Source organism: Juglans microcarpa x Juglans regia, chromosome 3D, assembly GCF_004785595.1.
Source record: "Juglans microcarpa x Juglans regia isolate MS1-56 chromosome 3D, Jm3101_v1.0, whole genome shotgun sequence".
Taxonomy (NCBI): Eukaryota; Viridiplantae; Streptophyta; class Magnoliopsida; order Fagales; family Juglandaceae; genus Juglans; species Juglans microcarpa x Juglans regia.
The window spans coordinates 10,982,017-11,052,813 of NC_054598.1; the positions used below are offsets into that span (position 1 = coordinate 10,982,017).

The 70,797-nt window shown below is 34.1% G+C and overlaps 7 protein-coding genes, 1 long non-coding RNA gene and 1 other non-coding gene across 14 annotated transcripts in view; 5 read left to right on the top strand and 4 right to left on the bottom strand.

Annotated features, from left to right (window-relative positions):
• Nucleotides 1-7,119: 7,119 nt before the first annotated feature.
• On the top strand, nt 7,120-11,270 carry LOC121256525 (chorismate mutase 3, chloroplastic). 2 transcript variants are annotated; one of them, XM_041157362.1, is made up of 7 exons: nt 7,120-7,256; nt 7,287-7,477; nt 8,492-8,714; nt 8,806-8,892; nt 9,645-9,788; nt 10,718-10,810; nt 10,937-11,270. In XM_041157362.1, exons 2-7 carry the CDS (start codon nt 7,311-7,313, stop codon nt 11,171-11,173), a joined length of 951 nt encoding a protein of 316 aa, XP_041013296.1. In that variant the 5' UTR covers nt 7,120-7,256; nt 7,287-7,310; the 3' UTR covers nt 11,174-11,270. The 2 variants fall into 2 exon arrangements, with proteins under 2 accessions (XP_041013296.1, XP_041013297.1); XM_041157363.1 differs by having other exon boundaries at nt 7,125-7,246; nt 7,277-7,477.
• A 1,670-nt stretch (nt 11,271-12,940) lies between these two features.
• Nucleotides 12,941-15,583, top strand: LOC121256302 (uncharacterized protein At5g01610-like). The gene is made up of 3 exons (XM_041157046.1): nt 12,941-13,143; nt 13,942-13,996; nt 14,845-15,583. Exons 1-3 carry the CDS (start codon nt 13,036-13,038, stop codon nt 15,222-15,224), a joined length of 543 nt encoding a protein of 180 aa, XP_041012980.1. The 5' UTR covers nt 12,941-13,035; the 3' UTR covers nt 15,225-15,583.
• Nucleotides 15,584-16,268: 685 nt separating this feature from the next.
• On the bottom strand, nt 16,269-20,573 carry LOC121256144 (protein RETARDED ROOT GROWTH, mitochondrial). Of its 2 annotated transcripts, XR_005938925.1 has the most exons (8): nt 19,780-20,567; nt 19,292-19,403; nt 18,562-18,721; nt 18,115-18,263; nt 17,677-17,828; nt 17,151-17,261; nt 16,831-16,945; nt 16,511-16,540 (listed from the first exon to the last, which is right to left on the bottom strand). XR_005938925.1 is itself a non-coding variant. In XM_041156807.1 (7 exons), the coding sequence occupies exons 1-7, from the start codon at nt 20,070-20,072 to the stop codon at nt 16,400-16,402; spliced, it is 1,122 nt and encodes a 373-aa protein (XP_041012741.1). In that variant the 5' UTR covers nt 20,073-20,573; the 3' UTR covers nt 16,269-16,399. The 2 variants fall into 2 exon arrangements, 1 of the variants encoding a protein (XP_041012741.1); XM_041156807.1 differs by lacking the exon at nt 17,151-17,261 and having other exon boundaries at nt 16,269-16,540; nt 19,780-20,573.
• A 2,148-nt stretch (nt 20,574-22,721) lies between these two features.
• Nucleotides 22,722-24,928, bottom strand: LOC121255768. The gene is made up of 3 exons (XR_005938852.1): nt 24,701-24,928; nt 23,530-23,584; nt 22,722-22,731 (listed from the first exon to the last, which is right to left on the bottom strand). It is a non-coding gene; the product is annotated as an uncharacterized LOC121255768 (long non-coding RNA).
• Nucleotides 24,929-33,974: 9,046 nt separating this feature from the next.
• LOC121254655 (cell division topological specificity factor homolog, chloroplastic) lies at nt 33,975-36,639 on the top strand. Its single transcript, XM_041154773.1, is given in 3 exon segments — nt 33,975-34,165; nt 34,168-34,196; nt 35,907-36,639. Coding segments are annotated over 3 exon segments (678 nt in total). The 5' UTR covers nt 33,975-34,110; the 3' UTR covers nt 36,501-36,639.
• A 1,781-nt stretch (nt 36,640-38,420) lies between these two features.
• Nucleotides 38,421-38,492, bottom strand: TRNAW-CCA. Its single transcript has one exon. It is a non-coding gene; the product is annotated as a tRNA-Trp (tRNA).
• A 91-nt stretch (nt 38,493-38,583) lies between these two features.
• LOC121254657 (mitotic checkpoint protein BUB3.3) lies at nt 38,584-50,864 on the top strand. Of its 4 annotated transcripts, none has more exons than XM_041154776.1 (10): nt 38,584-38,914; nt 39,001-39,131; nt 39,468-39,550; nt 47,148-47,399; nt 47,639-47,711; nt 48,611-48,691; nt 48,760-48,841; nt 49,189-49,289; nt 50,001-50,105; nt 50,458-50,864. In XM_041154776.1, exons 1-9 carry the CDS (start codon nt 38,810-38,812, stop codon nt 50,083-50,085), a joined length of 993 nt encoding a protein of 330 aa, XP_041010710.1. In that variant the 5' UTR covers nt 38,584-38,809; the 3' UTR covers nt 50,086-50,105; nt 50,458-50,864. The 4 variants fall into 4 exon arrangements, 2 of the variants coding, with proteins under 2 accessions (XP_041010710.1, XP_041010711.1); XM_041154777.1 differs by having other exon boundaries at nt 50,001-50,094; XR_005938688.1 differs by lacking the exon at nt 49,189-49,289.
• On the bottom strand, nt 43,437-45,439 carry LOC121254656. The gene is made up of 2 exons (XM_041154774.1): nt 44,408-45,439; nt 43,437-44,087 (listed from the first exon to the last, which is right to left on the bottom strand). The coding sequence occupies exons 1-2, from the start codon at nt 45,396-45,398 to the stop codon at nt 44,053-44,055; spliced, it is 1,026 nt and encodes a 341-aa protein (XP_041010708.1). The 5' UTR covers nt 45,399-45,439; the 3' UTR covers nt 43,437-44,052.
• Nucleotides 50,865-67,294: 16,430 nt separating the features above from the next.
• The window catches only part of LOC121254658 (probable WRKY transcription factor 4), a 4,802-nt gene continuing 1,299 nt past the window's right edge, over nt 67,295-70,797 (top strand). Inside the window, exons 1-3 of the mRNA XM_041154778.1 lie at nt 67,295-67,968; nt 69,555-70,276; nt 70,378-70,536. Of these exons, the coding sequence (XP_041010712.1) occupies nt 67,483-67,968; nt 69,555-70,276; nt 70,378-70,536 (1,367 nt within the window). The 5' untranslated portion in view covers nt 67,295-67,482. The remainder of the gene's footprint in view (nt 67,969-69,554; nt 70,277-70,377; nt 70,537-70,797) is intronic.

Below are 70,797 nucleotides of genomic sequence, written 5' to 3' on the forward strand. Positions count from 1 at the left end.
ACCACAAGTTAAATGAAATAATTTAAACGTAATGGTAAAGTCAAATTGAAATAATTAAATCCCACGGTAATTAATTAAATATGAAAAACAATTTAAATGCACAACAATAAATAAATATTAAGAAAGCACATAAAAATTAATTTCCACCAATTAAAATCATAGAAATAAACTCACTAAAAATCCAACCAATTTAAAATAAGAGAAATTATTTTAATTACATAAAAATAATTCCTTCAGTAAAAATACACTAAAATACGGGGTGTTACATTTCTTTTGCAAGAATCAAAGATTTTAGGCTTTTATCTTAATCAATCTCAAAACGAGAGGCAAATTTAAACTTGACTTTTTGACCAAAATGATCGGTAGTAATACCATCTTTTTCAGTAAAAAAATGATATAACAAAAAAATAAAAGGAATTCCTAAAATTAATTTGTCAGACATATTTATGACTAAAACAGAAGGAATTTTAAAACAAATATTGTTTTGACAAACATGAGCGTTGTTTAGTTCATAATTGATTTTCATCTGAAATCCATTTGCCGAAAACAATCGTTCAATATATTTTTCAAAATATTTACTAGAAATGAGTCATTCCTGAATACAATTCAGGTCTGATCCGGAATCAATCATAGCAACAACAGAAAATTAGAAATTATGGGCAACAACAATAGTAACCTGAGAAAACCATTTAGGAGGAATAGTATTGTGGATCAAACAGATTTGGTTGTCAGGAGCTAACTCATGCTGGCTTTAACCAGAATCATTTATTTGCTCATTGTCAGAAGGGATGTCCTGATCAAGTTGTTTATCAATTTTGAACACTAAAAATTCTTGTTTCAAAATCTCATTTTCAGACTTAAGATTATTAATCTCAGATCTGAGTTTAACGATTTCTTTTTTAACAAGATTTATTTCGTGTTGTAAATCAGAAGTAGAAATTTCCTTGGGTTTTTTCTTTTGAAATCTCTTCAAGGTTTCTTGAAAACTAATCATTTGCTTAGAAGGCTCAGGTTCTTGGCGAACCATTGTCTTCTTGAGTTTAAGAAGATATTCTTCTTTAACCTCAGAATTTGTAATTTGGAAAATCAAGGTTAGCAAAAGGTTTTCTTGTTCCTCAGCCTTAGTCAAAACATTAACTGATTTGCCTTTAGGCTCGCAACAAGTATCATTACAATTGCAACCAAGCTTTGGACCAGTAGGATCAGGAAATCCAGTTTCAAAGTGATATTCTGAATCACTAGAACTAAATTTAAGGATATCAGATGATGAAGACGAGGCTATTTCTAGGAGTTGAAATAGTTCTTTTTTATTATTGTTATCAATATCCAACTGATTAAGCTTCTTTTTTAGTTTTTTGGCTTTCTTGGTACATTTGTCTGCAAAATGTCATTCATTGCCACAAATAAAACATTTTCCTTTTGAAAAATCTCTATGATTCTTTTTCTTGGAAAACGGCTTAGAAAATAGTTTTTTATAAGTTTTCTTATAAAATTCATCATTGAGTTTTCTCCTGATACCATAATGAGGTTTAGAAAACTTATGCTTTCTCTTTGATGGAGCTATAGTAGGAAGGCCAAATTGTTCACAAAAAGTTTCTATTTCATATTTGACTTTCTTGCTATTTCTCATCGGTTCTCGAAGCATTCTTTGATCATTACATATATCAATAGCAAATTTCTTAATTACGCTGCAAATATCACCATAGGTGTATTCATCGTAATTGAGAGACCCATAAGTATTAGTAAGTTCATCTTTCACTTTGTATGCAAACAAACGAACTAATCCATCAATAAACTTTTCTTTCCAGTATGGCTTCTGGCTATCATCGCGAAGCATGACTTTGGAAATGAAAACATCTTGGTACCACATATAATCCGACATCTGATGACATCTTAGATTATTTAACTGATCGCTAATGCGACTAGTTATATTTGATAGTGTCCCAATAAAATGTTTTAAAATAGTATAAATCAAAGTATTAATACCATCAGGTTGTGTAGACCCAATAGTTTTATCAAAAATAGGTAACTATTTATCATTACGCTTGACAGCATTCTGAATGGCTTCATTTGTATTGGCAGTGAGATGTTTGTCCCACCAATTGCGTAAAACACCGAAAAATTCTTGTGTTAAAATCATAACAATATCAGATTGTTTAATATTGTTGTTAATATAGGCATTTGCAACAAGTGAAATTTTACTCATGGTATTGATGATTTCTTGTTCAGAAAATCTATCAATATTCCATTAGTAAACTTTGTCAGCAGAGTAAGAAGATTGGTTTTGAAAAACTTTTTCTTCAAACTGTAAATCAGGAGGAGTAGGTCTGGAATACCAATTATTCGTCAAACTCATTGGATTGGGTCCTTTTGAAGAAAATCTGGCAATTTCAAGTTTTAAAATAATATCTTAAAAATTCTTTTCAAGTAAATCAATATCATTTTCTTCAGAAGAGTGATCGTTAGATGAATCATCTGTAGTTTCAACAAGAACTTCTTCTACTTCTTTGCTCTTTAAAGCACTAGTAGAAGGCTGTTATTTCTTTAGATCAGAAAGCATTTGATTTATCTTATATAGAGTTTTTGGCCTGAGAGGTTTTAAAATCCATTTTGGCCCGATTCTCTGATAAGATAATCAAAGGTTTTTCAGTAATTTTCTTTGGCTGATCTTTGATAAAAGCCAAAGGATTAAGATCAGGTTTTTCAACATTTTCTTCAATCCGATCTAACTGTTGTCCGATTGTGTGAATAGCAAGATTTACAAAGTTATTTTGAGAAATAAACTTCTTTGTTTCTTTCAAAATCTTGTCCTTCTCTGGATCTCTGGAAACAGTTTCAGGAATTTTGAAAGGTGAAGCAGGTACTTCAATTCCTTTGTAAAGAACGAGTACTGTCTCCAAAGGTGGATGGCTAGCTTGGATTACCATCTTTCCTTCTTCCTTAACAAAATTAGTTTTAACAACATTTAAAGTATTGTTAGAAACATAATAATTTTCAATAAAATCGAAGAAAAGAATATGCTTTTGTTGCTTATTCATTTCTTCTTTCCATTTTTGTTTAACACGTTGTTTTTCTTTTTGAGAATATTTTGCATGATAGGCTTTACGCTTATCACGATTTTTTGAAAGTTTATATTCTTCAAAAAGATAAACTAAATCAAACTCAAATGGTTTGTTTAAAATAGTCAGACTATGGTGGATAGGAGGAGCTACAGGAGCTACCATATCTGAAGCTGTTGGTGATAAAGATGAATCTTCTTCTTTATCAGCTTCTTCATTTATAGTTTTATCCTTAGAGGATTAGGCATCCTGTGCAGAATAAAAAGCAGAAGTAACTTGAGAGGACGTAGAAAGTCCTTTCATTTTTAAAACATGATTAACAGGCTGGGCTGTTTGTACTGAATCTTCCAGAAATTGTTTGAGATAGTGATCTCGTCTTACTGGATTTTCAGAAACAGAACCAGCATAAGAAGATCTAGACCCAGCAAAAGAATTTCTCCTTAAGCCTGAAGTACTAGTCTGATCAAAACTAATTTTAACAGTTCCATCCATATACTGTCTAATGTAATCTGGATTACACTCAACAGGATTTCTAGTGATAGGTGGAACTTCTTGTCCAAAGTCCATTTTTTGGGAAGGGTAATATCTTTCCAAAAAACCATCTTTGGAGTTTGAACATCCGCATCCGAGGTTGAACTCTGAATCAATAGAGTGCTTCCCGTGGTGGGTTTTGCAATAGTTTTGGGATTTAAATTCATTTTTAAAAGACAATAATAAATCTGAAAAATCAAAGCAAGGGATTTACTTCCCTCAATCATGTCATAACCAGATGTTAAAATATTCAAAGTCAAGGCTTCAAGAATATGTTTATCATCTAGTGAAGGAGTTAAATCAGGATAGCAATTGAAATGAACTGGTCCGTCAGTTAAGGAAGACTGGATCATTCCAAGAATACTTGTTTCAAAATAATTGAATCTGGCATCCCTTAAACAAAATAAAACGGATGCATTGATGCATTTCCTTGTTAAGGGTTTGGCAGCAATTTGAACAGATCCAATATGAATATATTTGTAACCATTCTTTAAAAACTCAGTTATCTTATCTTTGTGAAAAAGATAACATTTTTCTTGAGATTTTGAAAGAGCATAAGTTTATTCAACAGTTCGAACATTAAAAGCAGTATGTAAAGATTTTTCAAACTAAGAAGTTTGATAAATCGAACTAATATTCAATTTTGGAATCTTCCATAATTCCAGCACAAGTGGTTCTGCCTTTTCAAAAGTGCAGTCTTCTTCATTAACAATGTCAGGTGGCAACCCCGATCTGGAACTAATTGTTGAATAAGATCTAATCATTCTATTCATTTTGTCCTAAATCTAACCAGACGGTTTCATCTCAGGGTCCTGCGAACTTACCACTCTTGGCCCTCAACCTATGAACCTAACTGCCCTCAACGCTCTCTAGCAAACGGGTCTTACCACGGTTCCCGGTCTACTTGTCAAAAGATGATCCTGAACCAGACAAAGTAGAAAATCCCTAACTGGGTAGAAATTAAACAAAATAAATGAAATGAAGAGAAGTAATTACGAACAACTAGATACCAGATTGGCTCTGATACCAAAACAACGGAAATGAAGAAGGAGACTGAAGAAGAAGAGAAGGAATGAACAGAAACAGAGTAATTGCACAATTGAGTAAAATTTATATATATATATATATAATGAGTCAGTTTAAGAGTTTTAATATGAAGATGACTTGAAAAGTTATAATCCTATTAGGAGAGAATTTCATTGAGTGTAAATCTTAGTGAAAGGTGGAGACGTGCATGACTTAGAGTTGTAAAGAACCTACATTGGGTCTAACTGGTTTGGTTCCGGTTGTTTACATGGCTTAAACTCAATTATTGAGTCCAATAAAACTCTATAGTCCATTTAAATAAATTATGAGCCTGTGGCCTATTAAAATAATCCAATAAATTTTGATTGGGTTTCTATAATTATTGGCCCATTAAATTTAACTTAGGTCTAATAAATTTATCCATAGCTCATTCCTACTCATAATATCAAAATAAAACGAAATGAATAACTCCAATATATATGCATATAAAATGAAATTGTTGATTTTCTAAGGTACCAAACATAGTACAGCAAGACTAGAGTGAGAGATATAAAAGAAATTTCAGATGGGAGGGAAAAAGTAAAATAAATTAAAGGTCAAATAAAATAAAATCTGAAAGAAAAAGAAAGTTGTAAAAGAATATTTTAAGAAAAGGAATTGGAAAATTTTACTATGCAACCCAAATCTTACCACTCGATTTTTTTTATTTATTAAATGATGAAGATAGTAATTTTAAATATATTTATGTATTTTTTATATTTTAAAAATATTTAAATACATTAAAAATCGTGAATAAAAAAAAAATTAATTTTACCCCAGCGGTAACACCGAACGGTGCACCGCTCTTTGGTACTTGGTAGCATTAATTTTCATTGGGAAGTGAATCAAGTGATCGGTCAATGACGAAGTGAGAGAGATTCCGGAGTAATTCAAGGCGCGTTGAAGAATGATGCTAGTTAGTTCTTCCAGGTGCTTTTTATTATTATTATTATTTTCAATCACAGTTCTTCAAAGTTATTATTAGTGTATTTGATAAATGTTACCATTAATATATTTGTGTATTTTTTCTGTAATATTTAAAAAAATAAAAATAAAAAATACACAAAAAAATCAATTTGAACTAGTGAGAAGGTAAAATGATGGAGTTGAGTAACAGCACCTTAATGAAACTGCTATATGCGTTTGATTTTTTTCACAAACTAAATAAAGGCTCATACCCATCGTTTTTTAACAAACATCTTACATATTTTCTTATAATTATAATTTTGATCACTTATTATTAGAACAATTCTATTTGAAAAATTTTACATCATCTATAATTTATGTGGCATAATATTATTTGGATAATAAATTTTAAAATCTGAATTTTTCAAATTAAATTATATCATATAAACGGTATCTAGTGTAAAAGCTATCAAATAGCACTACTAAAAAAATAAAAAAAATACTAAAATATAGATCATAGATAGAAAAATAATAATTTTTTCATATTGATCCTAAGTTTACCAATTTTTTTAAAAAAGTACATAAGATTTGTACATTTTATAACTGTAAATATTATTTCTCTTTAAAGAAGGGTGTAGAAGAGTTTGTGAACCATACAATCTCAAGTAGCTTTCCGGATCACCTCACTCCTGCCCAAAGAGTTTTGCAACTCATCAGCCTCACATACTACAATTATTTTTATTTTTTTTAATTTTATTATTTATAAATTAATTAAATTTTTTTACTCATCATTCATATATTATATATTTGATAAGAGAAAAAAAAATAAAAAATAAAAATCATATATAATATATAGTGTAAGGATGATAAGTGATTTTTTCACGCTATAATTGCCAGAAGCATCCAGATTCCACCTTAATTCCTAAAAGTCCACCTTGAAACCAATGCCATACATTTTCTTGATAATGATAGCCTTTCTGTTGGTTGACAATCAGTTTACAATTTAGGTAATAAAAAAAGTTTAAAAAATAATAATAAAAAGTGATGTAAAATATATTTTATAATTTTATAAAATAATTTTATTGTCTTAGTTGTAAGTATCATTGTCCCATTTTCTTTACCCTTTGTGGGTTTAGGTTTCGTTTGGTTACCAAATTCACCTCAACTCATCTCAACTCATCATTACAACTTTTTCAAATTCTAATACAAAATATAATAAACAATTCAACTTTTTCAAATTTCAAAATAATAATATTATTAAAAAATAATATTCTAATAATATTTTATCATCACAACTCAACTCAACTCAACTCACTTCAACATCCACACACACCCTTATTCTCAGTTCATTTGACCTGAACAATTTCTCTAAAAAAGATTGGAAGAAAATACATTTAATTTCTTAGGGGAACACAATAGAAAATGAGATATTAGTAATATCATATTACATTTTATTTTCTTAAATGATTATTTATTTTAAAAAAACAGAAGTTAAAAACATCAAACTTGTAAAGGGTCCACAGTATAGTCACTGAATAAAATGTGAGAGTTTAAAGCCTATTTTTTTACCCGCTGAAACTAAGAGAAGCTAGGACAACGTTATAGACGCCCCCCTAAATTCTATTTCCCCATGATCGGTCCTTTGTCTTCTTCTTTCGACTACCATACGCCCTTACTCTTGTTTACTCTCTCGATCTCACTCTCTCTACCGCCAGCTCTCTCGATCTCACTCTCTCTCTACCGCCAGCAATGGAGGCCAAGCTACTAGAAGCTGCTATCCCAGGCCTTCCAGCCAGCCTCAAATCTTCAAGACCCACTTTGCTTCTCGCCTCCCAGAACACCCTTAACATCGGTAGAAAGGGGCTTCGCCCTCCTCAAGTTTCTTGGTTTTCTTCATCCTCCTCGTCTCCCATCAGGTACAGAAAGGAAAATTTGTTGTATCGTTGTATTTCTTCAATTTCTTGTATGTTCACATCAAACATTTGAGCATTAGCAGCACAATCTTGTAAAACTAATTCTACATAGTTATCACAACTAAAAATCTTTTAGTTAAATGGGGAACATTGAAGTCCGGATAAGGGTTGCTGGGCATTTTATAGAGGGATGACCACTTCATACGAAAGATTGATTTTTTAATTAATGATGTGCGAGGACATTCTCAGGTCATAGTCGACGAAAAGGGCGTAGTGATTTGCGCAACATTGGCTAGTTTTTCGTAGTCGAACACCTGCACCGTATGTGAGTTAGAAAATCCATGTATAATTGTGCATAATATTCCATGCAAATGGTGACCTTTACATCCACGGTAAATGGATCAGATGCGTATCTGCGGCCACTCTTTTGGCTTCTCACAATGATGCCGAATCCTCTCAATAATTAAAGCTTAAATGGCACTTTGAATTGCCTCAACTTTTTCTTGATGGGAATTGGGGGTTGAAAGAAAGAGGGGCATGCTCCATTTCCTCTTTTCTTTTTTTCTTTTTTTCTGTCCCCTGGATGAAACTCTGCAAAGAGTAACGCACATGCACATTTATACGTATGTTTGGATCATATATCATGCGATATTTTTCTATGCTAATACAACCTTACTTCATTTGTTTTAGTATTTGTTTAGAGTTGAAATTAAATTAGATAGCCATATGCCAAGTTGATTTGAATGTCTAACCTCTAAGCGTGATACGTTAGGCTATGTTTATGACCAGGCAATCGAAGTCATTGCCACATCCTTTTCTTTATTTTTGCTGTGGGATATATTGATGTGGGAATTCTTGGATGTGGGGCACAGCATTGGAAAAACAATGAATAGTGTGGATGAATTCTGTAAGCTAACTTATTAGGATATCACACAAAAGAAACTCCTCCAACTATAGAAAGGAGTTATTTTCGGTGTTGATTAAGCAACTTATGACATGGTTCTTCTTTTGAGACAGACATGCAAGAAAGAAGAGGGTGGATGAGAGTGAGACCTTGACACTAGACGGCATAAGGCACTCTTTGATTCGAAAAGAAGACAGCATAATATTTAGCCTTTTGGAGAGGGCTCAATATTGTTATAATGCAGATACATATAACCACGATGCATTCTCCATGAATGGATTCCGCGGATCATTGGTTGAGTACATGGTCAGGGAAAGTGAAAAACTCCAGGCTCAGGTTATCTCATCTCCCAGGGAGAAAAATACTCGAGGAACAACTAGAGTTATGATGCCACAAGTTTTCTAATTTGCTTCTCTTTGAAAACTAGGTGGGCAGATATCAGAGCCCGAACGAGCATCCTTTCTTCCCCACGGACCTACCTGAGCCAATACTTCCACCTTTGCAGTACCCCCAGGTATCGAATACTATTCCTATCGATGTTTCATACAAGAGTCTCATAGATCTTTCCATTTTGATAACAGAAAAAAAATATGGGCCACTCATTAGTATTAAATACACTCAATGCTTGGGCTTATTTCTTTTGTGTGATTCAAATGAGGAAAATTGGCAATTGAATCTTTCTATATGGCAAGTTAAAATCTTCAACTGTTATATGTAGTTAGGTATTCAGGATCTTTTTTTTATTCATTTCTTTGATACACTGAGTTTCCAGAATTCATTTGCTTTTTACTTTCTTTTTATATCATTTTATTTTTCCTCCTTTTTTTTTTTTTTTTGGCGAGGAAGAGGGGGGGGGGGGGGTGTTTGTTTTACTTCTGTGCTTGGGTTGGGAGGACTTAATTGCCAAAAGTTTAATCAAACTCTTATAGAAATACAATGTAATATAATTTATGAATTTGACGTTTGTTAACATCAGGGACCCATAACCAAAGTTTTCGTGTATGTTGAGGTAAGATTTTTCAGCATCTGTTTTGGCCTGACGTAGTAAATAATATGTCAAACTTTGTTTTGGTGCAGAGATCTAGCCATTTCGGGAATTATAGCTTAACATGATGAAGATAATTAAACCTTATAACATCAGTTCTTTGTTGTTATCGCTGTTTTTTTTGGTGTCCGCGGAGGGATGAAATCCTCCTTGTGATCTCTTTAGATAACATTTTTATTTATTGTTGATAAGAGGTCTTTTTTTCCTTGATTTGGAACTAGGTTTTGCACCCCTGTGCTGAGTCGATCAATATAAACAATAAGGTGTGGAATGTGTATTTTAGAGATCTTCTTCCAAGATTAGTAAAAGCAGGAGATGATGGCAATTATGGATCAGCTGCTGTTTGTGACTCACTTTGCCTGCAGGTATAGCATCAAAATCTTGCTATGTTATCAACTTATCAAAAAAAAAAAAAAAAAAATCTTGCTATGTTATCAACCTAAAGTATTTTTTTAACAGCAAGGCCAAGAGATACTAGGGTTATATATGAACTTGTCTCTTCATTTTGTTTTGGCAATGCCTAAAAAGCAACCCGATCAACGTCCAGTTTTTCAACATGTGCTCTTTGATAGAAGTAACCGAGCATTGTGTTTTGGCTCTATTTATTGTCTTTCAAGAGTTCAAAATTTTTTAACACTTTGACCTTTTTTTTAATCTAATTCTCTACTTGGTGTGAGAATTAAGCAAAATTGTCTATTGACTAATCTAGATATGCCCAGTGTCAGCAAATTGCTTCCTTCTCTTTACTCTTAATTTGTGAGATGGACTTCTGCTATTTGGCCTTCTCTGATTGTTTTCACAATGCCCACAAAAATTGCCAAACGTGTATAATAGTGGTACATGCCATCCAATTTTTTCTCAAGGAGGGATCTTCTGCAACCCCTTAATTCATGACCTGTAGGCATTTTTCTTGGGTCTAACTAAATTTCGAGACTCGAGAAGTTGGCAGTCTGCTGTTAAATTTATCTTATGCTTGGTAAGGTCTCTTATTTTGATCCTTCTCAAATTGATGGGTCATTTGATTCATGTTTTGAATAAAATGTATTTGCTTGGATATATTTTTTCAGCAATAAAGTAGCACTACCATTAGAAAGAATAATAAGTCTCATTGAGTACCATTCATCCATTTTTTTTCCTCATTTTAACTGGCAAGTATTCATGTCACGGCTACTATGCTTTATCAGGTTAAGTCTCAATTCTGATTTAATAGCATATGAGAGACTTGAATTTATCGGTTACATTCCATGTTTGTTTGTTTGAATAAAGACTTAGTTTGATTGGACACTTATTGCAGGCACTCTCCAAGAGAATCCACTATGGTAAATTTGTTGCAGAGGCAAAATTTATCCAGTCACCTGCTCTGTACGAGGCTGCCATTAGGGTACAAGTAAGTTGCTGGCATATATGAGCTCCGACTCCCTTATCTTTTTGGTTAGTTAATGTTTTGCCAATATGATTGATTTTCTTAAATTATTACCCCGCTTCATTTGGTGAGGAAATGTGGGTCTTGCAGGACACGGCTCAATTAATTGAATTGTTGACATATGAAACTGTGGAAGAAGCAGTCAAGAAGAGAGTAGAGATGAAGGCTAAAATATTTGGACAAGATGTAGACATCAACCAAGAGGAAGATGTGGCTGATCCAGCATACAAAATCAAGCCAAGTTTAGTTGCCGATCTGTTTGGGGATTGGATCATGCCCCTAACAAAGCAAGTTCAGGTTGAATATTTGCTGCGAAGATTGGATTAAAAAAGAGATTAAAGTGTACTCGTTGTTTCTTATTTTGACTTTCTTTACAGGGTTTTTTGGATGTTAAGATAGCTAATAATTTAAATATCTACATTAATCAGTTTTGAGAGTCGCTCCTCCACATTTCTGAAACCCTTCCTGGGTGTAAAACTCAATAAAAAATGCTTTTTTTTTTTTTTTTTTATTTATTATTCTTCTCAAAAAATTTCTGCTTCGATGATCAAGAGAGAAGATTGAAAACTGCCTGGTTTTATCCAGATCAAGGTCCTACTGTTGGATAGAGTGTGGTAAATGTTTGACATCCATCCCATATATGAAGGATTGCTGCATTGACAGTCACTATACTTGTGAAAATGATGACAATAAAATAAAAGTAAACAAGATATAATCAAACAATTAATCACATGACACAAATTTATATGGTTTGGCGACGTGCTTGCGTCTACGGAACTGTAGAGAGTTTTATTATGTTGAGGAATCACAATGTATATTTTTGTTGTGATTTTTCATTGTTTAAAATGGCCATATTGCACAAAATAATCATATTTATAGAATTATATGACAGAAATTTTAATTTTCACTTTTCTACAATATTCGCTCGAATGGCGTGTCGAACACAAATCGAGCGAATTCTCTGTTTGGCTTTCGCTCAACCCCACGGTCGAGCGAGACTCGAGCTAACTTTTTATCTGATTTTTGTTTGAACGGAAAGTTAAACAAACTCTTTATTTTGACACTTCTTGAATCAAAAACAGTACAAAACCATAACAAACCATTTGTCGGGTCGGATCATCAAGTCTGGCTGCCACAATAATAAATCAAGCTACACAAATCCAACAATACTCTGATTGGAAATTGCATATGTAGAACTAAAAAAGTTTGTTCTTTAAAAGGTCGGTTGTTTTTCTTCTCTCTTTGAATCTGTTTACAAAAAAAAAAAAAGGAAACCAAAAGGAGCATGCTTTTTAGCTGGCAACTACGCGAATATGTGACTCCCACCATGTGCAATGGAATATTTGGAGTTCAAAATCAATCATCACGATTATAATAGCTGAAATATGTAGTGAATCAGCGTTAGCACACAAAAAGGATAAAAAGTGGAAAATTACCGTGTACTATATGCTTACAAATATTTATGCTGCCTTTTCTTTTTGGCTGTTTATTCAAGTGGAAAAATCACTCTGCATAATAATATGGCACCGTGTCATCTCATTAATAATTAATAATTATGTAAATAATTAGGAAAACATAACACCTATCATACGAAGGTAATAAGTTAAGGAAAAAAGTAGAATCTATTATCATTTTTTTTTTTATATCGATCTCGTATTTACTCATTTTTTTAAAGAGATTGTGCAGTGTTAGTGTACTGTAAAAAATTTTAATAATTAATAAAATTTTCCCCAAAATTCAAAAATAAAAACCTGAAAAATTAGGTGGACATAAATCGCAATCGCCGTATATATTCGGTAATGGTATCTCGTATGGGTAGTGATAGACATAATACTTTTTCATAAATTTTTATGAAATCATACTTTAAAATGAGAGTGTTTCGTAAAATAATGATATTTTTGTAAATTGTTTTATAAATTTTTTAATTTAAAATACAATTATATAAAAGATTCTGAAAATAACTGTGTATCCATTTTCATCTCAGATTCTCAGTAAATTAGCTGGCGCCACCCCGGCTCATTTACGTAAACGCCCTCAACTTCGAACTATTCCCTTTTTCATCTAGAAGCCTAGAGCCGCTTTTCACACTACGGATGCATGTCTATATGCCTGCCTGAGATTTGTTCACTCAGACGCTTCCGTCCCTCACCGGTATACTTTACCGAGAGAGAGAGGGAGAGAGAGACAGAATGGAGAAAGCTCTGACAAAAGTGGGCAGCTTAAAGGTTGTGGTTGGGAGCTCATGGATTACGAAGAAAGCGAAGGAGGAGTTCTCTAATCTAACTGAAGACATCACTGTGAGTATGGACTTTGTATATTTTTCTGTGTTCCCTTCTGCTAGTCTGTAGGGTGGCGCCCTTTCGTTTTACTTTTTATTTGCTATCATTGTGGCATTGCCCCTTTCCAGTATGTGGTTTTGGAGGTAGTTCTGGTCTTTACATGTGTAATGTGGCTTTGATTGAACTGGACCCACTTGTTGGTTTCTGCTAATTGTGGATGCTTTTCTGGAATTAGCAGTAAAATGTGAGATCTGTTGATTTTTACAAGACAATGAATTTGGATTTAGATTAAGTGTAAAAGGGAATTGTTGAGAGAAATTTGTTAATGTTGATGCGTGCTTGCTTAAATTGTGTGTTGGATGGATGTTTGTGCTATGATGGGGACAAAATGTTCCTGTGCGTAATGATGGTGAAATTTGGACATGATACAGCATTTGGGGTGAGCCTTTTAGATTGGAGGGAGGCAGTTCGGTTCAAAAAAGGGAAAGCTTTTTTAGCTCTTTATAAATTGCAAATCGTGCTAACTGACTTGAGCTCATATAACATAGATACTAAGTGATCAGTGAAATATTTTTTTGTACATTGCGTTACTTAGAGTGTTAACCTACTGACTGTATGAAACCAACAGTTGTTTTTTCGTAAAAGACGCTGTTAATTATAAGCATGTTAATATTTTCATGTTTATAATAGCTAACCATATAATCCTAAGAGTTTTGCACATCTCTTTGACGAAGTATTCATGCTACTTTGAAGTATGCGTGCTTAGTTTGATGCTAATGCTTTCTCAATTTCCTAAAAGGTTTCTTCTCATTGTAGACTCTGTCAAACACAGTGGAAGACAAGGCAAAGTGGATTTTCAACAAACTAAAAGGTGTGAAACTACATTTGAACTTTTTATACTCCATTATGCCTGAATCCTTAGTTCTGCTGTGGAAATGCTTGACATGCAACTTGATTTTCCTTCATGTAAATTTCCCTTTCAGCGTTTTAGAGACTTTCATACCCCTACCACAACAATTGAAATTTGTATACAGATGGCAGTGCATGTCATGAACCTAGCTTAATAATACAATACGATAGGGATTGTGTGCCATCATCATCTTTTTGAAGCCATATGTAATGTTAGTGAGCTCATTCTCTAGCCTGGTGATTGTAATTGTTTTCCTTGAAGACGCCGATAGATTTAGGCCATCAACCTACAAAGTAGTTATTTGTAGACCCACTTATAATAAAAAATAAAAAAAAGAGTACTTATTTGCAGACCTTTCTTTTATACAAGTTTCCACTTGCATCCGCATTTAATTTACCTCTGCTTCTCTCACATTTGATACTATTTTTTTCATTGTTTGTTTCTTTTATAAACCTTCATGCTTTCATTTTATAAACCCTGGCACAAGAATGTCAGCTTTTGGAGTCTTTATCTGTGTTAACTTTTGATATTATTCCTCACATTTCTATTCTACATTTGATTAATGAAACTAGTTTTGGAAGGATTCATTGAGATGGTTTTTTTTTTTTTTTTTGTTAGAAATAGATATATTTTTCATTTCATTTCAGCCTGTGTAAAGAATTTGTAGATTTAAGAATATCACAGTAGGAAACAATGTTCTGCCGCAACATTGTCTTATATATTTCTTTCCTTATTTCCCTTTTTTATAGGTTAATCTACATCAATAAATCAGTAAGAGTTCTAACTGACTAAAAAATGCCTACCAACAGGAAAGCCAGTGAAAAGCTTACCAGATCTCCTTCAAGAGTACAACTTACCACGGGGCCTCTTTCCCCAGAACATAACCTGCTATGAATTTGATGAGTCCAAAGCCAAACTGGTTGTGTACTTGCCTTCTGTATGTGAGGTCAGCTTACAAGACTCCTCTGTGATAAGGTATGCTACTCGAGTTAAAGCAATTTTGGGGAGAGGAAAGCTTATGGGCATAGAGGGAATGAAGACAAAGGTTCTAGTGTGGGTTAAAGTGACAAATGTGGCGGTAGAGGGCTACAAGTCTGATAAGGTTTGGTTTACAGCTGGTGTGAAGAAGTCAAGGCCTACAGATGCTTATCAGATGCCCCGTGATGCCGTCAGAGTAAAAGAATTTTGAATTTGGACTGAAGAATGAATATCATGGTCATGGGGATTCAAAGACCTAAATCATTGCTGGTATTCATATAGAGTAGATATCAGTAACCTTGTTTTTCTTTGTATTAGATTGGATGCACTATTATGGTTTTCAGCACTTCAGATCTCGTCTGCTCTGGGTTTAAGATACGCATGTTATGCAGAGTTTGATGATTGCCATTGCCATTTGAACTTTTACGATAACACTCAAGATAGGGTGAATGGCCAGCAATTGCTGACCATGCTAAAAGTTGTAGGATGATGATATTATCAAACTGGTGCAGGTAACTGCTGTGGGTATCAATGGTGCAATGAAACTGCATGATCTTGTGCTTTTGGAAATTTAACTTTTAAGCAATACTCGGAATCCTTTGCTTGATAAAGACCAAATCCCAAAATGTTCTTGCTTCAATGTATTATAGAGCCGAACAGTCTCATGCGGAAATCGTATTCTCTGGCTTGCTCAATCTACAGTTAAAAGTAGAAACAACAATGTTTCTTGTAGCAACATTGCTTGGATGAAAGGATTATTAAACGATTACAACTGTAGTATTGTATGTAATAAGCAATAGATCAAACCAAAAAAGAATTCAGACACATTCATTGGTCAATCTTAAATTTGTAACTTTTGTACAAGTCTTTTCAAAAAACGTACACTACCAATGAAATCTGTATGAAAATACCAAATTTTTTTTTTCAAAATGACAACATTGGAGTTGCACACTTCAAAATTATATCTAACATTACTCCAATTACAATCATCAGAATCTGCTCGAAAATGAATCTTTTCCAGTGCCATTTGTCATGGCCATTTGACGAGATCTTCTTCCCTCAAGTCAGTTAATTATGATTTGAAGTGACACAGGAAGACCCCTGCTATAATTTAAAATGACTCGGCTTTCTTTATCGAAACCAAAAGGCAAAATTCAAGATATCAACCACCATCGGTTCCCTTTGTTGCTGCTGAATAGTTTCATAATTTCACTTTCTATTTTTCTCTATTGATAATATTATTATAAGCATATCAGAAAATTTATAGTAGTATATGCAAGAAAATTTATTGCATACATATGATAATGAATTGAGTTGCTAAATAAACAGATTAAATACTGGTACAAAATTATCATCTGTTTCATGTTTCTTAATCAGCTTGCAAAATTATAGAGGAATCGCATTTGAATCACGAACAATCTCGTATATTGATATGACATTCTCAATCGTCAACAGGCCAATGATGCACCATTCCAAGAGATCAGACTTCCTGTTTTGGAGGACTTCTTGGAGGAAATGAACGTTATGCTGCAAATGGAGAGTTCAGAGGGGGGTTTTATCAATTATCAGTAACATTCATTATATGCACAATATATAACTATAGTCATGAAAGTACAAGGAAAAGCCATCCAAACATATGACAGAATTATATTACTTCCGCCTGATGTAATGTGGATACAAATCAAATCAGATATTATCTTCTTTATTTTTTGCCTTGGCTGTGCAATATTTTTTTTTTCCTATTTAAGTAACAAACCCAATTTCTAAGTGACCCAAATGAAACATATATATCCATACGGACATAACGGCAGGCATACCTCCACGAATTTTAATTTGAAATCCAAATTTCCGAAGCGTTGAGTCACCTCATACTCCTCACGAAGATATTCATGTATTTGAGCATACTTGGCATCCCTCCAAGCAATTTCTGATCTGAATAATAAAAGAACCAAACAAATATGAAGAGCTGCAAGAAGCAAACTTGAACCAAATTCATGTACTCGAAAGGCTGTAAAAAATATCGGGGAAATTATGCAAGTACTCAAACATGTTCAAAAGTAACCAACTTTAAAGAACCGATTTTCAGGTTATCTGATCTTTGTAAAGCCAAATCATAGTAGATTTACAGAGTTCTCACTTTATTTGGTGCTAGCTTTGGAAGCCAAGGAAGAAGTTGTAATGACTCCAGAGTCAAGAACAGTCAAGAACAGAAACAGCTTTGTTCAAGCTTAATGAGCCCAATCGAAGCCTGGAGGCAACATGAATGAGAAGAAACAGCTTTATTCAAGCTTCATGAACCGAACTAACTTTAAACAAGCATGTTTAGCATAATGAGATGAGGTAGGGCAGGCTCCAGTCTTTGATTAACCTAATTTCAATTTTGAAATAACTTGGATTCATTTATGTTCACAACTTGACCCAAGCATGGGGTTTTGTTGGACTGTAATTTCTGCTTGCTAAATGTAAACTCAACCAACATCATAGTGAGCTTAATCTGTAGGAGTGATGGAGCCAAGTAGAGGCATTAGCTATTAATGCCTAGAATAGTAAAAGTTAGATCATCCAGTATGCAGAAGGAACTTCTGGTATTCATTATCTACTTAAACACATAACCAGCCACATTCTGACGCATCGAATGAGACTACAAAAAACAATGTCATTACCTCTCAAAAAGACCAACTTTTAGAATTACATCAGCTAGATTTGAATTAGCCTTCCCAACAAGCTGAAGGAGCTTCTTTTTATCCATTGTAAAAGTTCCGGTTTTCTCCATTCCACGATTTATGTCTGCAAATTCTTGAACCATACCATCAATCTGTACGTGCAAGAGAGAGAGAGAGAGAGGTTAAGGTCATTGAAGTTTAACTTGGTTTCGATCAAAACTCCTTGCAAAATATTATGCTGTTTCAAGCAACATAAGCCATGGTTCCATGGCACAATGAAAATCAATAGACATCTTAAATGCTTATATTCGAACAGTTCAAGCCTATAGAATCTGGAATGCACCAAAAGTGGTTTAAAAGCAAGAAACCAAGTGCTTTCTACTCCACTAAACAACTTACAGAATAAATACAAACTTGGAAATCCCACCAAGAAATTACCTGTGAAACAAAATAATCCAAAGCTATACTTTGGCCAAGCACACTTCCTATAATGCGGACACCATCAGTGTCCAATGTCTTGAGAACAATGTAGTCTGGACCTCCTCGCATATCCTCAACCAATGATGGCTTCTCTTTTACAGCATAATCTAGAATGAAGACACAAAGAGCTATAGGTAAGTACACAATTGTTCACATGGTAAGTAGTATGTATTTATAAAGCTATGGGGGAAATGTCCAATGACCAACACGGCAATGAAGCTAATGGACTCAACAAACTACAGGAAAGCAACCAAAAGAATCACATAGCTACAGAACTATTTCATACTTAATGACAGTGGAGAGCAACTATTGGGAACAAAAATAGATGAAGATAAATATAGTGCTCATTTGGATAAAAGATTCATGCCGTTAAAAAAACTTAATCCCATTCTTAAAGAATTTTACCATCTTTCCTCATCTCGGAAAGCAATCCAGAAGCATGTCTTCGAACTATGTCTAAGTAAATTTCAGCTTCATGATCCTCAATATTAAACAGAACCGCAGATCCATACTGGAAGACAACCATGTAACGGCAGCAGCCCAGATTCCTCTTGACTCCAAAGACCTACATCCAAAGTCTCGTGTAATCAAAAGCAATTTTAAACCAATCATGTTGCTATTCATAACGATTGTGATTAAAGCTTTGAAAGATTCTCTTATTAAACTCCAGGTAAGACCACTTGTATAAGTCCAGTTGCAAAATTCTTGCTGGGAACCACCACATGACTCAAATTTGCTGCAATTGCTGACCAATAGGAAACACTGATCAGCCACTCTTGGATGTGACTCAAACCCCCACTCCATGCCCCCCTTGGCCCTTTTCCTGTATTTGGGGGAAATGTGGACCTAAGACCTACCCAATTGCACTTTATCTCTTGACAAACTAATTCAAGACACTGCCTCCTAGCCCAAAAATCAATTGATGAACATTAACTCTATGTGTTTATAAATATTGGGAAGTGGTTAGCTTGTGAAATGGTCAGAAATTGTTTCATTTTACCATCTGACTGACCAAAAAAATTAAATGGTATAAAATTGTGGGAGAAGAACAGGACTTAGGCGAATTCTAGTTTCTACGAACAGAGTAAGAACTTGAACCAAGTAAAAGGATAAAACTGTTTCTTAATAATCTTACAGTATTTTCTGTAGAGAAATCACAATATCTGAGGGCAATATAATTTGAGGAGCGAGAGGTAGGAGGAACTACGTTGCTTAAATTCTCGGCTTGCATGCTCTTCAAATTGATACTGCCAAAACCATGAATCTTAGAGACCATGCAGAACAAAAACAGAATGACGGAGAAAAAAAAGAGGTAAGAAAGGGAGGGAGCAATAGTAATCAACAATTATGAAATTTAAGCCGGAAAAATCTAATAAACGTTCTCCCGCATTCTTTACCGCCAGTGCAATTATAGCAGAATATCCCAATTCCATCAGAAACTAATTCCAAACACAAACAAAACACACAACCCCAAATGCTATTTTGTAAAACCCATCCAAACAGAAACAATCATAGCTGCAAAGAAACATAATGGAGAGAGACTGCGTGGATTAACCACAAAAAAGAAAAAAAAAACAAACAAACACCGTTCGTAATTCATGGAAAGGACTCCCAGTGGCAAACCTGGTGCAGAGAAAGAAGGCTTTGACGGGAATCTTTCCAATTTCCTCGTCTTCCTTATCAAATAATTCATCGTTGTGATCGAAACTCGGAGACCCAGAATCAAATTCGTTGATATCCACCGAGACGCGGGATGGGATTGCAGAGAACGGTCTTGAACTGAAGAAGTAAGAAACGGGACTTGAGTGAAGTGAGAGACGGAGAGGTCTGGGAGGAAGAGGGGGGTTAGGGATAAGCGATTTGGAAGCAGAGGCTATGTGATCGAGGAGAAGGAAAGCGGCTCTCCACCTCCCCATTCACTGAAAGCGTTTTCTGTGGATTGTCACAGATCTTTGCGTTTCACCAGCTTCGTGGAGACCTGTTGTTGTGCTGCACGCACGCCCTGAAACTTCCGGCTTTTTGTTTATTTATTTTCTTCACTTCTAGTTCTGGGATTCAAAATCACTGAGAAACCCGAGACAATATTTTCACTTCTTCGCTCCTAACCCTCTCGCTCCAAGACGGGTCACTCTCGCTGACGATCTCTCTCGCTTTCTCTCCCTCTCTCTCCAGAAGCCCCCCGAGCGTCGAGCCCAGGCCGAGCGTCTGCTCTCCTCCGCCTCACGCCTCCTGCGGTGTGGCCACTGTTCAACGGCGCCTTCTCAAGTAAGGATCCCTCTCCTTTGCCTCTCTCTATCTCTCTGCGTCTCGAATTTCTGCAATTTGGACGAATAACAGCATCAGGAGGGTGGTGCCTCTAGCTAAGCCTCCAGATATTGGAAACCCTGGTTGCTGCTCTTGTTACGAATGCAATTTTTTTTTTTTAATTATTATTATTATTTTTTTAGTTTCATTGTGAGTTAATTATTTTATTTAAAAAATAATTTATACACAATATTTTTCACAATATATTTCATAATAACGTATTAAATCAGAAACAATTTTGTAAACATTTTATAAAAATAACATTATTTTACAAAAATATCTCCACCTTAATTAATATGACTACTACTTTAATTTAATCCTGTAGATGAAAAAAGAAAGGTAATGATATCTTTACAACTAATTCATCAATCCTTTACTACTTACACTATATTTGAAATTTTTTATTTTTTTATTATTTTTTTAAGTATTTTTTTAACATCTTCAATCATTAAGAAAAAATTAAAAAAAAATATAATTTTACTAATGGACTATTTGTTCACAAAATATTCAACTCATTTGTTCACAAAAAAAAAAATATTCAACTCATTTGTTCACAAAATCAGTTATTAGAGCTATGGACTATTTTATGTTGATATTTGCGGGTAGTATGCATGTGATAGAAAATGCCTGGATGACCTCTGTTAAGATCACGCTAACCCTTGTAACTCCAGCCCTTCTGGGAAAGGGTTTCTCCGAGTAAGGTTTCACGTGTGCTCCAAAGGTGCGGATTTGGACATAAATCCCACGCAAGCCACTTGAAAATATCGAAACCTGAAATAAACTTTTCTTCTGGGATTTCATTGACGAACGAATAAAATTTGTATAATTTCATCCGGCTGGTACATAAACTTACCACTAAGTGGGATCTAAGTAGTCTCATTTCTTAATAAACAAGATTCTAATTATGCACAAGGCTCATCATCCCACCATGATTGCCAACTTTTATCCTGTTGAACTCCTATGCCACCTTGCTGCCTGTTCCAATCTTTCCAGTCATCTACTATCTAATGATTGTAGGTTTTGCACTCTACCCTCAAGAAGAAAGTCTTTCTCCACTCCACTAAGAACAAGGTAGAGCTGCCGTAAAGAAACACATAAATTCCATATTATTGATATCTGTGGATTTGAAAAACAAATAACAAGTTAACCGCAATATATTATACAAAAACAGTTGATAAGAATCTTGTACTGACTTCTCAAAAGCCATGTCCAATTTCTCACATAGAATTGAAAATCAAGGTTAAGAGAAAATATATTTGCAACCGTGAATTTTGCAATCACCGCGTAATCGCTTTAAAAAAAGTGAATAAAACATGAGACCCACATGAAAAAAATTAATTTTTTAATAGTGAATCCCACTCTTTTTCAAAGCAATGACGCGGCGTTTACGCACTTCACAGTTGTATGTAGAATTACTCAAATAATCAGATTCTGAAACAGTCATTAACTCCGGCCACTCCAAATGCAAAATAGTCACCTTTTGCTAATTGGGTCAACCGTTTTACTAAAAATAAAAGCATTATGAAACCCATTCTGAATGACACATTCATCATCAAAGCCTCATTATATATGTGATTACTCAGTGTCACTTGAATTCATTTGAATACCTTGCTGAAAAAAATACCAAGGTGTAAGCTTTACTTACCTTGCTGCTTCGTCCATTCTGAAATTACATAAACAAAGGAATTATTATAGCCTTCAGCTGGAATGCTGACTAGCAAATCAATAAATTGCTCAACATTAGGGGAACTCATATGAACCTGCATTTTAAAGGAAGAGACATTCCAGACTCAATCCATAGAAAATATGAGGGGGCACCTAACTTCTCAAATCTCAACTACACTAGTAATCAGACAATGTTGAGAAAATTTGACAAGCAACTCCACAGTCTCCACAGATAATAAGGTAGAAACCTTAAAATATAAGAGTGAGCCACATTTCAGCAACTTAAAAAACAAGTACAGCAAAGAATGGATGCGAATAGCAAGGAATTTCAGCTATTTGCCTCCAACGGGCTTTGAGCTATAATGCAACTACCAGAGAATAATAAATGTGTCAAACAATTCCAAAAAAAATAGTTACAAGGTTCGGTAATTCTAAACAACAACGGCAGATGCAGCTAAAAAAAGGTTGCCAAAATAAAATAGTTAACTCATAATGAAGCTAGAAGATAAAGGACATTACTAATCTAGAAAAAATAAGTAGCAATGAACTTCTCAATCCCACCATTTGAACAAAGTGCATTCGTCTAACAAGAACAAAGTGGCTTTCCTGTTGGTAGGCATTTTCTAGTCAGTTATAACTCTTCCTGATTTATTGATATAGATTAACCTTTAAAAAAAGGGAAATAAGGAAAGAAATATATAAGACAATGTTGCGGCAGAACATTGTTTCATACTGTGATATTCTTAAATCTACAAATTCTTTACACAGGGTGAAACGAAATGAAAAATATATCTATTTCTAACAAAAAAAACCATCTCATTGAATCCTTCCAAAACCAGTTTCATTAATCAAAAGCAGAGTAGAAATGTGAGGAATAATATCAAAATTGAACATAGATAAAGACTCCGAAAGCTGACATTCTTGTGCCAGGGTTTATAAAATGAAAGCATGAAGGTTTATAAAAGACAAAAACAATGAAAAAATAGTTTCAAATGTGAGAGAAGCAGAGGTAAATTAAATGCGGATGCAAGTGGAAACTTGTATAAAAGAAAGGTCTACAAATAACTACTTTGTAGGTTGATGGCCTAAATCTATCAGCTTCTTCAAGGAAAACAATTACAATCACCAGGCTAGAGAATGAGCTCACTAACATTACATACGGCTTCGAAAAGATGATGATGGCACACAATCCCTATCGAATTGTATTATTAAGCTAGGTTCATGACATGCACTGCCATCTGTATACAAATTCCAACTGTTGTGGTAGGGGTATGAAAGTCTCTAAAACACTTAAAGGGAAATTTATAAGAAGGAAAATCAAGTCGCATGCCAAGCATTTCCACATGAGCAGAACTAAGGATTCGGGCATAATGGAGTACAAAAAGTTCAAATGTAGTTTCACACCTTTTAGTTTGTTGAAAATCCACTTTGCCTTGTGTTCCACTGTGTTTGACAGAGTCTGCAATGAGAAGCAACCTTATAGGAAATTGAGAAAGCATTAGCATCAAACTAAGCACGCATACTTTCAAAGTAGCATGAATACTTCTTCAAAGAGATGTGCAAAAACTCGGAGGATTATATGGTTAGCTATTATAAACATGAAAATATTTTGATAAGTGACATGCTTATAATTTGCGTCCTTTACGAAAAAACTACTGCTGGTTTCATACAGTCAGTAGGTTAACACACTAAGCAATGAAATGTACAAAAAGTATTTCACTAATCACTTAGTATCTATGTTATACAAACCAGAAGAGACAGTGCTTGACTGGGTTTTCAAAGCAATGGAAACTTTGTTGGACAAAGTATCTCTTTTCCGACAACACCTCATCTGTAGAGTTAATAAACTTGCAAATGCGGTCCTCACCACACAAATTCCATCAATTATTTGGATCCATAGTGTCTTGATATATTCAGAATGGCTTTGAAATTACTAAGTATGAACTCAAGTCAGTTGGCACGATTAGCAATTTATAAAGAGCTAAAAAAGCTTTCCCTTTTTCTTTTATAACTAAGATATAAATTTTATTGATACGAATGAAATAGGCATAGCCAGTGTAAACAGGAGGTATACAAAAGAACACCTAAATACATTCTAGGAAAAAGCTTTCCCTTTTTTGAACCGAATTGCCTCCCTCCAATCTAAAAGGCTCACCCCAAATGCTGTATCATGTCCAAATTTCATTACGCACAGGAACATTTTGTCCCCATCATAGCACAAACATCCATCCAAACACACAATTTAAGCAAGAACGCATCAACATTAACAAATTTCTCTCAACAATTCTCTTTTACACTTAATCCAAATCCAAATTCATTGTCTTTCTTGTAAAAATCAACAGATCTCACATTTTACTGCTAATTCCAGAAAAGCATCTACAATTAGCAGAAACCAACAAGTGGGTCCAGTTCAATCAAAGCCACATTACACATGTAAAGGCCAGAACTACGTCCAAAACCACATACTGGAAAGGGGCAATGCCACAATGATAGCAAATAAAAAGTAAAGCAATAGGGCGCCACCCTACAGACTAGCAGAAGGGAACACAGAAAAATATACAAAGTCCATACTCACAGTGATGTCTTCAGTTTGATAAGAGAACTCCTCCTTCGCTTTCTTCGTAATCCATGAGCTCCCAACCACAACCTTTAAGCTACCCACTTTTGTCAGGGCTTTCTCCATTCTGTCTCTCTCCCTCCCTCTCTCTCTCGTGTAGAGTATACTGGTGAGGGATGGAAGCGTCTGAGTGAACAAATCTCAGGCAGGCATATAGACATGCATCCGTAGTGTGAAAAGCGGGTTTAGGCTTCTAGATGAAAGGGAATACTTAACATTAGCAATGGGTTATTCATCTTTATCTTTATCTTCATCTTCATCTTCATTTTTATATTTGTGTAATATATCTTTAAATTCATCTATATTAATTTATGCATCTCTAAATTTTTAGATAACTATAAATAGTACTTCTTCAAATTTAAAAAATATTATTCACTTTTCAAATATTATTTTTAATATTTTTTCTCTCTCCTACCTATTAAAATTAACTTTATGAAATTTATATTAAGTTGATGATAGAAAGTGTTTTTTAATACATATTAATATTTATTGATAAAATTGATCATTTTAATATATGAAATTAATAGTATTTAAATATATGAAATTTGTATTTTTGAGTACATAGTGCTAATTGTAAAATATATAAAAAATAATAATTTTAAGAAAAAAATTTAAAATACTAATATTTATTATTACTTGATTCAAATATGTATAATTTAATGTCGATATTTTTTTTGATATATAAAATCAATTTTTAAAAGATATAATTTTGAATATGTATATAAAGAAATAAATACTAATGCTCAGTTCGGAGCGGAGGGCGTTTACGTAAATGAGCCTGGGTAGCGCCAGCTAATTTAAATCTGAGATGAATCTTTTATATAATTGTATTTTAAATTAAAAAACTTATAAAAAAATTTACAAAAATATCATTATTTTACGAAACACTCTCATTTCAAAGCATGATTGCGTAAAAATTTATGAAAAAGAATTATGTCTATCACTTCTCATATGAGATACATTTACCGAATATATGCGGCGATTGCGATTTATGTCCACCTAATTTTTCAGCTTTTTTTTTTTTTTTGGGACATTGATTGAGGAAAAAATTATTAATTATTAATATTTTTATATGAAAAATAATATTTACAGTGGTGAAGTGTATAAATACTGTACAATCTCTTTGAAAAAAGAAAGTAAATACGGGACCTGCAAGAAAAAAAACTAAAATTTTTTTATAGTAGATTTTACTTTTTTTCAAAACGATTAGGCGATACTTTCTTACTCCACGACTGTACGTAGCATTACTAATTTTTTAATGTATTTATATTTTAGATTGTAAAATTATATATCTAACAGGACATTCTTCTATTTGGGGTTGTGTAGGAATCGGCCTGATCGATAGTCTCCAACGCGGACCAGCTGCCTAATTTAGGAACCGATGAAGAACCGGTCGGTGGGCGAGAGGATTTGAGGGAAAATAGATGTCTGCAGTTCAGCGCCGGTTTGAACCCCTGGGAAATTGCTGAACCAGTCGATCCTTTTTTTTTTTTTTTGAATATATGAATATAAAACGGCGTCGTTTCACTTAAACAGTAAAACAACGTCGTTTCTCCAAGTGGAAGTTAAAAAAAAAAAGACGCATATAGAACGGCGCCGTTTGTCTTTAAATCAAAAGGCACCGTTTTGAATTTGGTTTCATTAACCTCCCTCTTCTTCTTCTTTCTCGTGTCTTTTTCTTCCTCTGCGTCTTCTTCTTCCTCTACAACCCTAAACCTTAAACCTTATACTCTCACTCGACAATGGATGCGGCATCCCTCATCCATCACAGAGACACCGACGGCAGACTGAAGAACCGAACCGCGCTGCATTGAAACCGATAATATTGGTTTTCTCTCCTCAATCAAGCGGTTTCGGTTGGTGCTAAACTCTCATGGCAGACATCGGTGGGGTCTCGGTTTGGCGCTAAAACCAACGCCGAAACCATCGGTGTACACCCCTACTTCTATTACTAATTATACCAAAAAAAAATTAAATTAGGAATGGAAAATGAGACGTAAACTACTACTCCAAAAGTTACATATATGCTATAGATTTTCATCTCTCTTTTTTTCCAGATTTTTTGTCCCAATTAAAGCATCTTGAAATTTTTTATAAGATCAATCCGGAAATCCTATTATTAACTTATTGCCTTCGTATTATAAGTGTTATGTTTTCCTAATTATTTACATAATTATTAATTATAAATGAGATGACATTATGCAATATTATTATGCCGAGTGATTTTTCCACTTGAATCAATGGCCAAAACGAAAAAGCAGCCTAAATATTTATAAGCATCTACTACACTTTTTATCCTTTTTGTGCAAAAGCTGATTCACTACATATTTCAGCTATTATAATCGTGATGATTGATTGGACTCCAAATATTCCATTGCATATGGTGGGGTCATTATCGCGTGGGTTTTTTTTTTTTTTCCCTTCGCTTTTTTCTTCTTCTCGACAAATAAAATATTTATAAATAAATTAACGGATACAATACACAATTTTGGTACAGTGGGAGTCCCCTACAGTCTTTCCAAAGCCAACACACATTACAATACAAAAGTAAAAAAACAAAGGAGGTGATCTGAGTCAAAAGATTGACTTCCACCCAATTCTCATAAGGGGAGATTGCTTGGTGACGATTTTTAAATAGTTTGATGAACAGACTATAAAATTACAACTAGAAACCACAATACAAAGGGGTGTGTTGCAACCTGTTGGTCTGGATTGGCTGAAATGAACTGTTACATCCACTTTCACTCGATTATTGGTTAGGGAAAGCGAAAACATAGTGTAGCAACCGAAAACTGTGACGAATCACTGGCAAGGGGGTGTTACTGGTGGTAGAGGCGCGTGCGTGCATACCATGCGCCACAACTGGAGTGAAGAGAACAATCGGATCTGGAAGATCTGAAGCCATAGATCCTGAAATTGATGCGCGTGGTGGCAGAGTGTTGTCCAAGGCGCGACGACGGCGCGTGAGGATCATGCGCAGCATAAGCTGCGCATGGGGCAATGCGCTGCACAGATGGGCGAGTTTCTTCCGCCAGTTTGATCGGCACCTGGAGAAGCTGAAGAAGGGGCGCGTGTTCACCCTAGGTCGTCGAAAAGCAACAGATCGGCAAAGATAAACAGTGCTACCGGAAAACTAAAAAAAAAACATAGATAAATGGAAATAAAGGCCATGCCCGGGGAGGATGGGAGGTGGGTGGAGCCGAAGCATCAACCCCCCTCCCCCAGATGAACAAAAAGACTTTCTGGGAAGGCAATAGGCACGCTGGAGAGAAACGGCTAAGAGAAAGAGAATGGCATTATTATTGCGTAATTGCCAATTACAAAGCAACCTCCTATTGGTTTCCCTTGTTTTTTCCTGGAAACAAAGAGAGAAGAAAAACAACCAACTATTTAAAGAATAAACTTATTAATTTCCACATATGCAATTTCCAATCAGAGTATTTTTTAGATTTGTGGAATTTGGTTTATTGTTGTGGTGGCTCAACTTAATGATTGGACCCGACAAATGATTCGTTATGGTTTGCACTATTTTTTACTAAAGAAGCGCTAAGACAGTGAGTTCTTTCGACTTCCAGCTTGAGTAAAAATCAGACAGAGAGTTTGCTCGAGTTCCGCCTTAACAATGGGCCCGAGCGAAAGTCAGGCAGAGAGTTCGCTCGATTTGTATTAGACACGCCGCTCAAGCGAATATTACAAAAAAGTATAAATTAGGGTTTTGCCGTGTAACCCTATAAATATAATTCTTTTGTACAATATGACCATTTTGAATAGTGAAAAATCATCCCAAAAGTGTACATTGTGATTCCTCAACATAATAAAACCCTCTGCAGTTCCGTGGACGTAGGCACGTTGCCGAACCATATAAATTTGTGTCATACAATTGATTGTTTGATTATTTTTTGTTTAGTTTTACTTTATTGTCATCGTTTTCACAATAAGTATAGTTAGTGTCAATGCAGCAATCCTTCGTATATATGTGAAGGATGTCAAACATTTACCTCACTCTATCCAACAGTAGGATGTTGATCTGGATAAAACCAGTTGTGGTGTAACTGGTCTAGTCCGGTTTTGGATAAAATCTAAGACCGAATCGGTATGTACCGGTTTTGTATTTTTCAAAACCGATTATGTCCCGGTTACCCTCCTAAACCGATACCTCCGGTTTTACCAGTTTTCGGTCCGATCCGGTCCCCTTTTTTGGTTTTTTTAAAATGTAAAAAACATATAATAAAATGTTACTTCTTATGATAAAATGTTATTAATAATTTAATATATATATATATATATTATTTTTAAAGTATATGATCAATTAAATTTTCATCTTTAAAATTAAACTTTTATAAATTATAATAACATTATCTTATATATAATTATATTAATAACATATGATTAAACAAATTACAAATGTTCATATTTAAGATTAACATTTTATGTTATAATTTATAAATTATAATATGAAATTATTTCATATATTATATATAATTATATATATTATATAAACAAATTTAATATATAATAATATATTATTTATAAAACTTATATATATAAATATTTTGTATAATATATAAAATTAATTTTTATATATATATTTTTTCCAACCGGTCCTGCCCTGGAAACTACAGATTCGAAACCGGACTGGATCCGACTTGTTTTCATAATATAGGAACCGGTTCCGAACCAACCGGTCAGGACCGATTTTTCAGTTTTCCAGTTTAAATTTATACCCTAAAAACTAGGCAATTTGCAATCTTCTCTCTTGATCATCGAAGCAGAAATTTTTTGAGAAGAATAAAAAAAAAAAAAAAACATTTTTTATTGAGTTTTACACTCAGGAAAGGTTTTCAGAAATGTGGAGCAGCGACTTTCAAAACTGATTAATGTAGATATTTAAATTATTATCTATCTTAACATCCAAAAAACCCTGTAAAGAAAGTCAAAATAAGAAACAGCGAGTACACTTTGATCTCTTGTTTAATCCAAGCTTCGCAGCAAATACTCAACCTTAATTTGCTTTGTTAGGGGCATGATCCAATCCCCAAACAGATCGGCAACTAAACTTGGCTTGATTTTATATGCTGGATCAGCCACATCTTCCTCTTGCTTGATCTTTACATCTTTCCCAAATATTTTAGCCTTCATCTCTACTCTCTTTTTGTCTAATCATTGTACATTTTTTTCTTATTATATTGATAGTATGAATAAAAAAAATTCCACTTCGCATAGAGGCTCTCTCCTGTCATTGTGCAAGTTGATTGCTTACCACAGTGGTAGGCTATACAATCTTAGAAGAGTATTTTTTAATGATATTGTGAATTTTTTTATTTTTTTTAAAAATATTTATGATGATGAAAAAAATACATGAAAAAAGGAAAAAGAAAAATAAAAAAGTGATATGTACTTTTCAGGACACAAATTTGAGATATATTTTCAGTAAGTGTAGTGCTGCTCATCTTATAAAAATATTTACGGTGGGGCCTGTGTATCAGGCTTGCTGCATAACGGGATGGACGGGGATATGGAAGAACTATACAAAAAAACTTTTCTTTGTCTGAGCATGAGAAGGAAGAGATTGTGGTGGAGACAAACTTGTTTGAACAGACAAGAAATAGAGGTGCCAATTGTTTGGTTATGGCTATACTCAATGACCGTCATTTTAATAAAGAAGCGATGAAGCAAACAATGAGGAGAATTTAGAGACCAGTGAAGAAGATTCTGTTCAAAGACCTGGGGCCAAATTTGCTGATTGTGGAGTTTGAAGACCTCAGAGACAATGATCGTGTGATGAGGGAAGGGTCTTGGTCCTTTGATAGACATATCCATCTGATTAAAGAGTTAGATATCTGTCAGCAACTCAACCAAATCAAATCAAATTTGCAGAAGCCTCCTTCTAGATTTGTAGCCTGCTCGGTTTGACCTCACAACAATTTTTGAGTTTTTATTTTTTCTTCATTTTTCTTTTCACATTTTTTAAATATATTTAAATATTTTTAAAAAAATACACCAATACACTTAAAATCACTTTCTTAATCACTAAGAGTGTGTTTAGATGTTAAAGTGAGTTGAGTTGAGTTGAGTTGAGATGATAAAATATTGTTTGAATATTATTTTTATTTTTAGATTTTAAAAAGTTGAATTGTTTATTATATTTTGTGTTAGAATTTGAAAAAATTGTAATGATGAGTTGAGATAAGTTGAGATGAGTTGAGAGGAGTTGAAGATCCAAACTAAGCCTAAGTAAAAAAAAAATAAAAAATTTCCGAGCAGTACACTTAAGCGGTAATATAGAAGCATCAAAGTAGGCTTTCTAATTTATGATCTCCCACTACAAGTTATAAATGAGAAGGTGGGGATACTCGTCGGCGAGGCCATTGACATTGTCGGAGAGATTGATGCGGAACAAGGAGATATGGCATGGGGTGAATTTCTTGGAATCAAGGTTCGTCTTGATATTACCAAACCTCTCCTGAGAGAAAAACGTATTAATTGTAGGCAAAGTGGATCTTGTTGGGTTCATTTTGTATATGAACGATTACCCTACTTCTGTCATGTTTGTGGAAGAGTAGGACACGTCTATCGAGATTGTGCCTTATGGCAAACTCAAACGGATCAATTTTAGGAAGATCGACTTCCATTTGATCAATGGGTGCATTCAGTGAGTATAGGCGGCAGAGGGAAAGATTTTCATGAGTAGCATGCCAACCATGATCAGAATTCTTCGCCGGTCCGATCACCGAGTTCAGTTTGGAAAGATGCACGATCAACGGCTAAAAAAATGGGTGAGAGAGATATCATATCGGATGCTGAGAATATACATGGCAAAATTAGAGGCGGATTGAGTGCTGAAGAGAGAAATCTAACAGAAAAAAAGGAAGTTACCTTCTGAGACTGAAAATGCAAACTTCCTAAAAGCCTCCCAAATTGTAGCAGGTCCCTTAATGGATGGAGAGAGCGGGAAGGAGAAAATGGTTGATGAAGTTTCAAACAGTGTTTCCATAATTTGAAGGGTCTCGTGCAAGACGAGGGTATGGAAACTAGGCCTTCATTTGAGAATAATGTGGATAAGGCCTCTGAGGATAGCCCGATAGCCCAACTAGTTGTGACCAAAAAGCCCATTACTGGCAAGAAATGGCAACGACTGAAGAGAACTGCTATTACTGAGTATTAAAGTTAGATAGATACTCAAATACAAAAGAGGAAGGAAGTATACAATGAAGAGGCCTCTCCATAGAGGCATACCAAATAGAAAAGAGAGAAGATGAAAGGACAGGAACACAATCCAACACTATCGGTAGAGGCTAGTTTCCAGCCCCTTTGAGAGTAATGAAACTCATAAGTTGGAATTTCCGTAGACTTGAAAACCCACAGAGAATTCGTGCTCTTCGTGACCTGATCAAAAAGGAAGGTCTCGATATTTTGATAAAGCATACAGCTAGGAAGACGAAGGTTGTTTGATGTGGATAGTGAGGGCAGAAGTGGGGGTTATAGCTTTAATGTGGAAAAAGGAAATTTTGATCAATATTAAAAGTTTTTCCAAAAACCATATTGATGCTAGAATTTATGAGGATGGAAAGGGTATGGACTGGCAGCTTACTGGTGTTTACTGACATCTAGATACAACAAAAAGACATGAACCATGGAGTTTGATTAATGCAATAGAAGTTGGGGGTGATCAAGCTTGGCTGGTCTTTTGGGATTTCATGAAATTCTATGCATACGAGAGAAGTATGAAGGGAGAGATAGGCCAGAAAGACAAATGATGGAGTTTAGAAACATGATAGATGGTTGTGCATTGAGTGATATGGGATATGAGGCAATAAGCGCACTTGGTGTAACGTGTAATAGAAGGGGAGATAATCATAGCATATTAGTGAAAGGTTGGATTGATTATTGGCCAATAATATGTGGATCAATCTTTTCCCCAATGCAAGAGTAACACATGGAACAACAGCTCATTCGTATCATGTACTTATAATTCTACAGATACATGGTGACCAATGCTATAGTAGAGGCAAAAGTTATTTAGGTTTGAAGTTATGTGGGTAGACCATGAAGATTGTGAAAGAATAATTGCAGAATCTTGGCGTAGAGGTCCTGCTAATGCATATATAAAGAGGATGATTGACAAAATTTCAGCTTGCAATCAACAACTAGAAGTATGAAACAAAAGAACATTTGGATTAGTCCACAAAAGACTAAACAATCAAGAGATCAGCTTCAACAAATCTAAATGTCTGACCCTTTGTGATTGAGAATAGAGAAGCATCAAAATGCTAGAAATACTTTACAGTGCTGGTTGGAGAGAGATACTATGGAAACAAAATATCAAAGGCATTGTGGCTCCAAGCTAGGGACAAAAATACGAAGTACTTACACAAGATGACATCTCACAGAAAGAAAAATAATTTTATTACTTGACTAAAAGATGGCGAGGGGTTGTGATTATTATACGTCATTATTATAATAATTAGTTTTCTTATTAAAATATTATACTATTTAGAGAAATAGATACAATATATCGATTTTAGTACATTAAATCGAATAGTATAAGTTTAATATAAACAATTAATATGGGAACAAAATATATGGAACTGAAAATATAAGAAAAATAATGTCATTTCATGATATATACAACTTCAAATGCATAAATCTCTAATAAGTTCTTTATAAAAAAAAAGTAGATTTCACCATAAGAAAAAATTACTTTTAGACCCACTGTATAAAACCTTCTATAAAATTTGTATATTTAGTGACGAACATTGGGCCTGGGTTTAAAAATAATAAATAAATAAATAATAATGATAGTTACAGATTTTAAAGACTCGTTTATTTTTACAATTTATTTCAATTCATCTCATCTAATTATTATAATTTTTTTAAATTCTCATACAAAATAAAATAAATAATTTAACTTTTTCAAATCTTAAAATAAAAATAATATTAAAAATATATATTCTTATAATATTTTATTTAACTTTTAATTTTTATCTTAACTTATCTTATCTTATTTCATATCAAACTGTTTTGACAGATGAGATAAGATCTTAAACTTTGTTTGTTTTGGCAGATGAGATGAGTTGAGATTAAAGTTAAAAGTTAAATAAAATATTATTAAAATATATTTTTTAATATTATTTTTATTTTAATATTAAAAAAATTGAATTATTTATTTTATTTTTGTGTGGAGATGAAAAAATTTGTAATAATTAAATAAAATGGAATGAGTTGCTGTGAAGATAAACGAGGCTTTAGACTGACCCCAAGCACTTTGAATCCTTCGGGGGGCAAAACGAAAGACTCCGAGTGAAGCAAACGCGGGCACAGGAAAATCCTAGCACACAGAGTGGAAAGCAATCGGAAGCTTCAAAAGGATGGCGCTTTCTGGGGACTTGAGGATCTCTGCAACACTGGGCTCCTACCCTATGTACCCCTTCGAAGCTTTTTGCGTCCTTCAAAGGTCTGAGCTCTCACCCTTTGTTCCTCTGTGCTGATTTCCTTGCATTTTTATCTCTGCATCTCGTCGACTCTATATGGGTTTCATGCAATTTGTTTCAAATTCCTGATTTCCGTGCTTAATTGCCGTGGAAGTGGAAGTAACAAAGGGTAACCTGGAATATGGTAACTTGTCGAGGGTTGGAGTGGTAATTGCGAGATTCCGCATTCCCTTTTGAATTGCTCAGCTACCAAATAAAGCATTTTTAAGAGTTTCCCAATTCTTCCATATGTGTGATTGTTATTCAGCTTTAGGAGCACTCTCATTGTATTAGTTAAAGGTTAAATCTAATGAGAATTTAACTATTGAACCATAAAATATATCACATTAGAATAACTATATTCTAGCTACAGTAACTTCTAAAGTTGAAAGATACTGTTTATTCATCAAATTTATTTTATATTATTTGTTTCTCTCTCGATGTCTCATTTCTAGTTTCTATTTTTAATTCATAATTTAATTAGAATATGATTACTAATTAATATATAATATTATGAATAGTAAAATATGATAACATAATTTAATTTAATAATTAAAATATTTTTGAAATTATTAATTACTCATGAATAAATGGATAATTCAATGTAGAGATTTAATGTGAATAGTCAAAACCAAATTCATATTTTATTATTTTATTGTCATATAATAAAAAAATGACTATTCCAATGTGGAGACTTATGTGAATAGAATAGTTAAAAGTTAAATTCATCTTATATTCATAAAAAATGTACTTTAATTTTAGTTAATCCAATGAGAGTGCTCTAAGGTTCCGTGGTTCGATGAATTAGGCGTGGTTTATGTCGATTGATGAAATGGGGTTTTGTTTGTCCTTTATTTGTCTCATAGATAATTCGCATGCGCGCGTAAGCTTATGATTTATGCAGCTTGGGGTGGTACTGATATCTGAAAGGAAAGGTAGGATATTTGATGGTAAAGCCAGGGTCTTTGTTCTTGTCACGCGTTCTTCGCCAAATTCAAATTGAGCATTTCTCCTGCGAATGTTTGTTTGCTCAATGTAGTTTCATTATAAGGGTGTACCAACCTGAAACAGTAGATAAAACGAATATGAAATTTGAGCAAATGTTGTTCTCTCAAAATTTTGCTAATTGAGGTGTATTTTATTCAGAATAAAGAACTAGGGAGATATTTCCACTTGGTAAATATTTTAATTTTCCTGGTGACAAGCCATTGCATTTGACTAGGATGTTTATCAGAATTATTAGGTTCAGCTTGTTTGCGTTATTCAGTGTTAATGGGGGAACAATTCGGTTAGCCGGGTAGATGCCTGGAGTGTGGAGTAATAAATTGCATTTTGTTTTTCTCTTTATCCACTAAGGGTACGTTTGAATCTCAAACTCATCTCAACTCATCATTACATTCAATTTTTTCAAATTTCAAAATAATAATAATATTAAAAAATAATATTCTAACAATATTTTATCATTTCAACTTAACTCAACTCAATTCAGTTCAACATCCAAACGCAGCCTAAAGATTGAGATCATGGTTTTACATAAACAGTCGTCATTCCAATGGAAAAAAATAATAATAATAATAATGGGGGTCTGCAGAAAGATATTTGAGACATTCTTTGTTGCAACATAGGCATTTGACAATATTATTCTTGTTGCAAGAGGGTTTATAAAGTCATTAAACTTTGTGCTTGTGTTATAGGTAGAGTTCTCTGGTTTCCTGAATGGAGGATCAAGCATGGCTGAAGTCATACCCAAATGGCCTAGCATGTCACTTTATAACTGCAATATGCGTGGTCGTCCCAAGCACATTTCTGGTGTCACTGGAGAGAGTAAGTTGTCTCTGAAATCCATCAGTCAAGAATCTGAGAGCTTCCTCCTTGATGCCATTAACCTGAGCTTTTTCGAACGTTTAAACTTGGCTTGGAAGATAATGTTCCCATCACCAGCATCTAGAAACAGCTCTAATGCTAGGATTGCCAAGCAGCGCTTGAAGATGATTCTCTTCTCTGACCGATGTGAAGTGAGTGATGAGGCAAAAAGGAAGATTGTCAACAATATTGTGCGGGCTTTATCAGATTTCGTGGAGATAGAATCGCAGGATAAAGTTAATCTGAGTGTCTCTGCCGATTCAGACCTTGGAACCATTTATTCCGTCACCGTACCTGTACGGCGGGTGAAACCCGAGTATCAAGATCTGGATGAGGCTGGAGCAATAACAAATATCGAGTACAAGGATACCGGAGAGAGTTCAGGTTCTGTTGATGTTAGATTTGATTTCTTCATTCCAGATTAAAAGGTCCCATTTGGATGCGTAGCCACCGGCCAGCGAGCCAACTTTAAAATTTGTAAATATATCCGATGTACTTAAAGAGATTGAAAGTTTTGCTGCTTTTCAATTTGTACTTTGTAGTTAATTTGATGTTTTGGCTTGAGGACTCTATTGCGTACAGTCTACAGATATCTCTCTGTTCATCGCAAGTTCATGTTGGTTCTTTGTCAGGGGTGTGTGCATGCATGTATTTGCTTGTCACAATTACGTTAGATCAACTATAAAACCATTGAGATCTATGAAGGTAGATTTTTATGCGTGTTTTCCGACTGATACAATTGAGCTCTATGGAGGTTAATCTCCGGTGTTTTCAGAGCATTGGTAATGGACTAGTCAAATGCTAATACAAATCTAAATTTTAGTTAGATGTAAGAAAAAACCTCTACATTGGACTAGCCAATGGTCCAAAGCTTAAGACTTGATGAATAGTAAATCTTAAGTCATCTCTAAATATGGTTAGCTACTATTCACAATAGAAAGTAATATTTAATTATTTCATCACTTTCCTCTCGCTTTAAATGGTAAAATATGCATGACATGCACATTATTTTTACTAATTGATAGAGTAGACACATTTTTTCTACAAAGCATGAAAATCTAAAAAATATATAAATTGTATTTACAAAAAAAAAATTAAAAAAAAAAATATATATATATATAATATTATATTATTATTTTAACTTTATAATGACTAGTCCAATGTGAATTTATAATGATTAGTCTAATATGGACTCACTTGTTAAAAGTTAATATTATAATTAAAAATTAAGATTCTAATCAAACTTTAGACTTGACAATGACTAGACCATTGCTATGCTCTCATAAGGCAATAAAATTCCTCGACAGTACTTGGTATCTTTGACAACTTTTTGGATTTTTTTTTTGTTTTCCCCCCTTTTTGCCATTTTTTGGTCAACTTTCAGGGGGTGGAACTTGCTACCGGTTGGTTCGGTTTTAGGGAAGTGAAAAACTTTATAATTTCTTTTAAAAAAAATTTGGAGATATGCTTTAGGTTGCGTTTGGATATTGAGGTGAGTTGAGATGATAAAATATTGTTAGAATATTATTATTATTTTAGGATTTGAAAAAGTTGAATTGTTTATTATATTTTGTGTTGGAATTTGAAAAAGTTGTAATGATAAGTTGAGATGGGTTGATGATCCAAACGAAGCACTTCCATTTGTGAAAGTTGGTAAATTAAATTGAAAATTTATTTTGACAAGAATTTTGAGAAGAGAAATATGTTCTTTTTGTGAAATTTGTTTTGATTTTTATGTTTTTTATTTTACATAAACTTGAACAAATGCTTAGAGGAATTTATTAAGAAAAGTGATAAATACTTTACTTTCATAACTATGTTTTAAAATGAGATTTTTTTCTTTAATCTTCTAAGAGTAAAATCACTTTACAAAAGAGAAATGATAGGATTACTATCTTCCTACTACTTATTTACTACTCATTCTATATTTGATTTTTTTTAATTTTTAATTTTACTTAATAGTTAAGGAAGTGATTATTTATAAAATTATATATTTTTTTAATTTTTTCTTAATGGTTAAAAATGTTAAAAAAATATTTAAAAGAAAATGATAAAAAAATAAAAAAACTTGAAATGAACTATGAGTAGTAAATAGGTAGTAATAGAGTAGTAATCCTATCACTACCCTTTACAAAAAGAGTATACCTCCATTTTAAAATATGTATTGTGAAATATGTTGCGTGAATATCATTATTCATTTATCAAACAATTTAGGTCTTGTTTAGATTCAAAAAATTTATCTCAATTCATCTTATATAATCATTATAATTTTTTCAAATTTTTAAATAAAATATAATAAAACTTGCCAAACGTGGGAAAAAAAAAAACAAAAAGCTGTGGGAGAATGAACCCGACGTGAATCGAACACGCAACCTTCTGATCTGGAGTCAGACGCGCTACCATTGCGCCACGGATCCACATGTAATCGGTTGTTTCAATTAATAATGATATTTAATACGGCTAATCTAAATCCAATGCGCCGTAGTCGTAAGGACGCATCAGTTTGATTTTTCTTATATTCCCCGCTGGGCGGGAACTTTTCGTATCTTCACTTCACCCTCGTGCTTCAGTCCCCTCCCCAGCTCCTTCCAATCCTTCTCTAGGGCGCGTTAGGGTTTTTTTGAGTCTAGCTTCCACGAAGAGCTCAAGTTTTTTACTCTTCCTGATCTGATCCATTGCTGCGATTCCATATCTCTTTGCCTCGCTTGCTGCAAATGCACCGAGTTGTTCCGAAATGAACGGAACTTGTTTGGAGTTCGAAAAACCTATTCGAGACGCCATTTCCAGAATTCATTTCGCTCCCTACTCTAACAATCTCCTTATTTCTTCTTGGGACTCCGTGAGTGTTTTAATTTTTAGTTCTTGTTTTAGGTTTGTTTTGTGTGTAATGCTGTTGACTGAAGTAACTGGGAATTTCTTACGCAGAGTCTGAGATTGTACGATGTGGATGGGTCTGTGCTCAGACTAGAAGCTCAGTCCGAAGCCGCGCCTCTTGATTGTTGTTTCCAAAATGAATCTGTTGCTTTCAGCGCTGGCTCTGATGGATTCGTTAGAAGGTTAATAGAACTCTACCCTCAATTTGAGGCTTTCCTTAGTTTCGAATTTATGTCGTATCCTTTCCGGTATAACAAAATACGAATTAATTAACTTCTTTCTAACGGTTTATTTCGGGGTATATGTTATATACAATTCCGTAACGCATTGGATTGATTAATGATCGCTTTTGTAGAGATAGGCATTATGAATGTTTTTCAGTTTATTTATATTATGTTTTTTTTTCAAAAAAAAAAAAAAAAATACCCTTAGCATTTGTTGGATTTTTTTTTTTTTTTTTTTTTTTAATAATTATTAGGAATGTTATGCTGACTCACTATGGGAAACTTCGACCTTAGGTATGACTTGCATTTGGGAACTACCGCTACAATTGGAAATCATGATGATATAGCAACGAGCATTGGATATTCTGATGAAACGAGTAAGCAATTATTAGCACCTCAGTTATTAAGTTTTAATTATATTGGAATTGAATTGTGACCTTACTTTATTTTTCAGCTACCGTTTTAGGTTGCCAGAAGTCTTGGAAAAACATACCATTTTGTGGGGAGGCTATTTAGTCATTGGTAAATAAAGTTTCTTTAGTGGTATCTGGAAGACCTATCTGTTTACATGATTCGTGGTAGTTATGTATGACCTATGGCCTTAGTTCTTTTGATTAGAATATAGAATTTTATTCACTCTTGAAAAGTGGTGAAATCCAAGTGCATAGAGAGCCTACAATAGATACACCTAAGCATTAGAAGGAAAAAGAAGAAGAAAATTCTGATTTTGAAGATCAGTATCACAAATATGAGCGACCACACAAGGATAAGTAAATTTCTACCACTGAGTAGAAACTCCATCACTGGATAGTCTCTGAGACCAAAAGTGGTAAGCCTGTCATGGTGGAACTATATTCTTATGGAATTACGTTTGTTATCCTTCTAGTGAAGACGCACAGCTTTGCTTTTCTTTTTTCTGTCTAAGGCTTTGTACTTACATCATTTATCATCTACAATAAAAAGGTAATTTCTTCTTCTGGTGGTGCTCTTGGTTATCATCTTCCCTCCTTTTTCTGTATACAAGATGTTCAGTGGGCCATAATTTGAAAGGCATGTGAGGTGCTGGACCACAGTCATTCTAATGTGTGTTTTTTGAGAAAAAAAAACGTATTTCTCTTGGGTTCTTTTATCACCTATTGGCTGCAAGTTAGCACTATGCTATGATGCTATTATACTCAAGATGAAGTTTGCTTTGTCTTCTTCCATCAGCAAAGGGAAAATCGATTTCAACTCTTCTATGTACATTTTTTTTCTCTCAGCAATTACAATGTTTTGGTTATGTATTCTGGTACATTTGCCGCAATAAACCTGTCTTGAGGTAGAAGCTTATCAAAATCCAACTTGAAAGGCAACTCATCTATTTACAAACTTGAAATTTTTGGCGCTAGCATTTACCAATCGCTTGCAAATAAAGAGGTTGGAATCCTGTCTAAACTGCTGTTAAAGGTTCTTGTTTTTCCCTCTTTTTTGCTTTTCTCATTCATTCGGCAGTCTTGTTTGTGGAAGGAAAGAGTAAGATTCCACTATCTTGAAAATAAGGTTACAGGCCCCTCTTTATATAGATGATAATGCTCATCTATTTTAGGGATATTTACAGCTAATCTAGAAAGGAAATCAGAACTACCTAAAACTGAAAGCTATAAAACAGGAAACTTATATCTACAGATTTGGTAACAGACTACCAAATCTTCTAAAATCATGGGATAAGAAAAACTGATCTGTTAGCTGTAGATCTTCTAGATATTAGCCCCTAATATTGCTAACAGATCCTTAAACATAAATCTCTCTATAATTCTACACTCCCCCTCAAGCTGGGCGGTAAATATTAATTAACCCCAGCTTGGAACTCAGATCATCAAACACCTTTCTCGATAGAGCCTTGGTAAGGATGTCTGCTGCCTGAAGACATGTAGGCACGTACAACATCTTGATTATTCCTTCCTCTATCTTCTCCTTTATAAAATGTCGATCAATTTCCACATGTTTTGTTCTATCATGATGAACTGGATTTTTGGCAATGCTGATTGCTGATTGATTATCACAGAACATTTTCATAGGTTCTTCATCTGAAATTTTTAATTCCTTTAGCACCCTTTTTAACCAAATTCCCTCACAAATACCGTGTGCCATTGCCCGGAATTCAGCTTCTGCACTGCTTCTTGACACCACTGACTGCTTCTTACTTCTCCAAGTGACCAAATTTCCCCACACAAAAGTGCAATATCCTGAAGTTGATCTTCGGTCTTGTACTGATCCTGCCCAATCTGCATCGCTGAACACTTCAATATCTCTTCTTTGGTTCTTCTTAAAAAATAATCCTCTACCTGGTGTTAGTTTCAGGTATCTCAGGATTCTATACACAGCTTCCATGTATTCTTCATTTGGATTGTTCATGAACTGACTTACCATGCTAACAGCAAATCCAATGTCTGGTCGTGTGTGAGATAGGTATATTAGTTTACCTACTAATCTTTGGCATCTTCCTTTGTCCACGGGTGCACAATTTTCCTTAGCTCCTAGTTTGATAGTTGGATCCATAGGAGTATCTACCGGCTTGCACCCGAGCATTCCAGTCTCTTTTAAGAGATCTAGGACATATTTTCTCTGTGAGACAGAGATTCCCTTTCTTGACCTTGCAATCTCCATACCTAGGAAATATTTAAGATTCCCAAGGTCCTTGATTTCAAATTCTGCAGCTAGTAAACTTTTGATGGTGCAGATTTCCTCTTCATAGTCTCCTGTTAGGATTATGTCATCCACATACACTATGAGGACATCAAGTTTTCCTGCAGAAGAGCGTTTAACAAATAGTGTATGGTCCGTCTGACATTGAGAGTAGCCATGCTTCTTCACTACCTTTGTGAATCTTTCAAACCAAGCTCTTGGAGATTGCTTGAGCCCATATAGAGATCTCCTAAGTTTACAAACCTTGTTGCATGTAGTTTGTGTCTCAAATCCGGGAGGAATTTCCATGTACACTTCTTCAGTTAGGTCCCCATTTAGAAAGGCATTCTTGACATCTAGTTGGTGGAGAGGCCAGTCAAGGTTTGCAGCCAAGGATAATAAAACCCGAACTGTGTTTAACTTGGCTACAGGAGCAAATGTCTCCTCATAATCGATTCCATATGATTGGGTGAATCCCTTTGCAACCAGCCGTGCCTTGAACCGATTAACACTCCCATCTTCATTATATTTTACTGTGAAGATCCATTTGCAGCCTACTGGGCGTTTCCCGGTTGGTAAGTCAGAGATTTCCCAAGTTCCATTTTTCTCTAGTGCATGAATTTCTTCATACACTGCTGATTTCCATTCTGGTGAGCCGAGAGCTTCTTGTATATTATTAGGAACTTGGATGTTGTCGAGGTTGGCAACAAAAGCTTTGAACTTCGGTGACAATCCTTCATATGACACAAATGTGTATATCGGATGTTTTGTGCATGATCTTACCCCTTTTCTCACAGCAATAGGAAGACCACTGTCATCATTAATTTCAGGATTAGTGTTACCTGGTGGATCTTCACTTGGTCTAGGACTTGAGTCAGACTCTTGGGTTTGCTCAAGAGATGCTTGTTGTTCCATCTCCTTTTGGTTCTTTCTCCTCCTTGAGTAGGTAATCAATTCATCACTCTTTGTTGATTGAATAGTGTCCAGATTTTGAAGTGTGTCCAGATTTTGAGCTGGATTGTTGGCTTGATCTTGAGTAGGAGATTCTAGGAAGTAAGAAGACTCAAGGGAGAGGTTTTGAGGAGGAAGTGATTCATGATTTAGTGATGGGCAAGTTTGGTCAGAATTATGAGAGACATGAGGTGATTCTTCAATATCCCAAAGCTGATATTCTAGGATAAAATTAGTCTCCCCCTGAATATCAGATTTGGGGAAATAAGGTTGTTGCTCAAAGAAGGTGACATCCATGGAGTGATAGAATTGTTTAGTGACCGGTGAGTAGCATTTATATCCTTTTTGAGTTGGAGAGTACCCAAGGAAAATACATTTATGAGCTCTAGGATCAAGTTTGTCCCGGTGTTGTTGATGGACATGGACAAAAGCTGAACACCCGAAAACTTTGAATGGGATGGTGGAGATGAGACGAGTAGTGGGAAAGGACTGAAGGAGAATTTGACAGGGAGTCTGGAAGTTAAGAATCCGAGATGGCATCCTATTTATGAGGTATGCAGCAGTAAGGATGGCTTCACCCCATAAATATTTTGGTACATGGGTAGAGAACATAAGAGACTGAGCCACATCAAGAGGATGCTGGTTTTTTCTTTCGGCAATACCATTTTGCTGAGGAGTGTTAACACAGGAACTTTGGTGAACAATACCATGACTCATGAGATAATCATTAAGGCTGGAATTGAAATACTCTTTGGCATTGTCAGTTTTCAGAATTTGAATTTTTGCTTGGAATTGTGTTTGGATCATGGTATTGAAGGTTTTGAAGATCTGGTTTGCCTCAGATTTTTCTTTCATGAGGAAAACCCATGTGAGTCTAGTGTGATCATCAATAAATGAAATGAACCAGCGAGAACCAGTAACATTTTTTATCCTAGAAGGGCCCCATATATCACTATGAATCATGGAAAAAGGTTGAGATGCTTTGTAGGATCTGTTAGGATAAGAATTGCAAATATGTTTAGAGAATTGACAGATCTCACATTGAAATTCATTTGGATTTTTACTATGGAATAATGAAGGAAACAACTTCTCAAGATACAAGAAATTTGGATGACCTAACCTATAGTGCCATAACATAATTGCACTATCATTATTAGACTGACTCACAGACAAAGAAACAGGACTACTGGACACTGAACAATCTGATTGATGAATTGCTCCTTGAGGATCATTAACCTCTAGAAGATAGAGCCCCGAACACATCTTAGCACTGCCAATCGTCTTCCCCGAGGCCAAGACCTGAAATACACACAGATTTGAGCCAAATTTAGTAACACAGTTGAGATCCCGAGTGAGTTTACTAACAGACAGTAAATTGCAATTTAATTTTGGTACAAGTAGAACGGAATCAAGAGTGATGTTCTCTGAAATTTGAACCGAGCCTGTACCAGCCACCTTTGAGAGTGAACCATCAGCTATTCGCACAGTTAAATTTTTATAGCATGGGGTGTAAGTTGAAAACAGCTTCTCATCTCCAGTCATATGATCAGAAGCTCCTGAGTCTATAATCCATGGACTGAGTCTCTCCTTGTTAGCATTTAGAGCACTTAAAAAATTACCTTTTTGTGCCAGGGATCCGGTACCAACTACAATGGGAGCTGGTGCAGGCAAGGATTGGCTGAACATTTTCTGCAAGATCTCTATCTGTTCCTTGCTGAAGGGAGTTGGTTCGGGTGGAGGTTGTTCATCCATGGAAGCAAGGTTGCCTCGTCCTTCTTTGTCATTGGCAAACCGGGAAGGCCTCCAATCTGCTGGTTTGCCATGAATCTTCCAGCAGTTGTCCTTGGTGTGACCAGGACGTCGACAATGATCACACCATGGTCGCCCTTTCTTTGGTCTGTGATTGTTGTTGTTGTTGGATGGATTCCCTCTCACCACAAGTGCTGAACTCTCAGGATTTGTCACAGAATCTTGAGATCCCATCATGATCTTTTTTCGACTTTCCTCTCTCCGAACTTCTGAAAAAGCTTCTCGGATATTTGGTAGTGGTTTGGATCCTAAAATTCTTTCTCGTACTTCATCAAGGTTCTTATTTAATCCAATCAAAAATTTGTATATTCTTTTCCGTTCAATTATTTGTCTATACCTGATTCCATCATTCGGATAGCTCCAATTGTGCTCCTCGAATAAGTCTAGCTGCTGCCAATACCGATTGAGAGTGTTGAAGTATTGAGTCACTGTTAATTCTCCTTGGCGGAAGTCATGAAGAACACTTTCCACCTCGAATAATTCCGATGTATTCTCATTGTTAGAATATATTTCCCTGGCAGCATCCCAAATCTCCTTTGCTGTTCCATAGAGAAGAAAGTTTTCTCCAATGTCATTTGTCATGGAATTAATGAGCCATGACATGACCATATTATTCTCGGCATTCCAGACTTTGAACTTTTCATCCGTCTTGTTTGGTTTGGCAGCATCTCTGGTGAGATAATCATCTTTGCCCTTTCCGCATATGAACATCATTACGGAATGGGACCATTGGAGATAGTTGTTCCCATTCAGTTTGTGTCCTGTAATGGGCATGAGGTTACTATCATTGTTGGAAGCCATGGCTTCCTGATTGGAGGTGATTTGGGAAACGGTAGCTCTTGAATCACTTTTCCCGTATTTGGCCATATGAGGGAATTAGGGTTCAGAGATTGCTCTGATACCATCTTGTTTATGGAAGGAAAGAGTAAGATTCCACTATCTTGAAAATAAGGTTACAGGCCCCTCTTTATATAGATGATAATGCTCATCTATTTTAGGGATATTTACAGCTAATCTAGAAAGGAAATCAGAACTACCTAAAACTGAAAGCTATAAAACAGGAAACTTATATCTACAGATTTGGTAACAGACTACCAAATCTTCTAAAATCATGGGATAAGAAAAACTGATCTGTTAGCTGTAGATCTTCTAGATATTAGCCCCTAATATTGCTAACAGATCCTTAAACATAAATCTCTCTATAATTCTACAGGCAGCATATTAACACCTCAATTCTTTAGTGATTATTCCATCTTGGTGTAAATCTGTGTAGTTCTGTTGAGGAAAGGATGGTTACTTTTAATAAGCCTTATTCCTTTTCACCAGATATGCACAGACTATGCCAATATGTGTGTATATATATATATATTTAATCATTATCAAATTCTTCTGCTAGGTTAATGGGATTAGTTTTTTATATCTGGATTGATATTCTTAAGGCATAACTATTTTTGCAGTAAAAGACGACATTTACATAATCTTTCTTTGTTATGTAATACATTAGTAGCTTACATGTATGTATATAATGCAGACTGTAGATGTTTTCATTCCCTGGTGATCAGGAAATTTAACATACTATGGCGGTTGTTTTCAAGTGCCTTTTTCCAGCTTCTTCGTAGCCTTTATTAACTAAATGGTGGAAGCTTTTCAAATAAGTGCAGAGAGAAGTTGACAATGACTGTGTAATATTTGGAATGGTGTATACACATTTGCTTAACTGATCAAAGTTGTTAGGGTTAGGCTTTTAACAATATATCTTTTACTTATCACGCAAATCTGATTTCCTATCTCATAGTTCATGATTATGGCCTACCTCTGCTTCCAAAACTTTTATTGTAATATAATAACCCTCTGCTCAATGGAGTAGACACTGTAACCTTTCGCCATTAGCAAATTATAGTAAGCGCCTAGCTGCTATAGAGGTAATAAATGGGGGAACTATTTATCAAGTTAGCATTCCTGATCAGCAATTGATGATCATTAAGCTCTTCCTATTGAGTACAACAGCTGTAATGTTAGTGTTGACGATATAAATTAAATAATAAAATCTACCTCTTCTCATCATCTTAAACCTTTGGGACAAGTGTTAATTTTACATAATATCAGAGCAGAGGTCTGAGTTCAAATCCTGACTCTACACTCTATCCTATTAATTAAATATTTCACGTGTTGGGCTCACTCATTGAGAGAGAGTTTGGCCCACATGTGAGGGGAGTGTTAAGATATAAATTAAATAATAAAATCTACCTCTTTCCATTAATTTAAACTTTTGGGATAAACGGTAATTTCATAGTTCGTGGTGTACATGTTGACTTGACTGGGATATTATCTGATGAAACCTTCCAAAGCATTAGTTAATAACTTAAGAATACTTTACTTGTGACTGTAAAGTGGTAGCTTTCAGTCCATGCTTAATTCTATTTTTGGAATATAAAGGCAAAAATGTAGGGTAATGGGTGGTTTGGTTGTGGGACATGAAAAATGCTGTAGCATTTAGATCTGTCACTACCATGGAATTTCTGAACAAAAGTGATTTCTTCTTTGTTATAGGTCAAGTAATCTCTGCTGGTTTGGATAAGGAGATAGTATTCTGGGACACTCGCACGGCAGAGGCTGTTGCGTACCTGAGAAATCTTGGTGCGGAGGTGGAATCGATGTCACTCTCTGGGTCTAATCTGATGGTAGCCATTGGAGCATCCATATATATGTATGACTTGCGTAATTTAGACAAATTGGTTCAGTCAGAAGATTCACACGTGGGCATTCAAATTAGATGTGTCAGCTCAAGTCCTTATTCTAAAGGTATCGTTACAGAAATTAGCTTTGCGTTGTAAACCATGTAGTTGTTTCAGTTGCCTGAGACTGCTTCAGTGGTAAGCAATATCAGTATCCAAAATACTAAAGATTGCTTAATTATCTGTAGTAATTGAATATTTCCACCATATATCCTCATTTATAATCAAATTTCAGGGATTTACATGTTCTAAGGATACCAAGTTTTGTGGATTTATGTAGTCTAAAGTAAGATTTGTTTCTTGCAGGATATGCGGTTGGATCAGTGGATGGACGAGTAGCAGTGGAGATTTGCCATCCATCCAATCCAAATGACATTAGGTCAGTTTTAGTCTTTTAGATTATAACGCTTCAGTTCTGTGGATCCTGTGCTTTTTTTTTAATATCCTGATTAAAGGACTTTATATTTACTTTATTTATTTGTTATTTATTCCTCAGGGCAGATGATGAACTTGCTTAGCTTGCTTTTAAAATTCAGAAAGTTAATGCAGTTCCCTTTAGGGTACAATTTTTTATTCTAACTCTGCCTGAAGTAAATAAAATTCTCTTTCTTCAAAATGTGAGATCTTATCATGAGTATTGGTCTCCCTTCCTCAAAATGTGAGGGAGTAAATTGATCATTGGATGTCAATCTGAGTTGTACATGCAAAACTTGATAAGAATAATGGTCAAATGCACCAGATTTTAATGCCGTATTCTGAAGTGAAATTGAACTCAACTTTCTAGTATTCAGTTTGGCTACTTAAAAGTTGCAGCAAAAAGAGGAATGCAAAATATTTTTACTGTCTGACTTACTCAAGGCCCAGTATGATAAACAACTTACAATTTCCATGTTGTCATTTCTAATGTACTATTGGCATTATAATGGACCATAATCTCATTAACTTATTGAACCCCTGAACTCTTCTATGCTCTATATACCCTGGGCTTAAGATTTGATTGTTATGACATGGGTTTGCTTTCAGATCTCAACAGTTAGTGCTTTTCCTTTTGCTAGTTAGATGGTTCTCTTGTGTAGTTCCTGTTTCTGGGGTAACACCATCTTTACCTATTAATAAAGTTTATCTCACTTGTCAAAGAAAAAAAAGATCTCAGCACTTGTCTTAAAGCTCTTGATCAAATCAATTATTTTCTTTCTTGAATAAAAGAACTTTTGGACTTTGTACATATATATAGGCTCATACTTTTCTGACAAAATGCTGAATTAAATTTTCCTACAGATACATGTTCCGTTGTCATCCAAAGTCAAAGGATGGAAGATATCATCTTGCATCGGTGAATGACATTGTTTTCAATCCACTGTAGGTATATTCCTATCTCTAGCTTACTATCTAGTGTGTAAAATACTAATTTTATATTTTCCTTGTAGCATCTGTGGTGCTTTTGTTACAGGTGATAATGAGGGTTATGTTACTGCATGGGATGTTCGAAGCAGGAGAAGAATCTTTGAGGTATTACTTCAACTCAAATAGGGCTTTCTTCCATATACTTTGATGGGCAATGCATAATGAATCCATGGTAATGAGACGGTGAGATGGATCCTGTCAGGGAACCCACTCTATGTGATAAGTTTCAATTATAAACTTTGTACAAGTTTTATGGCATTATGCCTTCAAGTTGCAAATAAGCAAGTGGATATCTTTTCTCTTTTTTGAGGGGAGAACTCTGCGTCTCTTCCTACTTGCATGCATGAAAGATGTGGGTTTCTTCTCAATATAGATATACCTGCTTTGATCCTGATAGTCTGTCCTGAGTCAATAAATATTTTTATATCACTCTAATCCTGTTTTACTTTTAGTTGCCTAGGTACCAAAATAGTGTGGCATCCTTGTCGTACAACCATGAGGGACAACTTTTGGCTGTTGCATCAAGCTACACATACCAAGAAGCTAAAGAAATGTTGGTTTTTCTTCTGTTAACATATGCTGCTTAATTTTGTTCAATTTGATCTTTCTGAAAACTCAGAACATAGCAACATACACTTTATTTTGTCATTTATGAGGTGGGTATTAAATCTGTTGCTTGAAACACTTGCATGATTGTGTTGGTGTCCTACTATTCTCGACAAGTCATGAAGTATTTACAGATTAAAAAGTCAAGTCTTCGATGACAAGCTGTGAAGAAGTGGGTGAAGAGTGAAAATTGTGGGGAAAAACTGAATATGCAGAGAAGGGTTTGGTAAATATCGTGTGGGGGTATATCTGATGCAGTGTGCAAATATTTCTGTTACTCGCATGCCGAGGCTGCACATTCCGATGTGTGTAATTGGCATTAGCCATATAATCTTTCTCTGCCTCTTCTTTTGCTGATGTCATTTAGTTTCTTTGAACAACAAAAACTTTCTCAAATCGTGTTTCTTTATATTCTATGTTTGGTATGTTTTCATTCATTTATTTATTTATCATAATTCTATCACTACTATTATTTCAGATCATCTCCTGGGTGTCCACCCACCTGATCCATGGAGCTTTACTCTTTATAACGGCCTATAGTATGGCCACGTGATTTAATTGCCAAATGTATTTAGAGTAAATATCAACATGAAAACATTGCGGTTGTGTTGCAGCATTAAGGGCTTAATACTTTTCATGTGCACTTTGGCTGTAACAGAGAAGAGGTTCCTCAAATATTCATACACGGAATTGATGACAGCTACATTAGATCAGTGTCTGCCGGAAGTTCGAGTAGGAATTGACTGTACAAGGTATTATGCAGGTGATGACCAATATCCATACAGATTTGATTGACATTATAACTACTTTGTATGTTAGTATGTTAAAGATGCTCCATTACTTGCTCGTCACCATACCCAATCGTCTCATGGTCCCTGCATCATGATCCTGCTACCGATATTCTGAATCTGTTCAGACTCATGTAGGATGCACTGATTGATAGTTTTTTCATTTTAAAAAAAACCATTCGAGAGTTTTCAGTTTTTCAATTTTCAAAACCTCTGCACCTAAAGAAAAAAAAGGGGGAAAAACAGAGGCCTTGGAACCCCCCTGCTACGTTGGCTAAAGTTGATTCACATTATCGGATTCTCCCTTATATTTACTTGGTATTTCAGATGAGCCACGTTGGTCTGTGTCAGACTGAGTTCATATGTATTGGACCCTGAAGTTGTAACCCTTGGAGAGGCAATCAGCGTAATTTGCACGACCAAGTGAACAATGTTGGGGGGCCTAGAAATGTTACACCTGCCACTGACCTTGGTGGGATCGTTTTCGAGATGCTAATCCAGAGCTGTAAAAGTAGGAATTGCATATGTTGTAGAATACTAGAATATTTAATTAGTTGCGTAACATTCCTGTCGAAGATATCAATTTGTTGGATTTCCCATTTAGCTCTAATTCATAGCCTCTACTACTTAGATAGCATCTGTACAAGAGCATACACCTTTGTGATGATCAAATCGTATGATCGAGAAAGAGGATCCTGAGATTTCTACAATAACGCGGGGCCTTTTTTTGGGAACTTTATCAATCCCAGTAAACTGAATATTATAAACTCCGTGGCTTAGATATTGATTAAATACTAAAACAAAAGAGTTAATTATGATCAACCCAGTTGCCAATTGGGCTTACAAGGTATATTGGATGAAGGGCTCAACAAAATCCAACTATTGTAGCAAGATGGTTTAAAAATGCTAATTTTATAAAGAAAAATTATATTTACAGTGCGCAATCTTCTCTCTTATCTTGTGTTTATACCCTTTTCTTTTTTCTTCTTCTTCGCCTTGTTCTTCAAATTCTTTCTTCTTTGTCTTCTTCGTCTTTGATAAGTCTGACAGTTTCGTTGTTTGATTACGAACCAAAGATCCATGACCACACGACGACATTCTCTAGCTGCGAGCTAGAGACCCACGGTTGCACGACGTTCTCTGGTGCCAACTCAATTTTAGTTCAATTTTTCGTTTTCGTTCAATTTTGGATGGTTAATTTATCTGTTGTTTTCGTTTGATTTGATTTTTGTTGAATAATTTGTCATTTTTTGGTTTAGTTTGGATCTGGAAAATGCGACAGTTCGACAGAGGATCTTATCGTGGTCACCAATTTAATTGCTGTTTGAGAGCGGAGAGGCTGATTTTCTGTAACGGTTGGGTGACGTGGCCCGCCCGATGTGCCTGCCTCGATGGGCAAAAAGGGTTGCAATTCGCCCATATAGGACGTAGAGCAAATCCTTACTACAATAAAACTCAACAAATGCAGATGATGACCAGGCCCATCGGGGCAGCCCCAACGTGTGCGTCTAGAGTCCTCCCCTCTCCTTGATCCTAATCGAAAATCTAAAATACCACAACCCTAAGACCCTTGAGAGAAATGATATAGGACTGTTTGTAAGTGTCGGATACCCTTTATATATATATATATATATATATATAGATATTTATTTAAAAAAATATTTATACAAATAAATTAATTTTTTAATAATAAATTCTACTAATTAGTAATTTTTTTTTTAAAAAAAAGAATACGCAATAATATGGACGTGACAACCTTTATAAACTGAATTCCACATTCATCTCTTAAAGATAAGTGCACGTGGACATTTTCCATCCAAGTTTGTAATGGCTATCACGTCTGAAATATAAAAAACTTAAAACTCCCGGATTTTCTATTTCTTTTATATGAAAAGTTGTATGAAAAATGTTCGGACGATCGACGAAGGTGACCCAAAGTGATCATTTTATCTTTTTATTATTATTTATTTAATGATTAAGAATATATTTTTTTAATAAATTCGTAATTTTTTTATGATATTTAAAGGAGTTTAAAATTTTTTTTTAAAAAAGAGTGTATTTTGCACTATCGGTACAATTCCAGAGGTATTGATTGCTTTAGCATTATTTAAATTTTATATATTACACTATCCACTTATTATATAAGATATGAGATATTTATTATTATTAGATGATCATCTAATAAAGAATTATTTAATAATAATAAATATGCCACATCTTAATAACATGATAAAAATAAAATAAGAACAAGGTCTATAATATTATTCTATTTATATTTATTTTTTAAAAAAATAAAAAAAATCATCTAAGAAGGATAATAAAGTGAAGGTAATGATGATAGTCTTACTTCTTCCTACAACTCATTTACTATTCTATAGTATATTTTTATTTTTATTTTCTTTTCTTTTAAGTATTTTTTAACATTTTTAATCATTAAAAAAAATTAAAAAAATATAAAATTTTACTAATAGTCAATTCCTTAACTATTAAATAAATAATAATAATAAATTAAAAAAATAAAGAGAGTAATAAATAGGTGGTAAGAGTTAATAAGTCTACTATTACCCACCTGTCGATTGATCAATTGCATAATTTGTTTATTGCAGACATTAATTTTCTTTAAGGGTGGCTCTACAACCACCACTCTCCGCTCTCGTTGGGAGTTATTATTAGTGTAATTGTTGTGTTTTTTTTTTATCTATATTTTTTATCAATTTTAAATATTTTTAAAAAAAATAAAAATATCATAATATCATTAAAAAATACTTACTTAATCATTCAGTAAAAAAAAAAAAAAAAAAATGCAGCGGGAGCTGTGAGAGTGACTTTACTCTTTCTCTAATTATATTGGTAAACAGTTGTTTAGAATAAAATATCGAAATTTTTTAAGAATATATAGATTTCCGATAAGAAAATTCTCGTAAGTATATTTTGAATAACTAAAAAAGAAATCTTCTAATTTGAAAGCTCATAAAAAATATTTTGACGCAAAAAATAGCAGTCACTGCTTGACATCATAGATGATAGAACTCCACACAGCACTGCATGGGTACACTCTGCGGTCCCCCTACTCATCTACAGATTCCAGCCCCCGTTTCCACATGACATGACTTCCCTTGTTTTATTCCATTTCCATGACACTATTTTTCACGTGAGCTACTAGAAATGGGTCGAGTGCACTGTTCAGCTTCTTATTCCTCACGTAACGTAACCAACAAAATTGAAAAAAAAGTCGTTGTTGAGCATTTAACTAATTCACATAAAGCTTTTTAACTGATTTTTTTAATCTGCTTTAACTAATTAAATGCAAGCTTTAGCCCTGATTAATGTCTAGTTTTTTTTTTTTTTTTTTTGATACATGAAGAGAGGATTCGATTATTGATTTTTTTAATGAAAAATTAAGGTGTTATCAATAGATTCAAATGATCTTAACTTGATTAATGTCTAGTTTATATATCACATTCTATATAGTTAATTCTGCTATAGATTTAATTAAAACTTTTGTTGCTGCAATATTGTCCAAATTAGAGAATTTATATTATTCACGTCACATGTCACGTCTATTTATGGCTAGTTTGGACGCTGTAGTATTTTTAGATATTTTATTTTTAAACATCACTTAAACATAAAATATTTTTTAGTTTCAATTTTTTAATTTTTTCATCTAATTATTATCTAAACACAAAACCCAATACAAATTTTTTAAATTTTTAAACAAAATACAAAAGACAATACAATATTTTCAAATTGTAAAATAAAAATAATATCAAACAATTTTTTTAATTTTATAATATTTTTATTTAACTTTTTCTCTCTCATTTTTTAAAACTCAATAAAATATTTTAACTCAAACTATTTCACTACTATTCAAAAATTATTTTTATTATTATTTACAAATATTTTGAGATATTTTAATTATCCAAAAGAGCTCTTAAATATTGTACAAATTAGAAAATTTATATTATATAATTGTTGACATTATATCCCACAAAAAAAGTCTTCTTCTTCTTTTTTTTTTTTTTTTTTTTTTTTAACGGAATTAATGTGCCATTATAGTAATAGGCCCCAATGTTAGTTAAGGATTATAATGTTCCAAAATGGATAGAGATCGAACGAATGATAAAGAGTAGTAGGCCTCGATTTCCCACTTTTGCCCTTCCACTACTTTCCAACTAGCCATTATTATAAATTTACTGTTTATTCATAATTTCATTAATTTAAATTATTGTTGTTTTTATAATTTGACCATCAAATTTTTTATATACAATTATTTTTACGTATTTTTGTGCACTTTACTGATATGGTAGAACTCAATATTTATTTTATATTAAAAAAAAATAACGTAACTAATTACATTAACGAAATGCTCAAAAAATACGAAAAAATGACCGTACATAAAATTTTTGTAAAAGTTATTATACCCCCTCCCCTCTACTTATATTTGATCTTTATAAACTTTATTTTATATATCATATATAAAACTTGTTTATTTTAGTGAATGCCTATTAAATTTTAACACGGATAGTCGTTTTCATATAACAATGATTCATTTTCATGATTATAAATTTATTCATGGAAGACTATTTTTCAAATTGATTTTTTTTTTGTATTTTAATATTTTATTATGTAAAAATAATATTTATAGTTTTAATATATGTAAACCTCACGAATGCCCTTATTATATCACTAAAATGTAGTTCGAGTCCAATATATCACCCTATTACTTCCCTTATTGATAATGATTCATGCATAACAATCAATCCAACTATCTAAAATTTTAAGATTTACATCTTGTTATTCTTAATGCGTCAGCCACACGAAGCGACATAGACTATTATGTGTCTTGAAATCCACGAACTAGTTCTACAACACCTTAGATATTTTCTAATATCACAGATACGAGGGTTTTGTCATCAATTTACTATTTTTTCAAAAAGAAAACTCTAGATTTCAATATCATTTCTCTTATTTACATTTTAAATAAATAAATTTGAGATAAACAAATTATTTTTTAATAATATATTTTACAATTTTTAAAAATAGTGCGCAAAATTTGTCTTAAAATTTATCTAATGTTATTTCAAGCAAAAATTTTACATGTAATCATTTTTATGTATTTTTTATGTATTATATTAATGTGATTGGTATCGTTATTTTTTAAATATAAAATAACTATTTTAAGCAATCACATCATTTTTTAAAATAACCGTTTAAAAAAAAATCAGTAAAATATATAAAAAAAATACATAAAAGTAATTATATATAAGATAACCCTATTCTAAATAGTAAAAAAATTGAGGGATGTTTGGAGGACTTAAAAGCTAAAATAGTCATTTCACGATTGCATGATTTGCCTCAATAGACAGTTAGCTTTAGCTCTGTCCGAAACGAAGACATATGAAACAGATAAATAATAAAAAGAAAAGAAGAGTGAGGAAAGAAAGAAATGGTGAAAAGGGGTTTTTTGGGCTGAATTTCAGATATCCTTCCCAGTCAAACCCATAAGATCCTCTATGGCAATTTCTACTCATCTCTCTCTTACTGATGGCCTAGCATTTTTTGATTCTACTCTTTATAGAAGCACTATTGATAGCCTTCAATACATGTCTCTTACACGGCATGATGTTGTTTTTGTTGTAAGTAAAGTTTGCCAATTCATACATGTCCCAAAATTCCTTCATTGGCAAGTTGTAAAGAGAATATTGAGGTATCTCAAGCACTGCTCATTATAGCTTGCACATTCAGCCATCCCCTTCTTACCATCTCTATGCTTTTTTTGATGTGGGTTGGGCGGGATACCTAGATGACCGTCGCTCCACAAGGGGTTACTGTGTCTTCCTTGGATCAAATCTCGTCTCTTGGAAATCCAAGAAGCAACAAACAATTGCTAGATCGAGTACTGAAGCCGAATACAAATCTCTTGTCAACACCACTTTGGTTGCAGTCACTACTCAAAGAACTTGGCATGTTTCTCTCACACCCCTTATATGGTGTGACAATCTGGGGGCCACATACCTCTCCACCAATCCGATTCTCCACTCACGAACAAAGCACATGGAAATCAAATTCCATTTTGTACGTGACCGAGTTGTCTCAAAGACACTATATGTTGCCTTCATCTCTTCCCGTGATCAACTTGCCGATATGTTCACAAAACCTCTGCTCTCATCTCGGTTTCTCACACTAAGATCGAGTCCCACCATGGTTCTCTTGATGGACTCGCAGGAGGGTGATAACATTTCAAAGAATTCCAACTTAACCTTGACTCAGCGCACCAAGCTACAATGCTCTAGCTTAGCTGCACACGAGGACGTAAAACCATCTCAGCTGCAAGAATCTTCTGGAAATACATCCTTGTGATTTTGTGAAAATATTTTTGTGTGATTCTGTTTGTATTAAAGACATCTTTCTGTTACTAGCACGATCACACAGCTAGTTATAGGCCACCAGTGCACCATCTGTTTGCTAGAATGCCAAACTGTTTTTGGCATGATTTTCTCTATAAATAGAGCACTGTGTAAACACTTCATATGGGGACAAATGAATATATTCAACTTCAAGTTTTACATTGAGCATTTAACTAATTCACATAAAGATTTTAATTGAATAATTTGTCATTTTTTGGCTTAATTTGGATTTGGAAAATGCGACAATTCGACAGAGAATCTTGTTGTGGTCACCAATTTAATTGTTGTTTGAGAGCAGAGAGGCTGATTTTTCCCCCTATTCGTCCAAAGGTATGACGGGGATGAACAACTTTTTTGTAACGATGAGGTGGTGTGGCCTGCCCGATGTGCCTCCCTCGATGGGCAAAAAGGGTTGCAATTCGCCCATATAGGACGGATGGCAATCCTTACTACAATAAAACTCAACAAATGCAGATGATGGTTGGCCCCATCGGGGCAGCCCCAACGTGTGCATATGGCTGTAAATGAATCAGTCTGTTCGATAGCCCACTCAGTTAAACTCGAATCGAACTCGACTTGTGAAAAAAAAAACTCATTTGTGACAGTGGATACCCGCTCGAATTGTAAATGATACATACCCGACAAAACTCGACTCGACTCAGCTAAGACTCGTTAAGGCTTGCTCGTTTATGCTCGAGTCGACTCGATTAAAACTCATTCATATATTGATAAATATATACATACACCTATGTATACACACACACACATATATATATATGTAGTAACTAATAATATAAGCATACCACTTTTATAATTAAATTATAATATGTAATCTAATTACTTATATCTATATAGTGAATATATTTCATGAGTATATTTTATAATTTGTATACTAATTAGTAAATAAAATTTAATAATTTCATATACTAGTATGTGAGAACCATTTATGAAATAGATATATTCTATCATATTAAGTGTATGTATTAATAATATATGTAGGCATATAATATATTGTTATTTTGGATAAATATCAACTAGTTAGATATTAATTACTTATAAATTTTTTAAAATTTTATAATTCAATAGAAGTTCTACTTGTTAGTTGTATAAATTTAATATTATATTTTTTATTTATTTAATTTATTAATTATTAAATCTTAATAAAAAAAATACATAGTTCGAGCTCCAGCTTGAGCTTGAGCTCGGCTCGGCTCGACTCGAACTCATTTGTGGGATGAGCTAGGGCTCGAGCTCAAGTTGAGCATTTAGGTTATCAAGCCGAGCTCGAACGAATAATAAATAAAAATCTTGAGCTCGCTCGAGTATTTTGAGTCGAGCCGAGCTCAGCAAGTCAACAACCGCATTAGCTCGGCTCGATTATAGTCTTACGTGTGCATCTAGAGTCCTCCTCTCTCCTTGATCCTAATGGAAAATACACAACCCTTGAGAGAAATGATATATGACCGTTTGCAAGTGTCAAATATTATTTTATAAAAAAATCAATAAATATGAGATTTATATAAATTAATTAATTTTTTAATAATAAATTCTTCTTATTTTTAAAAAGAATACGCAATAATATGGGCGTTACAACCTTTATAAACTGAATTGTATATTCATCTATTAAAGAGAAGTGCACGTGGACATTTTCCATCCCAGTTTGTAATGGATGTCACGTCTGAAACATAAAAACTTAAAACTCCCGGATTTTCTATTTTTTTATATGAAAAATTCTATGAAAAATGTTCGGACGATCGACAAAGGTGACCCAAAGTGATCATTTTATCTTTTCGTTATTTTTATTTAATGAGTAAGAACATATTTTTTTAATAAGTTTTTAATTTTTTTATGATATCTAAAGGAGTTTAAAAAATATTTGAAGAAAAAGAGTAGTGCATTTTCCACTATCGGTATAATACAATAGTTATTTTTCTAAGTGGCCTTAGTATTGTCTAAATTTTATATACTAAACTATCATCTTATTATGTAATATATGACATATTTATTATTATTAGATGATAAAGAATCATTCAGTAATACATATGTCACATGCATCTTAATAATAAGATAAAAGTAAAATAAGAATGTGGTATATAACATTATTCAATTTATATTTATCTTTTAAAAAAAATAAAAGATCATCTAAGAATGATAATAAAGTAAAGGTAATGATAGGTTTACTATTTCCTACCACTCATTTATTACTCTATAGTGTAGTTGAAACTTTTATTTTTTTTAATATTTTCTTTTAATTATTTTTTTAACATTCTTAATCTTAAGAATGTTAAAAAAAATATGCAATTTCATTAATAGTATCTGGTATATAATATTATTCTATTTATATTTATTTTAAAAAAAATAAAAAATCATCTAAGAAGGATAAAAAAGTAAATGTAATAATAGACTTACTACTTCTTACCACCCATTTATTACTCTATAGTGTATTTGAAACTTTTTTTTTGGTATTTTCTTCTAAGTATTTTTTTAACATTCTTAATCTTAAAAAAAAAAATACAATTTCACTAATAGTCACTTCCTTAACCATTAAGTAAAAATATAATAATGAAACCCACTTATCAGATATGATACTAAAAAAATTCTTCTCTCTCCTTTGAAATGGGAGGTAGAGGTGGAGTGGTGGGGTCCACTAGATTCTAACTGAATTTGGGTGGTGCATAAGTGAGGGTTGTAACAGAAAGGGAGTGGGGTACGATGGAGTACGGTGGAGAAAAATCTTCCGGGGTGTTTGGCACAGGATATTGAGAGGAAATCAAGGAAAAATCTGGAAACATAGAATGATGGAGGAAATGCAAGAGAAATGAGGTAAAATGCATTTGATGGAGGATGAAGAAGCAGTAATAGACTTCGAAAAAGAAATTGGAGATGAGATTTCATACAAAGGAAAATGCAGTTTGGTAGGGAAAGTGTGTATGAATAGGAGTATAAGCAAGGAGGTGATGGAGAGCACGATGAAGAAAGTTTGGAGAATAAACAAACCTACAAAGTTTCTGGAAGTGGATACAAATGTATTCCCTATAACCTTTGCCAATCCAGCTGATAAACAAAAAGGTGTGGAGTGGAAAACCATGGATGTTTGGCTTTCATCTGTTTGTTCCAAAACCTTTTGATGAAGATACTCCACCACACAAGCTAAAGTTCGAGCAGGAGCATTTCTAAGTTCAATTGCATAACATGCCACTATCTTGCATGAATGAGGATAGGGGGATACAGATAGGAGGTGGATGTGAAGGAGGATGGGAGTGGCTGGGGAAGATTCTTAAGGGTTTTGATCTCTATAGACTTATCAAAACCTCTAGCAAGAGGTTGAACCATTAATGTGAAGGGGGACAAGCTCTGGATTCCTATAAAGTATGAAAAGTTGTCCAAATTTTACTTTTCTTGTGGATGTTTAACACATGGCAAGGAAGGTTGAAAGCAAGAGTGAAGGAATTGTTCAATATGGGGTTTGGTTGAAAGCATAATAAAAAATGGCAGTAAAAATAAAGAAAGAGGGGATCAATTAATTCGAAAAAAAGCAATGAGGGAGATGGTTTATTCATGATGAGGTAGAAGAAATTATTAATAATAGTACGGGAAAAAAATGTACTTAGTGAAAAAATAGTGTCTGGGAAGGGAAGGAGTGATAGTGAGGCTGAGCCTGAGGGAATAAATGGAGGGGGCAATGAGAAGGAGGATAGAATGGATGATAAAATGATGACTAATAAGCAAGCAGAGGAGGAAAGGGAAACAACTAAGGAGGAGGAGCTAGTTCAGAAGGGAGTAGAGCAAGAAATAGAGAAGGAAGAGATAGAGAATGAGGAAGAAAACATTACTGAGGTGGAGAAAGAGAGGGAAGACCTTTTTGAAACCATCAAGGAGTTAATTTCCAAGAGAGCTACAATGAAGGGTGAGTAGAAGACAATGGCTAGAGAAAAAGGGAAGAACATAGTTAGCATTGGTGAAAATTACATTAAAAAAGAAGAATGAGAATGAGGAGGGGAAAGAAACAAAGAGGCTGAAAGGAAAGAAGACAAGCAGAAACTTTGATGGTGAGGAATACAATCCAAAAGAAAGCATGGTGGAGGTTGTTCAACAGCCCCACCTTTTACAATGAAGACCTTAAGTTAGAACTGCCGAGGGCTTATGAACTCTTGGACAGTTCAAGATCTTTGTCTAATGGTGAAGGAAAAGGACCCAAACTTAATTCTTTTAAAGGAAACCGAGTTGAATAGTGATAAGTGTGTGAGAATGAAGAAGAGGCTTAACTGTGAGAGATGCTTTGTGGTGGAGCCTTTGGGAAAGAATGGTGGATTAACTCTTTGGTGGAATAGTAGAGTGAAGGTTGAGTTACTAAACTACACTTAGAGGCATATTAGTGCCTGGATTTCAGATGAGAATGGTGATGATAGGTGGTTGATGACTGGATTCTATGGTCAACCTGAGACTAGTAGAAGAGAGGAAGCTTGGAATTTGTTAAAGTCTTTGAAACCAAGTAGTAATAAAGGGTGGTGTGTATTAGGGGACTTTAATGAGATTATTTCTAATGATGAAAAAATGGGAGGCAAGCCAAGATCAAAGAGACAAATGGAAAGTTTTAGATTAACATTAGAAGAGGGTAATTTGTTTGATCTCGGGTGGAGAGGGGACAAATTCACTTAGACCAACAAACATGAAGATGAGACCTTTACTAAAGAAATGTTAGATAGGTCAGTGGCTAATCCAAACTGGGCACAAATATTCAATAATTATTGGCTGGAAGTGTTGATTGGGAGAAGTTTAGACCACAAACCAATTTTGTTGACAATGAAGAAGAGAGGAGAAAGGGTATGGAAAAGGAAGAAGATCTTTAGATGTGAAGCAAGTTGGGTCAAAGAGGAAGGCTATGAGGATGTTATTAAAGGGGCTTGGCAAAATATGCAGAGGGAATCTCATGTACCAAAAATTCATATTAAACTGGAAAGATGCAAAAGTGCCATTTTGAGGTGGAGTAAGCAGATTGGTTCAGATAGACTCAAAGGTATAAAAAAGAACTAAGTTGCTAAAAAAGCTCCAAGATGAAGAGAGCAAATACAATTCTGAAGAAATCAAAAGAGTGCAGAAGGAGTTGTGGTCAATGCTTGAGAGTGAGGACCTAAAATGGAAACAAAGAGTAAAAAAAAACTGGTATGCAATGACGGATAGAAAAGGAGGAAGAATGTGGTTAAATAGGTCATGGATGAGCAGAAAAATATGTTTATAACTCAAGAAGGAATTGAAGGGGCTTTCAACAATAATTTTGAGAAGTTGTTTACCTCGACAAGACCAAGATTGGAAGATATTGAAGGCTGTGTACTGTAGGAGAAGACTCGAGTTACAAGTGCTATGAATGAGAGACTGGTCAAACCTTTCTGCAGAATGGAAATTGAAGAAGCTGTCAAATATATGGGGCCTTTAAAGTCACTTGGTCCAGATGGTTTTGGTGCTTGTTTCTACCAAAATCATTGGAATATAATAAGTGAGAATGTATGCAATGCAGTGTTGGATTTCCTTAATAGTAAGTCTCTGCTTTCTCCAGTTAATTATACTTGCATAGTTTTAATCCCAAAAAAAAAAGACCCTTTAAGTGTTATTGAGTATATGCCTATTAGCCTATGTAATGTCATTTACAAAATTGCTACAAAAGTACTTGTAAATAGGCTGAAAGGTGTACTGTCTGACATAATATCACCCAATCGAAGTGTTTTTATCTCAGGAAAGATAATCACTGACAATATTATGGTTGCATATGAGGTCTTACATTCAATGAAGGTGAGAAAAAAGGCAAAAGGGGAAGCATGGCCATCAAGCTTGATATGTCAAAGGCTTATGAAATAATTGAGTGGGATTACTTAGAAGCTATCATGAAGAAGCTAGGTTTTTACAGTGAGTGGACAAAGATGACTATGAGATGTGTCTCTTCTGTCACATACTCAGTTTTGGTTAATGGTGAACCAGGGAAGAAAATTTATCCATTGAGGGGATTAAGGCAAGGGGATCCTCTTTCCCCTTAGCTCTTTATCATGTGTGCAGAAATTCTTAGTGCATTGCTCAATAAGTCAGATCAACAAAGGGAAATAAGAAGGGTCTCAGTTGTGAGGAGGGGGCTGAGAATCAATCATCTCTTATTTGCAGATGATTGTGTTCTATTAAAACTGAAAGGGATTCTCAGTAGGTATGAAGCAGCTTTTGGTCAGTTCTTAAATAAGGAGAAGATAGCCATGTTTTTTTAGTTCTAACACTGATCCAGAAATCAAAAGAAGAAACCTAAGGGAAGGAGGGGATTTGGTGAAAGGGAACTATGAAAGATACTTGAAACTTCCCCCTATGGTGGGTAAATCTAAGTATAATACCTTTAGGTGTTTAAAAGAAAGAGTTTGGCAAAAGATTAATAATTGGAAGAACTCTTTTCTTTCCAGTGCTGGAAAAGAAATTATAATAAAGCTTGTTTTACAAGCTATTTCATGATACACTATGAGTGTTTTCAGGTTACCAAAGAAGCTTTGTAAAGAGCTTAATGGTTTGTTAGCCAAGTTCTGGTGGGGTAATCAACAAAGAGATAATTGTATCCAATGGAGATGCTAGAAGAAATTGGGGTTATCAAAAAGCAAGGGAGGCCTGGGTTTCAGAGAATTGGAGAATTTCAACTCTGCTTTGTTGGCAAAATAAGGCTAGAGAATTTTGCAAAATCCTTTAACAACACAAATCTATAAGGAAAAGTATTTTAGAAATACCTCACTGCTGGAGGCAAAATTGGGCTATGCACCCTCATTGATATAGAGAAGTGTGTGGAGTTCATTGGGGCTGCTTAAAAAGGGCTAAGGTGGAGAGTTGGAAATGGTAATAGGATCAAAATTTAGGGTAAAAAATGGTTGTGCACCCCATCTTCTTTCTGTGTACAGAGTCCAGTTGCTATACTGAATGATGATGCTAAGGTCAGTGAGCTAATGGTTGAGGATAAAAAAGGAATGGAACTAGGTACTAATTAGAACTATTTTTTAAAAAGAGGAAGCTGATCAAATATGCAACATTCCTTTGAGCAGAAGGGATATGGAAGACAAAATAATATGGGGCCCTTCAAATAAAGGCTTGTTTGGTGTCAAAAGTGCTTATTATTTAGAGCAAGAAGGATCAAAGGCTGTACAAGGGGAATCCTCAAGGGGGCAGAATCAAATAGCATCTGGAAACATATATGGAGCTTGAATTTACCTGAAAAATTAAAAATGTTCATGTAGAAGGCAGGCAACGAGTTGTTAGCTATAAGGAGGAATTTATTTGTAAGGAGAGTAATTGAAGAACCAAAGTGTCCTATTTGTTTTCAAGAGGATGAGTCTATAATGCATGTTTTATGGCATTGCCATGCTGCAAATGATGTTTGGACTTTGCATTTAAAAACTTTGCAAAAATGGAAAATAGCAGAAGAAGATTTGATGAGTTTGTGGGAGAAGTTGTCACACAAGCTTTCAAAGTTTGAGATGGTAGCTATTATGAGAAGCTTGGGGTACATAAGAAACAAGTACATTTTCGAAAAGAAATTTTTCAGTCCAAGTAGTGTTATCAGATCAATAAAAGAAGTCTTTTGTGATTTTCAACTAGCCAAGCCTTTTTCAAAGGGTCAGGAGGGGACTACCAAAGCAATAGGAGGTGAAAATTTTTGGAAACCACCAGAGTTGAGCTTTGTTAAAGCCAATTGGGATGTTGCTTTGGATGTTAAAACAAGGAAGATGGGAATGAGAGTGATAATCAGAAATGAAGAGGGAGAGGTTATGGCTGCTTGTAATGACCAGAGACCAAATGTTGACCTACCAGCTATAGCTTAGTGTTATGCTTTGAAGAAAGCAATCGACTCATGTAGGGATCTCAATTTTGACAAAGTAATATTCGAGAGGGATACCTAGATCATTATTAATACAATGAATAAAGTAGATGAAAGTTTCTCTTATTTTGGTAGTATAAACGAGGAGATGAAGATGGCTTCAAGACTGGTATGGATGGAAGGTACAATATTCACATAAGAGTACTAATGTAGCTGCACATAACTTAGCAAAGGCTGGTTTACAGTCAGAGGAGAAGATGGTATGGATTGAAGAGGCACCATTTTTTGTATTAACTAGTTTATAGAGAGACGAAAATTGTGTTCAATTTACAAATATATGAATGAATGAAAAATGTTTCTTAAATAAATATATAAATAATAATAATAATAAATAAATAAATAATAAATAATAAAAATAGCAGTCACTGCTTGACATCATAGATGATAGAACTCCACACACTGCATGGTACACTCTGCGGTCCCTACTCGTCTTACAAATTCCAGCCCCCGTTTCCACATGACATGACTTCCCTTGTTTTCTTTCATTTCTATGACACTATTTTTCACGTGAGCCACTAGAAATGGGTCGAGTGCACTGTTCAGCTTCCTATCCCTCAGGTAACGTAACCTTGCCTTTTCTTGTATTATTTATTTATAATTTATTACAATTTAAATATTAAGAATATCTCAAATCTATAAATAATAATAAAAAATTTTATGAATAATTTATAAATATAATAATATATTATTTATGAATAATAATAAAATAGTCTGAAATAATCTCAGCAGCCAAACACATCCTAAATCAAATATACAAATCCAAATAATAACAAGATTGATAAAAAGTCGTTGCTGAGCATTTAACTAATTCACATAAAGCTTTTAAATGATTTGTTTTAATCTGCTTTAACTAATTCACATTCTATTTACTTAATTGTGGTATAGGTTCTGAATTAAAACTTCTGCTGCTGCGAATATTGTCCAAATTAGAAAATTTATATTATCCACGTCACATGTCACGACTATTTAGGGCTAGTTTGGATGGTGTAGTATATTTAAATATTTTATTTATAAATATCACTTAAATATAAAATATTTTTTTAATTTTTAATTTTTATTTTTTTCATCTAATTATTATCTAAACACAAAATTCAATACAATTTTTTTAAATTTTCAAACAAAACACAAAAGACAATACAACATTTTCAAATTATAAAATAAAAATAATATTAAATAATTAGATTCAAACAATTTTTTTAATTTTATAATATTTTTATTCAACTTTTTCTCTTTCATTTTTTAAATCACAATAAAATATTTTAACTTAAATTATTTTAATATTATTCACAAATTATTTTATTATTATTTATAGATATCTTGAAATATTTTAATTATCCAAAAAAACCCTTAAATATTGTACAAATTAAAAACTTTATATTATATAATTGTTGACATTATATCCCACAAAAAAAGTCTTCTTCTTCTTGGTTTTTTTTTTTTTTTACCGGAATTAATGTGCCATTATAGTAATGGGCCCCAATGTCAGTTAAGGATTATAATGTTCCAAAATGGCTAGACATCGAACGAATGATAAGGAGTAAAGAAGAAAATAAATACTTGTTAATTTTTTAAATATAAATATATGCTCCATGCGTTGCATTAATGTGGACCTTCGTGCTCTGCGCAAACCCTCTGCAGGTTGGCAGCTTCAAGTCAGACAGGTAGATCATCGATACATGACCAGTTATGCTCATTATTTCTTCACTGATTTGGAAGAGGCCTCGATTTCCCACTTTTGTCCTTCCACTACTTTCCAACTTCCTAGCCATTCATTTATTCATAATTTCATTAATTTAAATTATTGTTGTTTTTATAATTTGACAATCAAATTCGTTATATACAGTTACCTTTAAATATTTTTTATATATTTTATTGATATAATAAAACTTAATATTTATTTTATATTAAAAAAAAGTGATATAACCAATTACATTAATAGAATACATAAAAAATATATAAAAATGACTGCACATAAAATTTTTATAAAAATTATTATATACCATATATAAAACTTGTTTATATATTAGTGAATCCCTATTGAATTTTAACACAGATAGCCGTTTTGATATGGATTCATTCCCACGATTATAAATTTATTCATGGAAGACTATTTTTTAAATTGATTTTTTTTTGGTATTTTGTATTTTAATATTTTATGATATAAAAATAATATTTACAATTTTAAGATACGTAAACCTCACGCATTCCCTTGTTATATTACTAGAATGTAGTGCCAGTCTAATATATTACCCTATTACTTCCCTTATTGATAATGATACATGCATTACAATCAATTCAACCATCTAAAATTTTAAGATTTACATCTTGTTATTCTTAATGCGTCAGCCACACGAAGCGACATAGACTATTATGTATCTTGAAATCCACAAACTAGTTCTACAACACCTTAGATATTTTAGGTTTTGTCATCAATTTACTATTTTTTTAAAATAAGCCAAATTCTAGATTTCAGTATATTTTTTTTAAGAGAAATGATATGTGTATTTTAAATAAATAAATTTGAGATCTGCCTAAAAATAGAATTATTTTTTAATAATATATTTTACAATTTTTAAAAAGGGTGTGCAAAATTTATGTCTTAAAATTTATCTAACGTTATTCAAAGCAAACATTTTACATGCGATTATTTTTATATATTTTTTGTGCATATTTCTATTTTAATATAAAATAATTATTTTTATTAATCACATGATAAAATATATAAAAAATATATGTAAAAATAATTGTGCGTAACGTATCTCTATTTTAATCAGTTAAAAAATTGAGGGAAGGACATTAAATGCTAAAATAGTCATTTCACCATTGCATGATTTGCCTCAATAGACAGTTAGCTTTAGCTTTGTCCGAAACAAAGACAAATGAAACAGATAAATAATAAAAAGGAAAGAAGAGTGAGGAAAGAAAGAAATGGTGAAAAGGGGTTTTTTGGGCTGAATTTCAGATCCGCAGAGGCAGAGGACGAAAACAGATGCAAAACAAACCTTACAGACAAACAACAAATCAGATTTTCACCTTTTCCTTTTCCTGAAATCAATGGCTGATAACCAAGACCCGGCGCCGCCACTCCCCCCGTCCACGTCGTCACCACCGCCCTCTTCATCCCTACCTTCGAAATCGACCGCTCTTTCCCTTCCTACACGCCCTACCATCACTCTCCCACCCCGTTCCACCATGGAAACGATCTTCAATGGTGCTGGTGGCGGGCTGGCCGGGCTCGGCTTCAGTCCGGGACCCATGACCCTCGTCTCCAGCTTCTTCTCCGACAACGACGAGTGCAGGTCCTTCTCTCAGCTCCTTGCTGGCGCCATGGCTTCCCCCGCGGCTATTCCCTCACAACTCCTTCGCCAGAGCTTCCCAGCGCCGGGTGAATTAAATTCCACTGGCCGAGATGACGATTTTCGGTTCAAGCAGAATCGGCCGCCGGGTTTGGCGATTGCTCAGCCACAGTTTTTTACGGTTCCGCCGGGGATGAGCCCCGCCGGCTTGCTGGATTCGCCGGGGCTGTTCTCACCGGGTCAGGTAATTCTCAGTGTTTTTACATGTTCTGTGGCACTTATACGTTTCATACACATACTTGTTTTGGTTTTGTAGAACATTTTTTTTTTCGTTTCTTGATGTTCTGTTTTGTTGTCGAGAGAAAAAGACTTTGACAAGATAAATTTCATTTGTTTCCGTAGAGACCGGAGATATATCTGGAACCTTGGGAAATGGTTCAAAATTGGTTACTTTAGTGGGATCTTGTGAAATGATTCGAGTTTTGTGATGACCGATTCTGTCATCCAACCTTCAATGCGTTTTAAATGTGACAGCTCCTTAAGACATCCAGGCTGTTGGCAACAAAAATGTGATTAAATAGTTCAGATGATCTATTGTTTTGTTGATTTCAAGCTTACCATGAATACCCAAATTGCGTATGTTGCTAGTTTTTTCTTGATTATAGGCTGAGACTTTGAGGAAGATAATCTCTCTTGCACGTTAATACTTCGTAGGAAAATTTTGATGTACTATATTTATTTTAATTGACGAGGTTCATATTCCTACCATATTTTCATTTTGGATTTTGAGATGGTTTCCTTTCAATTCAAAACAGTCCACGTGTTATCTTTATAATGTTCGAGCACCTAGTATCAGATCAGAGCAAAGAATTGAATTTCAATAATTGTTTGGGTTCTAAAGCAAATGAGGGGTTGTGTTTGGAGTGACTGGCAAATTTGAAACATACTTTGCTTCTACTATGTTTAAATTAAGCAGTGCAGTACTCTGCAATAAGGTTTTGTATGCATGTAGTATATAGCACGTGCTTTTATTTATTTTTTAAAAAATAAAATAAAAATATTATATGTCATGTGCTAATACATGATATCTTCTCTCCTTGTTTATATTTTTGTATCCTTGAATGTTCTCTTTAACGAGGTCACCTCATATTTTCCTTAACCTAATTAATCAGCCCCGGGGCAGAATGGTGATGGAGATGCATGAGCTAATACTTGATATCTTCTCTCCTTGTTCATATTTTAAGGAAGTCATTTCAACTCCCAAGCATATAGCAATTACCATGATGTTGAGTATCTAAATGATAGTACTTATTAAAAAAAGAAAGTATCTAAATTATATTGAGGCTTAAAGATTAGAGATAGTAGTGCCCGAGATTTGAGCTTCCAGCTTAACGAACATCAAAAGGCATTAAATAGTTATAAATAATGAATTAACTTAAATTATATAAACTAAAAAAGTACGCGTGGCCATTATTTGATACTAACCGACATTCTAATGTTATACCATAATTGTATAAATCACCAGATCTGTTGCTCTTCATTTGCATCACTTTTTCTTCCTTGAGAAATTTCAATTTTTAGTCCCCAAACTTAACCATCCCAGATCCATGCTGTATCAAAGTCTCATCCCATGTCGTAGCTGTGAAAACAAGTTAATCTTCTTATATGTATATGATACACATCTATGCCGAATAAAATATGAGTGTGGCGGCCATGACATGCTTCCGAGATTGCACACTTTGTTCTCTCATCATCCATGCTATATAACTGTTTAACCTTCAAATCCGTATTGTGTTGGCTTCTTATTGTTGTGATGCATGAAACGTGTAGGGGTCCTTTGGAATGACACACCAGCAGGCTCTGGCCCAGGTCACAGCTCAGGCTGCACAATCCCATTCCCATTTGCATGTCCAAACCGACTATCCATCTTCATTATCAACAGCACCTACTACATCATCAGCACAGCTTTCAACCTTTACTACCAATACAACTGCACATCAGCAGGGCCCCTCAATACCAGACTCTGTTGTCGCAGTGAATGAATCGTCTGATTTCTCCCATTCTGAACAGAGATCCCAACTTTCTTCATTTGCTGCTGATAAGCCTGCTGAGGATGGCTACAACTGGCGGAAATATGGGCAGAAGCAGGTGAAAGGTAGTGAATTTCCTCGTAGTTACTACAAATGCTCCCAACCAAATTGTCCTGTCAAGAAAAAGGTTGAGCGCTCTCTTGATGGCCAAGTAACCGAAATAATTTACAAGGGCCAGCACAACCATCAACCGCCCCAAAACAATAAGCGTGCAAAGGACACTGGAAATCCCAGTGGAAATTCAACTATTCAGGGGAATCCTGGCTTAGCCTCTCAAGTTCAAAGTGGGACTTTAAACAAATTGAAAGAAGGTATAGCTCCTTGTTCAATGTCACAGAAGGACCAGGAATCTAGCCAAGCTACACCTGAACACTTATCTGGGACAAGTGACAGCGAGGAAGTGGGTGATGCTGAAACTGGAGTAGATGAAAAGGATGAAGATGAACCCGACCCAAAGAGACGGTAGATTTTTTGTATTATCTCAATATTGATCTGCTCACGACTAAGGGTTGATTATTTGTTTGTTTGTTTTGGTTTCTAACAGATCTCTTTCTGTTGTGCAGAAGTACAGAGCTCAAGGTTTCAGAGCCTGCTTCTTCACATAGGACTGTTACGGAACCTAGAATCATTGTGCAGACAACTAGTGAAGTGGATCTTTTAGATGATGGGTATAGATGGCGAAAATATGGACAGAAGGTTGTCAAAGGAAGTCCCTATCCAAGGTAGCTACTACTTTTCCTATCTCTTGATCCAATTCACCAAGAGAAATGATAAACTTACCACTAAATAACAATTTGTATACAACTATATAATAAAATAATATTATTTTAAATTTTATTTTGATTTGATGTGTTTAAATTTAATAAAAAATATTATTATATTTAAAGTTGTCTACAAGTTGTGAATGGGTTGTTATCCTATCACTACTTATTAATTATCTCTTGACAGAAGTCCAGCGTTTGATAATTCTAAGATATTTTTTT

Bases quoted from the DNA above. Each gene is read 5' to 3' on its own strand.
- LOC121256144 (XM_041156807.1), bottom strand. From the start codon at position 20,072: ATGGGGAGGTGGAGAGCCGCTTTCCTTCTCCTCGATCACATAGCCTCT. The intron at 17,829-18,114 runs GTAATTTCTTGG...TTGCACGTACAG, and splicing joins TGGATTATTTTGTTTCACAG to ATTGATGGTATGGTTCAAGA. The intron at 16,946-17,676 runs GTAATGACATTG...TTTATTATTCAG, and splicing joins AAAGTTGGTCTTTTTGAGAG to ATCAGAAATTGCTTGGAGGG.
- LOC121256525 (XM_041157362.1), top strand. From the start codon at position 7,311: ATGGAGGCCAAGCTACTAGAAGCTGCTATCCCAGGCCTTCCAGCCAGC. The intron at 7,478-8,491 runs GTACAGAAAGGA...CTTTTGAGACAG, and splicing joins TCCTCCTCGTCTCCCATCAG to ACATGCAAGAAAGAAGAGGG. The intron at 10,811-10,936 runs GTAAGTTGCTGG...TGGGTCTTGCAG, and splicing joins AGGCTGCCATTAGGGTACAA to GACACGGCTCAATTAATTGA.
- LOC121256302 (XM_041157046.1), top strand. From the start codon at position 13,036: ATGGAGAAAGCTCTGACAAAAGTGGGCAGCTTAAAGGTTGTGGTTGGG. The intron at 13,144-13,941 runs GTGAGTATGGAC...TTCTCATTGTAG, and splicing joins ATCTAACTGAAGACATCACT to ACTCTGTCAAACACAGTGGA. The intron at 13,997-14,844 runs GTGTGAAACTAC...GCCTACCAACAG, and splicing joins GATTTTCAACAAACTAAAAG to GAAAGCCAGTGAAAAGCTTA.
- LOC121254656 (XM_041154774.1), bottom strand. From the start codon at position 45,398: ATGGCTTCCAACAATGATAGTAACCTCATGCCCATTACAGGACACAAA. The intron at 44,088-44,407 runs GTAATTTTTTAA...TGTGTATTTCAG, and splicing joins CGGATCCCTGGCACAAAAAG to GTCTTGGCCTCGGGGAAGAC.
- LOC121254657 (XM_041154776.1), top strand. From the start codon at position 38,810: ATGAACGGAACTTGTTTGGAGTTCGAAAAACCTATTCGAGACGCCATT. The intron at 39,551-47,147 runs GTAAGCAATTAT...TCTTTGTTATAG, and splicing joins TGGATATTCTGATGAAACGA to GTCAAGTAATCTCTGCTGGT. The intron at 47,712-48,610 runs GTCAGTTTTAGT...ATTTTCCTACAG, and splicing joins TCCAATCCAAATGACATTAG to ATACATGTTCCGTTGTCATC.